The sequence below is a fragment of the Rhipicephalus sanguineus genome, chromosome 10, assembly GCF_013339695.2.
Source record: "Rhipicephalus sanguineus isolate Rsan-2018 chromosome 10, BIME_Rsan_1.4, whole genome shotgun sequence".
NCBI classification, from domain to species: domain Eukaryota; kingdom Metazoa; phylum Arthropoda; class Arachnida; order Ixodida; family Ixodidae; genus Rhipicephalus; species Rhipicephalus sanguineus.
In genome coordinates this window covers 41,820,431-41,880,642 of record NC_051185.1, presented here as the reverse complement: position 1 = coordinate 41,880,642, position 60,212 = coordinate 41,820,431, and the positions used below count along the sequence as shown (strand labels likewise).

Below are 60,212 nucleotides of genomic sequence, written 5' to 3'. Positions count from 1 at the left end.
TCATCCGTGCCGCTGGACGAATGCAGCTAGCTGAGCTTTAACCACTGTGAAGCAAGTTGAACTGCTCGTTTAGCTTCTCTCTAGAGCCGCAGCACGGCGCTGCCGTCGCACCGTAAACTTGAGCTTGGGTTCCCTATAACAGCGTGTTCGTTGAGGCCACTTGGTACATCTTAAGAAAAATACAAAACGGCGCGACATAAAATGAGGAAGAGTGCACGGGACAGAGTGATCCGACGTGTACTCCATTCCTCGTCCTGCGTCACACTGCATTACATTTTTTCACAAGTGGAGCGATGATTCTGCCGTTGAACCTCTCCGCTAATTGCACACTTACTGGGCTAGTTGGTCCTTCGTCACAACAAAGTCAAATTAGTGCAAGTTATTACTGACACAAAAAGACGAGGCATACAAGGACAGGCGAATTAGCTCTTGATTTCAGCTAATTTGACTTTGTTATGATCCCTGCCGATTGTCCCTGCTGCACGAGGGACTTTGTACATAAGACCGAGGAGGTCCCATTGTTCAAGCAGAATGAGTTGAGACTCTGAGATCTCCGTACCGCTTAAATATCGTGCAAAAATATTCTCTTCACATTATCGTTCGCTGCTTTGCTGCGTTCAAGCCCACCCAGCCCGGTCTTGGTCGTACGAACTTCACACAGATCTAATAACTGACTTTCCGTAGACTTCCCATGCAAAGCCTCTACAGTGACGGACTACGCGTATTTCTTGGAAATTCCCACAAGCTTCTAGAGTATCGGACTAACCTGATAAAGACGGCAGATCACCGCTGCAATCCACTTGTCGGGCGAAGGGACTGGGCAGCCGGCGTCTCTTCGTCTTCCTTATTGCTCTTTCGTTTTGCAGTCACGGCACACCATGATAATAATGATGATGATGATATCCCCATTCCCGATGGCGTTTATCCACAAAGGCGGGTGGGCCAAGTGCCATGCGGCAAGATGTTTAAAGTAAAGACCCATGAAGCTAAAGGTAACTGGAAACTTGAAATACAAATGAAACATTGAAAAATTAGCGCTTGCAGTAAGACTTTGATCTGGGCGAGTTGGTTCATAGCAACGGGAAGGCACAGCGCAACTGAGACTACAGACAAGAACACGCAACACGCACGAGCGCTCGTGTGTGTTGCGTCTTCTTGTCCATTGCCTCAGTTGCGCTGTGCCTTCCCATTACTTCCACTAAGTTGCCCAAGGCTGCGTCACTGCGGTGCTGCTGGGCCCGTTTCATCATCTTTTGTTTACCATCTGTACACAATGCCTGGGCGGTCATTGAGCTCGTTCCGCTTTATGATGATGATAATTTTCTGTCTACGACACACGGCAAACCTCGACCATAACAACTCTGCCGTAAAAAAAAGTAAAATGCTAAACGAGCAAGTGGTCAGACTATCAGGCTAGATTTATTCAGGAAGTAGTGACGCATATTGAACCTGAATATGAAGAAATGAAATAGACTAAGATGGTGTAATGTCCAATGCAAGGAAGCTTCACCTCAAGTCTCAAGTCAAGGTGGTGCATCGAGACTGGTACCCGTTTGAGCCATAATGGGAATTCGATTTTCTCGGTATTTCTTTTGGTGTCCGCCAAGTATTCTCTGTCGGTCCCTACGTGGGAGACGCCCGCTATGCGCTAAGCGCATCCTGCAGAACGTAAATAAAGTTTTTACAATCCAATCCGCAGAAAACCGCAAGTGGGTATGCGCCACAGGAATTACGAAAGCCCCACTACCGAGTAGAGCAGGTGCAAGCGTTAAACGAAAATTCTGCTTGGTGAAGTGGAGCGCGTCAAAACAGGTGAGAGAGAGAGAAGGAAATAAATATACTCAAAGAGAAAGAGAAAATAGAGAGAGACAAAGAGAGGGATGAAGAAAGGAGGAGAGAGATAGAAAGAAAGCGAAAGATAAAAATAGAGAGAAATAAAAGGAACAAAGAAATAAAAAGGTAGAAAGACAGAGAAAGAGAGAGACACGAAAATGAGATAGAAAAAAACATAGAAATACCGAATGAGAAAGAAAGAGAGAATTGAAGAAAAACAAAAAGAGAAAGAAGACGAGCGAGAGGGACAGAGACAGAAAGAAAGGTAGAAAGACCGAGAAAGAGAGAAGTAGATAGAGAGAGAGAAAAAGAAATAGAAAGAAACAGATACAAAAAGGGATACAAGAAACAGAGAGAAAGAAAGAAATAAGAAAATAAAGAGGAACAAGGTAGGCCACCCAGCTGCAACCTGTATTAGCACTTAAAAATCTCAGACTACATGATCCGCCCGACTGTTGGCCGATCCCCCCTGAGTGAGTAGGTGCCAACCATCCCAGGAGCATCATCATCATCAGCTCCGCTGTTCCTTCAGGCTTGGAACCACTAGTGCGAAACTGCCAAACTTTTTTGTCAATCAAGGAAAAAAGCTTACAGGGTCCCTTACGTATTCGCCAAAGACGACTCGAAGGCGAAAACCATCCGGTGGGGATATTTTACCGGGCACTCTATATTATGTGAACGCCGCTTTTTAATTACTTTTTTGTAATGCAAATGTCGCGAAAGACAAAGTCGCAGATGCCGCGGTCACGTGATATTTGCGTTTCTTTATGCATATTTTACTCACGCCAACGCCGCAAGCACGAAGTGTGCTCACGTTATATTTTCTGTACTTCACAACTTACTTTGACACATAGAGGTCTAACGCTTTCCCCTTTAAAAAAAAAAATTCGTTCATCTTCATATATCAAGGAATAGTCAAAGGACCGAAGAGACCATTGAAGCCGTTCTGCGCATTTGCGTTCGTGATGATGCCCGCGCCAGATGGGACTAAGCCGACTGAACTCGATATCATTTCCAAAAACCCAGACTCTCGGAACAGGGTCAGCTGCTTCGATGGCGCAGAACGCAAATAAGGTCTTGTTGCTCACGTTGTTGCATAGCTCAGGTATATACACAATTCTAGCTGTTACTATAATTACAGTGAAAAGCATAAAAAGCGATGCGGCTGAACGGTATAATCATAGGTTGTCAATATGCCGTATGTACACTGCAGGGCAAAGACCTCTCCCAATGACCTCAAGTTTACCCTATCTTGTGCCAGCTGATTCCATGTTATCCCTGCGAGCTTCATTTTTTGTCACTACATACAACTCCACCGGCAAAATACGTGCATTACTTAGCCCCAAATTTTCGCTTTTCAATCCGTGAGTGCAGTACCTGTGGTTTACATGAGGAAACCTTTCTTTTTTTTTCCTGATTTTTAGTAAGCTGTCCAACCACACGACATGCGTCCACAAGAAAGAATCGTCGAAGCAGATTGGTCAGCAATGACTTTGTAAAGCTACGCAAACGTTTGCCAGAACAGTTAGATAAAATATATATTTATCGAAGAATGAAAAGGCAGCAAAAATGTGCTACTGGCACTAAAAATAAAACAGGAGGGATCGTGCGATATCTGGTGCCTCCTCCAACGGACACAGATAACGTCACCACTCAAAGCAGCGATAAGGGCAGGTCTTTATCCCGAAGCCACGGCGAAAGAGTCACTCGAAGAATCGGCCACGACTACACAGAGATGGATCCAGACGTTTCGCCCGGTGAGCATGTCCAATTGATGTATTTCAACGTGTAGCGCAAAAAAAATGCATTCCCACGGAAAAGTAATATTGTGGTTCCTTAAAGACTCGAAGAGGCAAGGGCATACGGTAGGTGAAAAGTTGCACGGTCAGTTACGTTCTTATCTCAGCAGCTGTCATACGATGCAAGGATGGAGCTCGACGAGACAGTTTGGTTTTGAGCATGTGCCGATATGATCGGGATGTCACAATAGCACCAAGCGGCCATTGCGTCAGCATCATATATGAGTTCAAAAACCAGGCTCCTCTTCGACAGAGTATGCAGGTAGACGCGTCACCAATCACCGTGTGCTGGTTCTACGAAACCAGGGTCAGTCCAGGTACACCACGAGAGGGATAACTTTTTTCCGTGTTCGTCGGTAAAATATTTAAAAAAACTTTCAATTGAGAACAGTACAACGAAGTGTATTCGTAAACTTTGCCACGTATGCTACCATGTAGGGTTGTTCAGAAATCTACCTATTAAAGGTTGTTTAAGTTGAAAGAGAGAGAGAGAGAGACAGGTCCTATCATAAAGAAACGTATTCAATAATCAATTACATGTTGTGAACTTACCATATTTTTAGGCATTCCTTATTCGAGACATACTGCTTCAATTTTCTATGGCCTGTTTTGATCTGTAGTTTCATGATTCGTTTTCGTGAAGCATTTATATACATATCAGACAAGCATATTACAGTGCCAAACGTATAATACAACACAACAGGGCAAATATGACATTGCACATTAATTTAATCGTTGCCCTAACTCTGCTTTAGTCAGATTTGTTTTCCTTTTTTTTCAGTTCCTCACCGGTTAATTTCGAAAGAACAAGTTACCGAAAGGTTGACATGAAGGAAATCAGTGCTCTGATTGGTCCGCCGAGGTGGTACCACGTGGTCGTCTGTTTGCTGACTTTCGTGCGGGCATTTCCATCGTCCTGGACACAACTGGCGGCATTGTTCGTGGCCGCGGACGTCGAACACTGGTGCTCGCGGCCGAACGATCCGCCCTTCGCCAACTGGACGGAGCAACGATGGAAGGCCGAAGCCATTCCCGTCGTCAACGGTTCTCAGCTCTCGGCGGTCGGCCCGAAGCACGAGTCCTGTCGGATGTTTCCCGCGAATATCATCAGTGACAATACTTCCATTGTGCTCTTGGATCAGTCCAGAACGGTGTCGTGTGACGCGTGGTCCTACAACGACACCATACCAGGATCTTCGGCAGTGCCGGAAGTGTGTGTTTTGCGTTAGATTATAAAAGTTCAGCGCAGTAGAAGTTACAACTTCAATGTTAGTGTAAAGAAACAATAAGAACGGTGAAGCAATATTTTTTTGTAGTTTGTTTGGGCCGTCACTAGCGTATGTAATGTGGTCCCCCACAAAGGGTTGACCAAGGGTTGACTGCCAGACCGCATTTTTCTTAAACTTTTGAAAGCTGGATGTCCCGTCTGATGCCATATGATGATGCCCGGAAGATCTCGTTTGAGGGCCCAGATAACACCGCTGGCTTTCTTGCTCAAGGGCACTTGAAAACCATGACCAACGGGAGCTAAAAGCATTACATGCTTAAAACAATTTACGATAAATGAAACACATCGGCAGGACGTGTTCTTACGGAGCACAACGCACGTTGTTCCATTGAAATCATCGCTTTGTTGGTTTAGGATTTCCTTCACTGTACAGACACCCATGTGTTGTAGTGATTATGGCGCCTGACTACTGACCCGCATGTCGCGGGTTCAAATGCCGGCAGCATTTCGCAGGAGGTTAAATGCTAGAGGCCCGTGTGCCTTCATTTACATGCACGTTAAAGTACCTCAAGTGGTTGAAATTTCCGGAGCCCTTTAATATGGCGTCTGTCGTAATCATATCGTGGTTTTGGGACGTATAACTCTAACAATTATTATTCCTTTATGTGCATATAACTAGGATTTCGAATAATCTTGAGGTGTTCTTGTGTGAGTTGCGAAGTTATGTTCATTACCCTGGAGTACCAGACCCGCTGCCACTTACTTTTGAACGCTGTCCCAAGTCTGCTGGTATAATCTCGGAATGGTACCTTAGTGCTCTAAAAGAACCATTGCTGGAAGCAGGAAACAAAGTCCTTGTTTGTAATTTACATAGCGGGAACGTTGATTATTGACGGAGAAAAAATGGTGTTTTGTTCATTAAAATGCGCATTTCCTACCCCTACGAGCTTTCATTCTTGTTTAGAAAGCAAATAGTTAACGAACGCTATCGTTTGTGTTTTAAGTTTGTCCAACATATTATCCTATCTGCATTATTTTCTGCAATTGTGCGCTTAGACCTCGCCTTTTAATCGTCACTGAGGCGTCCAGGAAACCAAGATATGTTTTCTATATAGGTGTCGTTAGCGCAGAAACGCCTTGAAATTTTGCCATGTTTTTTTGTTTTTGTTTTCTAGAGTTCCTTGTTGTCTTCCAATACCGAAACACAACTACATTATATCTTAATGGGCTAGTAAAGTAACGTTGTGAAGGTGTCGCCCCAATTTCTTTCGTTATTAATAACTTATCAAGCCTCCTCTCTGAGTGACAATTGTAATTTTGTTGCAGAAATGCTAACTACTAGGTCGGATTAGCTTAATCACTTAATATTCTTTTTAATACTTTTACAGATCCTCTATCACATTGCTGATTCTTAGTCTGGCGATAATGTAAAACACTTCATGGTAAATTATAAATGGCACACGTGCTGATCTTGTATCATGGTGCAGACACGGCAAGCAGGACGAGGCTGAGTTTCAGGACAGCATAGCTGTCTGCACGAGCGCACGTGGAAGAACGATTTCCCGTTGTTGTTCTTGTAGTTATTGTTGCTTTTAATCCTCTAGTGGGACCTCGTGTGCCAACACCAGTGGCAGCGCTCCATGATGACAAGCGTCGTGTTTGTGGGATCCCTCGTAGGATCTCTCGTCATGGGCCACATGTCCGACAGGTGAGCACAAACTTGTATTTGTGCTCACGGAATCGAAACGTGTCAATTTTAGGGATAAGTGATGCCCATACTTTTGTTTTCACCCACTTCACGTTACATCGGTGTAATAGTGGCTCGTGCACTTACATCAGAGCCAATGTCATCTTTTAGTGGTCAGATTCGTAGCGACGTGACACGGTTATCTCGAGCTATTGCGCGTGCTATTTTTTTTTTCCTTCTTGTTTTAAAATCACTAGTGATTCCGTGAACACTCACAATTTTCTTTCAAGCGAGTTGCCCTTGGGAGAAGGCACTTACAAGATTATGGTGTGCCTCCCAATTAGTGGAGCTTATGTGGAACAAAACGTAGTCATATACAGTAACAGTGGCAAGAAGCTCGACCGATGGCGTAAAGCGAGCACTCAGTGTCATTGCTGTCGCTTAGTACTATATGTAACATTTTTGCTGATGTTGTCCGCTTACTATGTAAAACGTATGCGTGCAATGAGATTAGCTGAGATTAGCACCTTCATTTGTTACAATTGCTTCACAGCTATTTCGTGAATCATAGAGCGACTCCGTGAACCGAATGTCGTCGCCTGTTGCGTTTTGAGCATCGTTGTGTGTAAACAGATGTAACCAGCTATATGAGACAAACAAAGAAATAATAATAGTAACGAGTAAATGTAGCGTAAGATGACGAGGAGCCTTGTAAATTTATGTTATTCCTTTTGCGTTTACGAATAAATACTACACGGCCATTTTAAGACTTTAACGTATTCTAGCCTTACGCGTATACGTGTAGTAGTAGTAGCATTTAGTTGCAGCTCAAACAGCAGGAATTGCAGTTACAATATCGTCTGCATCTGATGTAGTCATAGTTGCATTATCATCCGTAAGAGCAGTAGCGGTAGTTGCAATAGTACCTGCTCCATCAGTAGAAGTAGTTGCGCTATAGTATCTGTAACAGCTGTAGTCGTAGCTGCAGCCACAAAGAAGGAAGTATTGTTGCATCAGAAGCTATAGAATGAGATGTCATACTAGCTATAGCGCTGCAGTGGTAGTTGTAGTAGTACACTTTTAAAAAAAAAAGTTAGTAAAAAGGTTGTAACTGCAAGCAAATAGGTAGTAACTGCAGCGGTTACTAACTGTCTTGGACCGTTACTAACCTTTTGCAACCTGTTTACTACCTACCTTAGTAAACAGTTACTACCTGCAACCGTTGCTAACCTTTTCCTGCCTGTTTACTACCTACGTTAGTACCTGCAAGCAAATGGGTAGTAACTGCAGCCGTTACTAACTTTCATGGACCGTTACTACCTTTTTCCTACCCGGCCGTTAACTACTTTTTCTAAAATTGTAGTTAATACCTACTGTTTAATTTATAACTGGAATCGTCTCGACACATCATTTTTAATCGAAAACTGGTGAAAAAAAATGTCCATGGATCAAGAAAAAAATACAAGTTCTCTTTTTAAAACTACGCAACTGCGCTTTCTAAGCATCGTTCTGCTATTCTGAAAACGGAGGAGCAAAAGTTAATTAACTGTAAGCAAGTGCTATACGCGTTTTAGTACACAATATCAATTCCAACGAACTAACATGACAGGTGGATGTGAAAGAACCCCAGGTGGTCAAAATTAATCGGGAGTCTATAAGGTGCGTCTCATAATCATATTGTGGTTTTGGCACGTAAAATGCCAGAAATGATAATTATTAGCTTTTTACTGTCTATGTACTAGCACAGGAATTCATTGAAATGCACTGAGGCTATGTTAGTAGACTTAGTAACTTGTCTCGGCCGCTGTACATAATGTTTTTTTTGCGGCAGTTTTATAGCAAATAGACAGGACATATTGTTTATTTTAATGCGGTTGATTAAAAGTATTGTGCTACGTCCCCAAGCACACATATTCCGGTAGTAGGGTATGGTACTTTAGTGTCACATTTTTTGATAATTCATCGTGAAACACAGGTGCTCACCGGTACCAGTCGTGCACCTCGAATGTAGGGGCTCCAAATACCCCGGCAGTCGCGTAGTAAGTACTGTCAAGGGTCGGTTTCTTCGTATACCTCCCATAGGACGCGAAATTCAAACGCTCCGCCGACGCAAGCGCCGACAGCGCCGAGAGCGCTATTGAGTTACGCTCCTTGCAGAAGGCCGCCAAGCTCAAAGGGCGATGACGTAGCGATTACGTTGCTTACGTCGTCAGGGCAACAGTAACAACAGCCGCTCGCCTCCACCCCCTCTTCCTCCCTCTCCGCGCGCCGTTTTCTTTCTATTTTTTTTTATGCGCTTGCTTTTCCTCCTCTCCCATGCCGCGCACCGTTTTTTATTTTGTACGCTTGCTTTTTCTCCTCTCCTATGCCCCGCGCCGGGATTTTTTTTTTTTTGTTCGCGTGCGCTCGCGCACGTGCTGTGCTAGGCCGCGCATTCGCGTTTGCCCGCAGCCAGCATGTGCTAGAGCATAAAGGATGAATCCACCTACAACATTTCTGTTACCTCTTTTTATTGTTCTGTTTCCCAAACTCAAGATTTGCATGTAATGGGGCACGATACAAGTTCAGGAGAAGAACAGAGGGGAAGAATTCACAGTGTGTGCATGACTAAACACAAAAGTTCATTGTAAAATTTAGAAATTAAAAAATCGAACACATTGGAAAGTGTAGGCCCTTTGACGTACACACAAATAAGAAACACGATTTTCATTTGGTGCAATACCGAGCAAAGTGCAGAGGAGCCTCTGATGAGAGGTAATCATGTAGTTTAAAGAAATGTCAGTGCATGACAAAAACATAACGAAGCGCAAAATATGTAAATATGAAATGATATTGCAATGATTTACTTATTAACCATTGAAATGATACGAAACACAAAACAACCACTTACATATTTGCTCAGATTTTGCACAAATATACATGAAATGCTGGACACCTTCACCAGATAAACAAAATGAAAAAGATAAGATTTAGCACAGTAAGTAGTACATTGCGCTAAAAGAGCAAGACACAATATATGGTACTTGAACACTACTTGAAAGTTAGTTGGTGGCAACGGGATGCAGGCCATGGTCAGTTTATGCAGCAGCACATGACATTCGAAGAAAAGCGTATTACTCAACGACCAGGTGAAATAAGCCTATACGCAGCTTTTCTTTCACCGCGAATACAATGACTAGCTGAATATAACGCCACTGAAGGGAGGACGTCATGTTGGGTACACTGAGCACTTCATTGTGATAAACACAAACAGTAAAATTCTGCATACAGGACATGTCTCATGCCTACACATGAATCCTTAGTGCGGTTTTTCCATAGGCAATAACAGAGACAATATATAAACACACAAACTACTTCTTCAGCCGTAAGTACATAGCATATTCACCCACCGAGAAGAAGCACTGGGAGCAGTGTAGAAAGCTGGTCCACTTGAGTTGCGGATCGAGACTTCGCAGAGCGCTGATTCTACAGCTGTTAACCCCTCCTTGGGCAAACGCATCATTTCTTGCTTTCTCGAATACTCCGAAAACGTTTCCGTCCTGAAATAAAGCAATTGAAAACTATTAATTCCAACGATACAAATTACGCAGTCGCATGAGGCAAACGCAGTCTCGTCGTCTCGGCTCAGTGCAAGCTGCGATACATTAGGCAGTTTTAGAATAGCGTACGCTATTTTAGCGTTTGCGGCTCGCTATTTCCGTCACTACGAGAGCCCGCAAGCGGTTAGCGTACGACGCATGACAGTTGCGCGAAAAGCCAACGCAAAGCTTTTCGTACGCTATTCTAAAACTGCCTATTGAGTCTCAGGAACGCGTATTTAAACGATGGCGAGTGATAAACAGGCAAAAAAAGCAAAACGCACTTCCATCACGCAGTTCTGTCATAGACGCAAACGTTAAACTATGAGCCTCAAGTTCTTTAACTTCATTCCTTCTAGGAACAGCGATATTAACTGCAACATCGTGCTTTTCACGATTCAGCCGTAATTAAAAAAACAATAACTGTGTTGTCCAACTGCAATTCGTAAATGTGTGGCTGCGAACGCAAGCCGCATGCTCACCTTTAGTTTTTCGGAACCTCGAAGAATCTTGCGGAACTCGGTCGGTCTTGAAGTATCCGTGCACCGTTCCATGATGTACGAATGGTGCGTGCCGTTAACCACCACGGCGGCAAGAGCGCACAACACGCAAACACCACGAAAACTCCACACGCCGGCCAAAGCTCGCTTCATGTAACGGAACATCACGAAACTTCATATCAAGGCCGGCGACTAGGACGGGCTCCTGTATGGCGTCGACGGAGCACGGCTGACATAACGACCACTCCGATAAGTCTCAAGAGCGAACAATGACCCGCTAACCACAACGGGAGACTTGCAGGTGTCCGCCAAGCATAGCCTCCCTGCACGGCCAGCCTGGTGCCCGCTCTCAGCATTCGCTTCATGCTACAACAGAACTTTCGAGGAATTCAAAACTAGCGTCGCGGCGCGCGCGCGGCCGGCGCGGGGTGCACGGCTTTGCCGGCACGGCGGCAGGCTGCCATTGGCTGCTTTAATTTTGAATCTCCGTGAACGCTAGCGCCAATTTCACCTTCAGTTACGGCCCCTTTTAAAAGGCCGCCAAACTAGCAAATTATTCAAGATGGTGTCGGTGACGTCATCATGACGTAATTCTTTGGGACACTGGAGCGGCAGTGCTTCCGGGTATTGGTACTGTCGCGTAGTGAACTTGTTGCATCTGTGTATTCGTCTAGTTCATGACACTCCACGGAAGATTACCCGAAGTTGTATTGTAGTGTGACATTATGAATTTGATCACTGTTAATAATGTGGCAAAATGAACACGTTAGTATCGGTTACTACCTTTTTTTTACCTTTATTTTACTACCTATGGTTAGTAACGGCTAGGGTAGTAACAGTCACTAATTGCTGTTAGTATAACGGCAAAGGTAGTAATAGTTACCACCCTTGCCGTTACTAACTGCACTTACTAACAGGGTTGTAACATATGTGACAAGCCGTTACAACCCCAAAGTTAGCAAGTGCTACTACCTTTTTTTTTTAAGAGTGTACAGTAATCGTTATTTGAAGATCGGGTTCTGGTTGTGACACCGTTAGGCACGGTGAAACGCTGCAGTAGGAAAAACATAGAACACAGCTTGAGCAACCAAGTTACCCCTTTGGAGATAAAGATAAGAAATGCAGAACGAGTTTGGTATGGCCCTGCGACCTATCATTGAGAAAAGTAAGGCGTGTAAACAAGGAGCCAAGAGAGGAAGCCCAGAATGAATAGCGTGCTCGCAGGTCTTCCTTTCTTCAGCATGAAATCCTACCATCTGGCTAGTTCAACGGTGTCCCGTTCTGAGCCACTCGTGTTGTTTAACCGGCCACTGTTTTGTCGCGCAGATTCGGACGTCGTACCGTGTTCTTTATCTCCGTGTTTGGAGCTGCCCTCTTCGGGTCTTTGGGAGCAGTGTCCCCGTCGGTGAAGTGGTACAATACGCTGCGCTTCTTCGCGTCCGTCAACATCGCCGGCATCCAGACAAGCTCGGCGGCTTTGCGTGAGTTCCGCTGCCGTCTTCTCGTCTCACCTGAACTATCACGCTGAAACACGGGTTCCGTGTTCTCATAATCGTTCCTTACGTCGCTGTAGACAACGCCTTGCAAATCATTCAACTTTCGCGCTATATACATGTCACTTACATACGTTACCTTCCGGGGACTGTTCGGTAAGCTTTTGGAGAATTCGTGCGCACCCGTGCACCTTCAAGAACTGCTAAAGGGCCTAGGCGTTTCGTATGAAGACCCTCTAGGCAAGGTTGCCAGTGCTCACTGACACGCCGCATAATATGGAAATAAATGGCCTCCAAGATCGCTTGCGCTGCCTTATCAACCTGCGAGCGCTCAGTCTCTATTTGATCCCTCCTTACCCTTTAGCCGAGTGAATGCGGCCAGGCGCGCAGTAAGGTCAGGACATTGGATATCTACTTTCTCTTTTATTAGCATAAGGTTTTGGGCTTCCAGCGAACGTGAGTCAACCGTCTTCTTGAAATGCGTTCCTGCAGCGGTCACTGCGTACATATTTCTCCTCTACTCCCCTATCCTTTTATCTTTAATTGGTTTAAACCCCCATTTTATTTTAGGTTATTTTTCTTTCGGGGGACAAAACCAGTCATGGACGCCTAGATACCCTTCATTACCCTTTTTTCTGCAATCACCGATATTTTAAGTGTGTGTATAACCAGCATCGCACATTTCAATTCACTTTATGACCGACCCCCGCAGTGGCCGAAATCTTGGACCCTCGATTCCGCACGTTCCTCAACATCGGCTACACGGCGGGATTCGCCATACCTTCCATGCTGCTGCCAGGTGTGGCCTACTTGTTATCAGACTGGAAACTTCTGCAGCTGCTTACCGGACTCATCGCCTTGGCCTGCGTACCTTTTATGCTGTTAGTACACCCGTACTTTGAGCCTTAGAGGATTGTTCCGACTCGCAGACATTGTTCACGCGTGCACTTTTCTCACCATTTTATTTGTGTTATTTCATGCCCGAAACAGTACAGAGTGTGTGCGTGTGTGTGCCTAAACCAAACCTATTTTCGAAGTGTAATGTGCCAGTTTAGATGTTTAATGCATACGTGCGTGCAGTACAAATGGCAAATCACATCATAATAATAATTGTTGTGGTTTTACTTCCCAAAACCACGATATGGTTATGAGAAACGCCATAGTGGAGGGCTCTGGATATGTCGATCTTAACGCGCACCTAAATTTAAGCACGTGGGCCTACACTATTTAGCCTCCATCGAAATGCGGCTGCCGCGGCAGGGATTCGATCCCGCGACCTCACATCGCATGACAGAGCACCGAAGCATGTCTTATGAATATTTCAGGGTACAGTTTATTCAATCCTGGCTGTTTGCACATGGACAGAAATGTCCCCAGGATACTACCAGACGTCGTTACGATGCGCATAATGCACTGGATTAATACACTACCTCAGGAATTATCTTACTAAACGTACTTCCTCTGTCTCTAGCAAGGATCAGCCGCATATCTGCAGGCGCCAACTTGAAGAAACAGTGTCTGGATAATGTGTCAATGTTTACCCATTCCAACTAGGCAAGTCAGCGCAGCTGTACACCTATAAATTCTGCCGGACGGAATGGGAAAGCGGAGAAAATTCATTCAAACTGCGCGTCTGATAATGTCGTAGTTTGAGCTATTTAGGAGTTGTGACGAAAGGGGTATACATCACCTCGTTTTTGTTTATTCTCTTCTTTTTTCAGAGTTGTCCAGGAGTCGCCACGATGGCTCATCACGGCCGGCAGGGAGGAGCAAGCCGCACGCGCCATCTCGAAAATACTGAAGATGAATCGTCGGACGGTGCCGAACTTGAAATACGCCGTGCAAGTGATAGCGGAGAGAATTCGGGAATCGTCGACCAGCGCCATAGGCCCTGTGGAGATTCTGAGGCACCGGATGATTAGGAGGAACACGTTTCTCCTGTTTGTCGTCTGGTGAGCTTGTCTCCATACCACGTTATAGAGAATTCGACGGCGAAGCGCGCGTGGGGATAAGTGGCGGGTAAGTAGGATAAGTGACATAAGTAGCGTCCTATGAAAACACGAGAGTATGCTGTTCTCCTCTCTTGATCTTTCCATCTCACCTTGCGTCCACTTCACCTCCACATACTACAGATGCGGAGCCGTGCTCCCAACTAGGGCTGCAGAAATAGCTTGTTCTTTCCCACCTTAAGCTTATATATATATATATATATATATATATATATATATATATATATATATATATATATATATATATATATATATATATATATATATATAGCTCAGGCACGCCGAAATTATTGAAGTTTTTCTCTTTCTTTTATTCATCATAAGTGCCTACATTACTGACATATTTAAACATGACGAAAAGTTTCATGTAGATACATGCCGCGTGCGAATTCGGGCGCATTAAAAAAGGGAGTTTCTACGGAAACGACAAGGTATCTTTTATCAGCGAGTAATAAACTACTCGCCACACTCTGAGAAAAAAAAAAGAGTCCTTTGGCCCTTTTTTGTCAGTCCTTTCTTGCCACGTATATGACACTCTTTAGAGAGCAGCGTGAACTCTCTTTGGAGATCATTATATGCTCTCTTCAGAAAGTCTTGTGACCCAAAAGAGAGTTAACGTGTCTCCTTATAGAGAGTCATATGCGTGGCAAGTCAGGACTCTCCAAAAGGAGTCACACATACTCTCTTTTTCTTTTTCTTGGAGTGCACAAATGGCGATTTCCTGCAAAGGGAAATGTTACTTTGACATACAACCTAAACTGTGGCGCTTTATGATATTACAATCCTTCAGTCTAAAATTATTTAATTTGACTGCTTATGTTGTGCCTATGAGGAACCTTTAGGCGTAAAGCAGCCTGAAGTGTAAGCACTGCACATGTTTCGTGGCATCGCAGGTTCTGCGACAATTTTCTCATGTTCGCTCTCACGCTCGGCGCTGTGGACATCGAGGGCAGCCATCTGGTCAACTTCGCCGTCTCTACGGCCGCCGAGATACCCGCTGCATTCCTTGGCCTAGCCATTGTATACTACTGCCCACGTAGGCCGTCCCAGGTGGCCACTCTCTTACTGGCAGGGATAGCAGCAGCCGCCATAGAATTGACTCCTGCGGGTAAGAAATTTTAACCGTCATGACTTGATGTAGCTTTGTTATGCAGAATGGCCCCGCCATGATGGGCCATTCTAGCATTTTATTCTGTCATTGTCCAGTCAGGGCTTTGAACGCTTCTGAAGACGATAATGAACCATGCCCCAGTCTCGCCGGAAGAGGAATAGTCATTCACATCCATAGGTTATCATCTACCTATCCCATGCATATTCAAAATCTGCTGCAGCCATATAGACTACATCTTAGCGGTAAAAAAAAATGAAGCTTAACTGCGCCAAAGGGCTGAACTGTCACGCTTATTGCAAAAGCTCATGCGTGACAGGTTTACGCCTCACTAGAGTGAACATGAAAGACACTTGCTTCTTGCAGGCCCAGCGGTGAAGGGCATTCAAGTTTCATCTTCCTGAGTGAAACCCTCGTGAATTTCTCGCTTTGTAGATGATACTCTATTCTTGTAGATATACAATATCCTAACTTTTAAATGCCAAGCATTTCTTAGCGAACTTCTGCAACTTTGAGAGTGTCTATCTACCACCAAGCCGCCTACAACTTTGTGCTCTCCTGGCCGTTTTGTTAATGGGAAGTATACCAAGATTGGTATGGCATAACATGACTGTAAGACGAACATAAATGAGAGATCATAACTTGAAATTCATGATATGCATGTCATGAGCGGCATGATTTACATGCCATGGTGTTGGTGCTGTTGCGGCCGTTTTGTTAATTTGACATATACCAATATTGGTATGGCGTGACAAGAACGTATGACAAACACAAGTGACAGGCCCTAACGTGCAAATCATGTCACGCATGTCATGTACAGCATTATTTACATGACATGGTCTCGGGGTGCTCGCGGCTGTTTAATTAGATGTATATATACCAGAATTTGTACGACGAGGCATTTCTGTATGGCGAACCTAAATGACAGGTGATAACGTGAAAATCATGGCATGCATGTCATGTACGCCATGACATGCATGCCCCGCTCATGGTGCACTTGCGGCCGTTTCGATATCTTGACATGTACCAAATTTGGTATTGCATGACGTGACTGTACGACAAACATAAATGACAGGTGGTCACATGAAAATCATGACATGCATGTCGTGTAGGGCATGATTTACATGTCACGCCCATGGTGCGCTCGCGGCCGTTTCACGAGTTGCATATACACCAATATGGGTATTGCGTGACATGACTGTACGAAGAGCATAAATGACAGGTGGTAACATGCAAATCATGACATGCATGTCGCGTCAATACAAACGAGTGAGAAGGAAAAGAGGAAGATGGCTTTCGCCTACTAGCCGTCTTAGGCAAAGGCGTAAGGGGCCGTGCGAGTTTTTGCATCGCGGGGAACTCCAGTGAACTGGTTGCAGTGCTTATTAGGTATTCGTCGCTGCTGACCTTTATACAGTTATTCGTGTTATTTTTATTTATTGGAAATTTACGTTTCGCAGGTTCGCCTTACGTGAGCTTGTCGTTGTCCATGGCGGGTCGTTTCGTGCTCATTCTGTCAGCGTCGGTCAAGTGGGTCTGGACCATGGAGCTGTTCCCAACGGCAGCACGTGGGTTCGGCTTCGCCGCGTGCTTCACCGTGGGTCGCTTGGGAGGCATTGTGGCTCCCTTCATGAGCGTTATTGTGAGTGTTTGCAAGCCTTCTACGTGTGAACAGCACGGCTTCCGATATTGCAAATCTCAGGGACTACGAAAGCAGCGTGTTGTTAAAAGAAAGATAAAGAGACGGCGACATCAGTCCGTTCGATATTTCACGTTGGCTGAGGGCTATTTCTGATAGTGGTTTAAAGCTAGGCAGTATGCTTATTTCTGCAACACACAAGGAAGCCCGGCCCAACAATGAGGGGGGGGGGGAGAGGGGGGGGGGGGGGGAAGGAACAGATAGAAGATAGAAGAGAGTGCAGAGGGGATAAGCGATGTCGTGGCATCGTTTCCTTCCCGCGAAATCTGTTCTTTTACTGGTATATTACACTATTTTTAGCATGCTTCGTCCACAAACACAGTCGCCTTCTTCTATGCCTTCGTTTAATATTAACGCTGCGCGCTCACCACATAGTTTTTACCAAAGATATAACGCAAGCAAGGCCAATAACTATGATTTGTGACGGACAACGTACGCCCTAAAGAGCGTACACACCTTTTTAAAAAATTGACATAACGGGAGCTCCCTAACCACCTTTTTTTTTTTCTATTCTTCTTAACCATATTATAGAATGATTACTGCCCCCGTTTGATCTCTCATTCATGCAATTTTCTTCCTGCGCCTTACATACCAACTTTGCTGAGTTGATTCTAAATTGATAACCTATGCTGCAGAAGTAACTTGGCACGGCTGCAGGCTGGTAATTGTCTAATTTCATTATCAAAAGCCGGTAATTGCCACGTAAGCGGATGATCCACGCACTTTATATTACCTTCGCACTTACAACGCCACGTCATATACTCCGTAACAAAACGCAGCACGTGCAAAGAGCCTGACACGGCGGAAGTACGGAACTAGTATACATAGGCGTTCGCATGGTTCCCCATTAGGGGGTGCGGGGTAAAGTTTCATCGCAGCGTTCACACCCCTCCCCCCGGTGGTCGAGTCCAAAGGACAACATGCTTCACAATGGTTGAAAAAAATAACGAGAATGAAGCGATGACGTGCTTCTGACAATAGCCTGCCTTTGGTCCCTGGCTTTCCTGAAGTAAAGATGGAAACTAAACAGTTCTTGGAATGCGACATCTGGGTCCTTCAGCCGCCATTATCGTCAAAAACCTGCGTGGCCGTAATCGTACTCTTTAAACAATGACGGGAGCGGTCCGATTGAGTAAACGTATGCGACAGACTTGCGCCCCCCCCCCCCCCTTCTTATGTGACGGGGGGGAAGGGGGGCTGCCCCGCTGACATCCGAAATTTGTATCACCAGAAAGCATGGAAAATTAGTGTGCGACAAAAAAAAAATTGGCATACGTTTTGAGTGTTTCTCAGGGCCGCAGTGACGTCATGAACAGCTCTGAATGGTTCCCAGTAAAGTTTTTAGACGTCAACAATCATACTTGTTATCATAAATATACGGTGCATGCGCGCGTGTGTAATTAATGAACCAAATGTGTTGTTCTCCGTGACCGCTAGTAGCCCGTTCCTAAACTGACTACACTTTTCTGCATGGCACTAGAGTATTCCGGTGAAAGTGACTTAAGAAGCGCTTTGCACACGATAGATAGAGGTCAAGCTCCTTCGCCAAGACCGTCCACTTCGTCTCTTGGGGTCTTCGTCCACCTTTCATAGGACTTCATGACGGACCCGCAGTCTAAGTTTCAGTCTTGTTTCATAGAACGTCTGATTGCGGGGAAATGACTTGCATCGACGTGGCAGGCATGTGTGAACACAATACAAAGACGATGCTGCCTCGAGCACAAAAGCACGCGTTAACGCGTCGAAAATAAACAGCGCGACGTCAACGTCATCTGTAACCTAAACGCGAAGGCGCATAAAGGCCTCCAAGGTTCACGCGCACTTCCTCGGAGGCAACGAGGCACCGTTGATGGTCGCGCAGCGCGCATGCCCACGCCCGCGCGTGACTGCCACGTCTTCCGCAACAGCGCAGGCAGCACCTGTTCGTACCTGTACGCTAGCGTACGTTTGTATCAAACATCCCGGGGTGCAAATCGGTTCGCAACAACCGCACTCCAATACACTACAGGCTAATGGGCCTTGGCCAGGACCACAGAAAAATTCGTATCACCCCGAAATTCGTACGAGCCGTGATCGTATCACCGAGGTTGTACTGTATATGCTTGTCATTTGCTCTTTCTCTGCGAGATATCACTCGGAACCACTTCTGCGATATTTACAATTGGCCTTGATATTTAGTCATAGCAACTATCAGAGCGTATACACGGTGTGCACGTGCGCTTGTCAGTGCGCACTCAAGCCTACACCTTTACACGCAGAAGAAGCAGGCCTCTGTGTACGTGGCTGCTGGTCTGCTAGCAGCCGCCGCCCTCGTTGGAGCAGGAGCCGCCGTTCTTTTGCCGGAAACTCGAGGCATCGAACTTCCGGACACATTCGACGAGGCCGAAGATGTCGCCAAAGAGCGCGGGAAGTAAGAGAAAAAAAAAAAGACTTACCCCTGTTCCACCCAGTGTGTTATTGGCAGAAGCAGTGGATCTGCGCTTCTGTTGCGTTTCCCTTGCGATTTTCTGTGATTGTGATGTTTTGTGATTTTGTGCATCTGTCTTTGATAACGTTACTTGTAGAATAGAGATGCACGGCGTGTGGCAGCCCCTACCACACCTGCCCCCTTCTACAGTGACCTTAGGCCCTGTCCACGCTCGATGCTCACCTTCCCCGTTTCACAGCTCTGCGGCTACAGCTCCGTCCACGACCGAGTCAGTTACGCCACCTATGTGTGTATCTGGGAACCGGAGCGTGACATGCGACGCGGACACTCGTCTGTCGTCAGGCACAGTCCTAGAGTAGCTCCGCTGTTAAAAAAGGCTTTTCACGCAGGTTTTAAGGCGATTAACATTCTTATTCGAGTGACCCCCGCGTTAGTGTGCTGCTATGTCAACGTTATCGCATTACTTCCTTCACGCGGTGGCCTACCCATTAAAACATGGACGCACGTAAGCCTACGAATGCGGCATAACAAATCAACCAACCTATATCACGTAAGGCACGGTTTTGTTAGATGCTTGATGTACGTGTGTCACCAGGCATGAAAAGAAATTACTGATCAAAATGAGAACGCGTGCTTTTACAGTTGACGATGACGACTTAACGAACGCTCGATAAACATGATTGATTGATTGATTGATTGATTGATTGATTGATTGATTGATTGATTGATTGATTGATTGATTGATTGATTGATTGATTGATTGATCAGGCTAATCAGCCAGCTTCAATTAGCGAAAGCCGACCTAATACCACGCCGTAATATACATTAGTATACTGCCAGAATTCATCTCCCACCTTTCCAAGTGTGAAGGAGCCCAAAATTAAAGACAAGTAATTTTTAGATGCGAAGTATCTTAAACTCAGTAAGGTAAAAAGTTGGGCGAGTTCCGTGTCGTCCCGTGTCCATCTTCTTCATTGTGTACCGTATTATCGCGCCCTTCCGTGTATCATGAAGTATCTTAAAGGAGCACTGACATCAAATTTCAAAGTCGAGATGTGCCCTTCATTCGATTCCTCGGTATGCATAGGTCTCCTTGGCCCAATTTGAATGGCGTCCGTCGCGCGGAAGTAATTTTATTTCGAGGGCAAACAGCGTACGAAAGCTGAACGGAAGATTGATCACGCTGCGACATCGACACTAGTGCTACGTAACAAATGTGATACATTCCGACCATACCATCCTGAGTGACGATACGCTAGTAACAATGACGTCGACGATCTGAGTGTATTTATTGTGCCGCCGACGCCAGGCGACGCTCTCACCGACTCTTACTCCCAGCCAGTGGCTCTCCTCGCTGTCCCGATCCGTGCCTGCGATTCATGGTGTCGTATCGACTGATTTGTCGTGTGATCCTCAGCGCGAGTGCGATCAATCGGAGCGACTACGTGCCAGCATGTTGGGGAACCGCTGCGTAGTACGGACCTCGAGGCGCGGAAAAAGCGGAAAGTGCGTGGCGTTTCATTACACGTACGGTACACGCCAACACGACCACAAGTTATTGAAGTGGAGCACAAGTAACACGTATGTAGCGTTATTAGTGAATGTTAGTTCGTCCGTGGACTTCCTTACGCTAGCGTAATACCAGGTTACTGCAGCCGTAACCGTGAGAGGCCAGATAGGTGGGGCCATCTGGTGGCGCAGAAATGTTATTGTAGAAACCTATCGTATTCTATTTGTCCGCTGGTGTGCATTCGCTATGCCGATATTTCATAGACCCCTTTGCGTATACCGGAATGTTGTGCACGCTAAAATTCTCTGATATAGCTAATTGAGACACACCAGCGAGTATGGCCCAAGCGTGCGTCCCCGGGCACCTCCTCGTTGCTGCTTGGAACAGCGTCCATTTTTGAATCGTTTTGCAAAGCGTCGAAGCGAAAATGATTCGCGACGTCGCTTATCGCGGTGATTTTGAGTTCCAGAATGCCGTCTGCAACGCTAGTGGACACTTTTGACGGCGACGACGGCGATGCTGGTGACAAGGCATGACTGAACGCGCGCGCCTAGCAGACGAAATGTTAGCTGAGCAGCTGATCCTCACGTCACTCCTTTCTGTGGACAAGTGGTAAACTGGGCGCGGTCTGGAATTGACCGCGAGGGAGCGCTGCCAGCGCTAAGGTATGGCGGGCTTGCCGGCCGTTTTGAATCGTGCTAGATACCGGTTATATAAATCAATAAAACAGATAGTTATTCGTCACTCAGTTGCATTTTCGGTCGTGAATCGCTACTAGGGGGTAGATAACTACTCGTGTATGCAAAAATCTTGACATGCGTAAATTTGATGTCAGTGCTCCTTTAAGGCGGAGCTCAATCCGGTGGTGGTGGTGTGCGGCGTGACCGCCCCTTACTGCGCATGCGCATACCCTCTCCACACACCTCCCCTCCCCTCTCCACTTTCCCTCTCCCCTTCCCCTCTCGCCTCCCCCTCTCCTCTCCCCCTTTCCACTCTTCCTCTGAAACGCGGGCTAGACATGCCGAAATTCTCTCCTGCGCAACGCCGCGATGAGCTAGAGCGCATGCGCGTCCCCTCCCCTTCTCTCTCCTCTCCTACGCTGCCCCCCTCTCGCCCGCCTGTCGACCGCGTTCCCCGCTCGCCCTGTGAGAATTAACGGCCAGGCTAGATGGAAGATACCACGCGCGTAGCGTCCCTCTTCGCGTTCCACGACGCGAGGTCGGTAGCATACCCAACGAACGCCAACGGAACGCGATCGTGCAAGTGCTCCGGCTTCGCACCGCCTCATGGTCCCCGTTAGCGGGAGATGGTGTAATTTTAGGGGCGAAGCTCCTTATAGCGGCACCCGTTCGTCCCTCGTAGCGTAGTATGTAACCAGTCTTACGCTTTGACCTGCAAGGTGGTGCCGGTGGGAGATTTTTCCTGTGCGTTGTTGAACAATAAAAAATTCGCAGCGTTAGCTAAAAGCCGACTTCTTCTGTCTCTCATTCCCATTAGCAGCCATTCTTTACCTCCAAGGTAGTGCCTGGTGAGATTTCTCCTGTGCGTGATTAAACAATAAAAATTTTGTTCAAAACGCCGTTGATTGATGAAATAAACCAACAAAAGACAGACGCCAGATGTTTTGTAAAAGCAAAACGAAAGAACGCCAGATGTTTCTAAAGCAAAACGAAAAGACGCCAGCTGCTTAACGAAAGACGCCAGATGTTTTCTAAGCAATGGCTTTCTAAACAATGAAAATTCACAGCGTACATGTAAAATTAAAGTGCGCTGCAAGTCGTCATAACTCATCGAACCTTTAGTATAAACGCGCCCGATCTCACGTCGGTGATGATGTACTGGGCAGAATTCACGGAAGATTCACGGTTTACCGATGAACCTCCGCAGCTTCGCCCACTCATCATCATTCACTCCGTGGATATGCTGTGATTTTTTTTTGCAAGAGAACCTTTACAGCGAACCCCACATTCGTAAAGTACTTTATGTGCCGCAAATGCAGAGGCCATTACGCATGTCAACCACATAGCATTCCTGGATTCTCGGTTTCCACGTGCCAAAGCCAAGACGGGAATATGAGGCATGTACAGAGGAACTAAAGATTAATTCTTATTACAGGTTCCTTCACATGCGCCAAAGTTCAAGTACACAGGTGTTTGCACATTTCAGCCTCATACAAATGCGGCCGCCATGGCCATCGCATTTTACAATAACTGCTGCGTCTAACTTTCCTGGGAACATGCTCAGCCGAAATTTGTCACAACGAAGTTCGCGATATAACGAATCTTTTTTTGTCCCCGCTTGTTGTTTCCATTCAAATTCAAGTATTTTTCATCGAGTCAATGAAGTAGTTCGCTGCAGCAGTCTTTATACAACGAGGTTTCGGCGGGCACAGAAAGAAATTACAAATCTGAAAAAATGTTACTTATTCATAGCCCACAAGAAAAATATCATTTTCAAGTTCAAAAGCCAGTTCTTTATCGACAGCCACGACAGAAATTTAGCAAAGCAGCGGTGCGACGCAGGGCACATACTTTTTTGACGCGTATGCTATTGTGTTAAGTGTGTCAGTACGGCCTTTTCTTTCGCTTTGAAGAAAAAAAAATTGACATGATAGATAGCTTTGGACGTTCTTATCGCTTGGGAAGCGCATTTGCGATAACGTAAAATGTAGCAAAAGTGGCAGGATTTAAATGATGTGCGAGTTCATTAACACGAGCTAAATACCGGAACCAAGATGTAATGCGGTACACGATACAGCGAAGTTTCTCCGTTATAACGAAGTTTTTCTCGGCAGAGTGGGTAAAACTATCAATACCTGTGAACTTCAAAGCGGGCACACACACCTTCAAAAGGATTTCTCATTTTTACGTGCAGGAGAGGCGAGATGGAACTGACGACGAAGAGGCATCCGGAGGAGGAAGCGGGGGATGTCGACTGCAGGCGAATCTAGCCTTGCAAGACCTAGCTGCCCGGGCACCTCTATGGAAACATTATGAAACTTTGTCACCTGTCGAACATTCAGCGAAGATGGATTAACAAGACGCCGCGCACAGCGTGGTGGAACGGCACACAAGCCGGCGGGCGGCCTGTGACTCATCCCACGCAAGGCGGCGCGCCGGGACTCCCACCTCGTGGCAAAGCACCCTGACGAAAGTTTGCCTATCACTACCAATCACGGCCTAGGTTCTCATCACTAAACAACTTCGAGAGAAGTTGAGAGACACCCGCATTCTGAAGAGCGGACCAAGTTCATTTCAGCATTGGCTCTGTTGTACACAACATATGCTCCAAACCACTGGAGTTTAACTGGTGCTCCGTAAGCATCCTGAGGGAAAGCAGTCTTCTATCTTCATGGCCCACCTCAACACTGCTGAACGTCGCTCTCAAGTTGACGCTGCTGAAGCTACAAGCGCAGGTAATGGTCAAACCGAGCTTTTGAATCCCACCACTGCGACCTCGGAGGCCGTTAGATTTCGCGCATCCATTACTGTTACGGCAGTGCATTATTAATCGATTCGGGGGTTATCATTATATGATGAGGAACCAGCTCAGAGCATGGGGAAGCTATACTTCCTACCCGGCACGGAAATAAGCATCTGAAGCGTACGGCCTTCGATTATCATGCGCACGCTTAAATTTCGGGGACAACGCAAAGTTCATGGTACTACATCGCCAGGCAGGAATGCATGTCAACACCATTAAACAACAATGGAACGAAAACTAGGACCTCATATGCACCATATATATGTGTGCGTACATCTATTGGATTCCAAGGCTGAAACCCCCCTATAATGACCAGCAATAAGAACATTCCTTCGACATAAGCAATGCTGAAGCACCACAATTTAAACATGGACGCGAACACGTTAAAGGGACACTAAATTGAAAACTTTATTCAGTTTAGAATGAAAAGTTATATTTCAGAACTCTAGTGTTCTTAACGTCGCTACAATATGTTTAAAAGAGAAATCGAAGGTTGAAGGCTTATTGCTGAATTTTCGTGAGGGAGTTGTGCGGTTTCGAATTTTCGCAATATAGGGTTGCGTGGTGGTACTAGACGGTGGTACTAGAGGCTAGAGCACTGCACGGGCCGTGATTTTTGGCCCGGGCCCGGCCCGGGCCCGGAACTCGTTCAAGTTTACCCGCCCGAGCCCGGCCCGGTGATTCAATGCGCGACCCGGGCCCGGCCCGAACCCGAGAAAAAGTTTTGCCTACCCGGCCCGGCCCGGCCCGACGGCAGATCAGGCCCGACAGAGGCCCGAGCCAATAATATAGGTGGTATTGCCAGAACATAGAATCTAAAGCAAACGGTTAAGTAGCCATTGACAATTATATGGAGCATTGCTACACAAGCGATGCTCCCTATGATCTACGCTTTGACCGTTTTCCGTTACCTTTATTTAGGACAACTTATGGAAAGCATACCTTATCTTATCAAATATGGCCTTTGCCATACACTGCCTTCCCTGCTTAATCATTTCAACAAAGTGTTGATGTGTTACCGCTAAACAAAAATAAAATGTTGGACTTGTTCCTGTAGCGGCTCAATGACTGCATGTGTTTGGAAGAAAAAAATCACAGCGGTTTTTTTTTTTTTTTTGACATGCTGCTGCTATCGTACTTTTCTTTCTATGTCATAAAAAAGTGTTTCTCGGTTGTACTTTGTAGTTGCTGTATACTTGTTTTCATTTATACACTTCCCTTCCTTTCATCCCAATGTTCATGTTATATTCAGTTGAAATGTTGTTACTTCTTTAATGCTTTATACTTTGTAACATGCTTTCTTCCATAGTTTTGAAACCAACATCACCACTGTCTGCCTGGGGGGTCGGAGCTTTGTCAAGCCGAAGAACTTTCGGCTTTTTCTCCGGTTCTCCCTTTTTCACCTTATGTATGAAATGGTGAAAATAAAAGATTTTGATTGATTGATTGATTGATTGATTGATTGATTGATTGATTGATTGATTGATTGATTGATTGATTGATTGATTGATTGATTGATTGATTGATTGATTGATTGATTGATTGATTGATTGATTGATTGAAATACCTCATCTAATCCACAACATTAGCTATGTCCGTGAACTTTTAGAACAAAGTAACTCTAAAAACAGACCGAAGAAAAAAGTTAAGATTTGCTTCCTTTCTTGTACCGCGCCCTAACTATATTATCTGTTACAAATACTTCTTTTAGTGTTTTTTGTACATTTGTAATATTGTGTAAAAGTCTCTCTGCTCATTCAAATGTGTACTTCTGTATAATACTTAGTCTTCTGTCTTAATATTCTCATGATGTCAGTTTTTTAGATATTTTTTTTAACGTGCTAGGGGCAAACTGGTCTTGGCTGTCGCGTGATATTTTAAATTGTATGTTTCAAGTATGCTTTCTAGTTTTTGAATTTGGCTTTTGTGTTCCCTCGCCGAAAAAATGGGAAATATGTATTTTTTCTTGCACTGTATCTGAGCAAATGTATGGGTGGAGGGACCCTAGTCAGGCAAATGTAATCTGCCTTTAGTCCCTTCAACCCAGGCGAATTTTTCTTTTTCTCTAAATGAACTGAATGAATGAATGAAATATCGGCGCTTTGATTGCGAATGTTCGCTAACAATTGAATTGAATTGAATCGAATTTATTGCTCACATTTCTTACAAAAAGTTTGCATACACTGTGTGTACCCATAGCCATAGGCTAGTATGGGTCCAAAAAGAAACATTTTATAGTGGCACTTCGGAAAAGTGTAGCTAAAAAGTTATATAATATCCAGCAAAGAAACATTACAGTGCATGTAATAACCGCACGAAACCGTTACAACACAGGAAAGAACGAAGAAAGAAAATCACCTACTTACATACTAAAATTAAGACAGTCATCAGACTAAATATGACAGGACATTAATAAATCAGTACAATCTTCTAAATAGTGTTTTTCTAGTGCCTTAGAAGGAAAGATGATGACTCTTAAGGGCACGTTTTCTTTGTTAGACACAATATTAATGAGAACTAACGGACAATAACGCCAAGGAAAGTATAGGGGGTGTTATCTGTAGTATTTAGAATATAAATGTGAAGAAAGTAAAGTGGACGAAAAGATAACTTGCCGCCGGCAGGGACCGAACTTGCGACCTTCGAATAACGCGTCCGTTGCTCTACCACTGAGCTACGGCGGTGGTCATCCTCCCGTCCACTTTATGGGGTATATATGTGCATTTAAACCTTGGAGTGTTAGTCAGCGCCATTCGCAGCCATGGCGGCGAGTGTGGAACACTCTTTTTCTGCCTTTCTGGCAGAAATGCCCTACCGGCGGCAAGTTATCTTTTCGTCCACTTTACTTTCTTCACATTTATATTCTAAATACTACAGATAACACCCCCTATACTTTCCTTGGCGTTATTGTCTGTTAGTTCTCATTAATATTGTGTCTAACAAAGAAAATGAGCCCTTAAGAGTCATCATCTTTCCTTCATTCATAGCGAGGGTCTCGTTCTGGCAGACTTGATGCCTTCAGGTAGTATGCGAGGGATTATTGGTCAGCTGCCAGCTCGTAAAAAGATCACGTGCTACGTGACGCCAGAAAGGCAGAAAAAGTGTTCCACACTCGCCGCCATGGCTGCGAATGGCGCTGACTAACACTCCACGGTTTAAATGCACATATATACCCCATAAAGTGGACGGGAGGATGACCGCCGCCGTAGCTCAGTGGTAGAGCATCGGACGCGTTATTCGAAGGTCGCAGGTTGGGTCCCTGCCGGCGGCAAGTTATCTTTTCGTCCACTTTACTTTCTTCACATTTGTATTGTAAATACTACAGATAACACTCCCTATACTTTCCTTGGCGTTATTGTCTAGTGCCTTAGAGAAACTAGAACATATTTTTATTTCACAAGGAATAACATTCCAGATTTTAATACCAACGAACTGTAAAAGCCGTTCACCATATACATTGTTAGTTCGTGGAATATTTCATTTACCAAAGGTTAGTTGCCTAGTAGAAGGAGAACTAGTAGAATTCTACTTTAACCTACGGTAATTTTGTGTAAAAAGGGGCTCACCGTGGAAACGGTTGAGTGGACATACTGGGTACAATGAACGTTTGCTCGGCAATGGTATACTATAAATGTTTTTGTTGATCTTTTTTTTTTTTTGGCAAATGAAATGGGGATCATCAAGAGCGTTTTGTAGCAGATATTGCAGCAAAGAAAGTGATTTACAGCATGAGTTCAGTTTCGATAGGAAATGCAATAAAAAAAACGCCAGGCCTGCACTGAAACCGCAGCACAGTCACAGCGAAAGCTGGAAGAGCGGCGTTTCTAGAGCCCGTTAAGCTCTCTTGGGGCTACAATACAAGTACACTAGAAAGGTACCCACTACGCCATAAATCACAATTTTTGTGAAGTTGGGAAGCACCTACTAAGCCATTATTCGTCATTTTGCGGAGAAGCGAGGCACCAGCTACACGTCTGTAAGGCATTATGTGCACTTTGTTGAAGCGACGACTGATGACGATGAATTATGGCTCAGCCCTTTGTAATGGGTTGGAATCTTTAAACAGCCCACCAGTTATGTAATTTGCATTGGGTGACGCCCGGTCACTATTTCCCTCTCCCGTCATGCTGTATAACACACGTTGACGTGGGAGAGAGACGGGGGGGGGGAGGGGCGAAGAACTTTACTGAGACCCCGAGGAAATGGATCATGCGCTTATGGGCTTCCTTGGCAACCAATACAAATGCATTTGCGAGGATCCCACTACGCTATAAATCAGTGTAAATTTACTGAGACCCCGAGGAACTGGATCATGCGCTTATGGGCTTCCTTGGCAACCAATACAAGTGCACTTGTGGGGAACCCACTACGCTATAAATCATTGAGAAGTATGGCAGCAGGCACTGTGCCATTTTTCGTCATTCTACGGAGAGCGTTGGTACCTGCTATACGCATGTAAGGCATTATGCGCACTTTGTTGATGCTGTGCCTGATGACGATGAAGAATTATGGCAGAGTCCTTTGTAATGGGTTGGAAGCATTCAACAACCTACTCGTTGCGCAATTCGCATTGTGTGACGCCTGGTTACAGAATTCGCGTTGTGCGACGCTTGGTGCTTATTTTACTCTTCTACCAGGCTATATTGCATATGCTAATGTGGTTCCTTTCCGACATGAAGCCTGTATAGGACCTTTTTGCAAAGCAGTTTCAAGCACCGGCAGAGGGAGAAAGACGAAGACGACGGTCTGAACGGTCGCGTTTTTCATGTTCTCCGCTACCAAGGATTTATCGGCCATGGGCCGAGGCGTTGCTCAGGCTTCAGCCAGCGGCAATGACTACCGTGTTGTACTGCCTCGCCTTCCCACCGGTAAGCTGGTTGTGGATTCGATTTTTCTACATGCGGACTTAGCTGGTCGCCCTTACCGGGTTCAAGACTTCAGAGATGATCTTCGGGAGATTATCGACTTGAAGGAAATAAGCTCGATAGGTCAATTCCAAATGTCACATGTTTGGATGGTGACGTGCAAGTCAACGCTAACGAAAACAAAGTTGGTCACAAGAGGTGAATTTTTCGTCAAAAATCGTCGATGCCTCGTGATTGACCCGGAGCCTACGGAAGTAAAGATGAAACTTATGTGGCTTCCTGAGCACTTGGAAGACACCTATATTCGCGAGGCACTGCAAGTGTTTGGGAAGGTCAAGACAATATCAAAAGAAAGCTGGAAAGTAGCGGACATGGAGCAAATGCAGACGCTAAACCGTGATGTTGTTTTGTCCCTTGCCGATGGAGTCCGTGTTGGCGACGTTCCCCACATTCTTTATGTCTGTGGAGTGCAAAGCCTCGTCCTGATCCCTGGCCGCCCACCACTTTGTCTTCGGTGTAGTAAGGTTGGACATATCCGTCGAAATTGCAGGACTCCTCGCTGCGACGACTGTCGACGCTTCGGCCATTCCGCTGAGGACTGTGTTGTGACATACGCTAACAAACTGAGGCAGCGTACGCAACAGCCAGATGATAGCCTACAAGAGCATATCATGGATGCCACCGAGGTTCTGGATGCAACAGGAGACACACCGTCAACTTCAGATTCTGCTGGCTCCTCCAAGAAAGATCCAGAAGTGACAAGAAATTCAGTTGCTGTTGACACAGTTGCAGCTTCTGAGTGCAAAGAACCAGGTGCATCTTGCAAGCAGCTGATCCAAAATAGCTCCGAACAGCCTCAAGCACAAGGAAAAGTCCCCACGAAGAATGACGCTGCACTGACCCAAAATGGCACCGAAGAGCCTCTAGCACAGGAAAGAGACCTTAGGAAAGATCCTGCTGAAGTTGCTTCACCTGCTTGCGCTGCAGCTCCGCGGCAGCCTTTTCATCATGGTGTGGCGTTAGATGAAGATATGCAGGCTTCTGTGGATACAACAATACCCAAACGCCGCGCGGCGTACAGCTCGGATTCAAGCAAGGAGAGTGACCCAGCGACAGTCAGTAGGAAGTCACGCCGTCGCCGAACGTCCCCGCACCATGGGAAGTGTCGGCGAGCCCGATCTAGGAGGCCTGAGGGGGGTTCAAGGGAAGCCTCACCATCAACCCTCACGACCGATCACATGGGACAATAAGCGCAATAGAAGGTAGTCACCATGGCGCAATCTGAGCGACTTATCTTTGCAACCTTGAACGTACGTGGCCTTAGGTCTTCGCAGAAACAGGCGCAGCTCCGTAGACTTTTTAAACGAAAGCGTCTCGACTTTGTCGCCATCCAGGAGACAAAGATCGAGAGTGACGAAGAGACTGAGAGGGCCCTGCGGCCTTTTCTGTCTGAGTACAACGTGTGTGTTTCACATGCAAAAGGTTTATCTGCGGGCTGTTGGCTGTTCCTGAGAAAGAGCCTACCCTGTGCAGTAATCAGTGCTAGTGTTGATAACGAGGGCAGATATATATGCTGTGATTATTTGTTGCAAGGAGCGCCGTGGCGAATTATCAATCTATATGCGTTTAATGAGGTTTCGAAACGACTTGATTTATTCAAAAATATGTCTAATTTAATTGACTCCGACAGATGCACTGTACTAATGGGTGACTTCAACTGTGTATATGACGCTAATGATCGTAACAATCCTAATGGCAGGCGAGACAGGAGTGGTGAGCTTTTATCCGGTATTGTAGATAACGCGGGGCTAATTGACATTGGTGTTTCGAACCGTGTAACGGCATATACAAGAGTTCAGGGATGTTCTTATGCTCGCCTTGATCGGATTTACGTGTCCTCATCGCTCCTCTCTCGTAAAATATCCTGTAGCCCTGAAGCAGTGTCGTTCTCAGACCACTGTATTGTTATTGCTCAAATTGGTGAAAACCGTCATAAACAATTCCGCCCACAGTGGGCCCTTTGGAAGATGAACTCAAAGCTTCTCTGCGATCAGGAATTCGTGAATCGCGTCCAGACGACAATGAGGCAATCTTTTTCGATTGGTTTGCACATAATTGCTGCTTGGGAGCTTTTTAAACAAGAAGTCCGTGTTATAGCTATAGAAATTGGAGCCGTTAAGTCTTACTATAAAAAGTATGAAGAAAAGGCACTCCTTAAAAGTCTGTGCAATCTTTATGAAATGGAATGCGAAATGCCGGGAACGTCCATTAATGAAATCGAAAATATTAAATGTCAACTTCAAAGATATGATGCAGCCCGCTACAAAGGAGCGCGTATTCGATCTAGAAACCAACGCACCTTGAATTCCGAGCAACCGACGCGTCAAGCTTTACTGGATGAACAACGCCATGCAATTTCTAAACTAATTCCAGACTTATACTCTAACGGTGTCCTCATAACTGATACAAGAGACATCACTTTGAAGTTCGAAAAGTACTATGAAAGTTTATTTAGTTCTCTCTCTGATGATCCTGACGTTCACCTGAAGGCTAGTTTTGTTTCCCTCTTGAGCCCCATGAAAAACGATGACTGTGCAGCCATCAATGGACCCATTACGATAAAGGAAATTGAGCAGGCAATTGACAACTTACCTTTATCGAAAACACCTGGCCCTGATGGCATCTCAGCTGAATTTTACAAAGCTTTTAAAAAAACGCTATCTCCCATATTGCTGGACATCTTTGAAATAAGTTATGACATTGAGACGCTCCCGCGATCTTTTTGCAAAAGCCACACTGTTTTAATACCGAAAACCTCTGACAAGGAAAAGCTTCGCTCCGTCGAAGGTTACAGGCCAATATCGCTGTCAAATGTGGACTACAAAATTTTTGCGAAAGTATTATCAAATAGATTGCAATTTGCGATGTCGATTCTCATTGGGTCTCATCAGACATGTGGAATTAGGGGCCGATCTATACAAAACAATATACACGTTGCTCGAACAGTTCTTCAGTTCTGCTATGGTTATCAAAAACAGCTTGCAATGCTACAGGTAGACCTTGCAAAAGCCTTTGATCGTGTTAGTCATTCGTTCCTTTTTTCTCTACTTGAGCATGCCAATGTTGGCACAGTCGTGCTTAAAGGTGTTAAACTTTGTTATAATGAATGCTCAACTCGTCTCATTGTTAATGGTCAACTCTCGAAACCTGTTTCTATTTGCTCTTCGGTGAAACAGGGATGCCCGATGTCACCACTTCTGTTTGCACTTTATCTAGAGCCGCTGTGCTTAAGCATAATACAGTCCAGTTGTATTCGCGGCTTTAGTATATTAGGCAGTGAAGTTAAAGTATTAGCTTATGCAGACGATGTCGCTTTCTTTTGCACAGATAAACCAAGTGTAGAAAATGTGGTATCTACAATTGAAAAGTTTGGCGTCGTATCAGGAGCGCGTTTAAATGCCTCTAAGAGTTTAGGACTATGGTTTGGCTCGTGGGGTACCACGCCGAATCAGTTCGCAGGGATTAATTGGACACGAATCCCGCCAAAATACCTCGGAGTACCACTGGACGCGTATAGATTCAGTGCGCATTACTGGAAGGAGCGCGTTCCTAAGCTTGAACGACAGGCCCAGACATTTGTTCCCCATCGACTTTCAATATTCGGGAGAGCTGAAGCTTGCAATACTTTCCTAGCAACAAAGCTTTACTACGTATTGCAACTTATCCATTGCGCGAGATTTTATATACAACGCTTTCATCGAATTTTTGCTACTTTCATATGGTCTTCGACTTTTGAGCCCATGCGTCGTGACAACATTTTCAGGCCAGTTAGTGAGGGTGGGTTGGGATTAGTACATTTTTATCTATGGCAAACAGTTTCACGGTTCTTCTTTTTTCGAGACAATTCCCACCCCGTAATCCGTTCATTCTTGCAGGTTACACTTGTTGATTGCTTGCCAGACTTAGTTGTTTCATCAAACTTCTCCGAACGCCCGTGTTTGTGGGGATTCATGCAGGAAGTTTACCTCGCAGTTCGGTTCCTTAAAGCTCGCTTTTCCATGGAATACCTGTACACAGTCTCGCGCAAGGTACTATATAAGGATTTACTAACTATGCTCTTCCCGCCTCCGTTGTACCGTTCATTGTACTCCGATCTTTCAGGCCACGATGTGTTGAAACGTGTGCGCAAAATGTATATTCCTCCTAATTCAAAAACATTTTTCTATAAACTCCACTCTGAAACACTTCCGGTAAGCACATGGTTGAAAAGAAAAGGTATTTTTGTCTCTTCTGTTAACTGCCGTCTATGTGATGTGCCGGAAACAATAGAACATTGCTTTATTAGCTGCAAAGACGCTATTCTGTTCTGGGATGTCCTTCAGAGAGCACTGAAGAAAGGTTTTGTCGCCAATTCTCACACCATACGTTATCTTATACCAACATCGCTTGATGAAGTGCCATATGATATGTCTTTCCTCATGGGTATGCATAGCTTATGGAAGACACGTATGCAGGACCGTAACGCAGAACCCACCATTTCTTCAAGCATGCACTTCATTCGCATGACTATTCAGCTAAAGGACATTTATGATGACCTGGACTTTAGACCGGACTGGTACCCCCTCTTGGTGAGGTGCTCGGCCTCACCACCTTTCTAGTATAACACGATGTGAAGAACTCTCACCGTTCTACTGCACGTTGTGTTAGCCATCGAGTGTGCACTTAGTAACGCTTGAGCGCATATTGTCGCTATGTGATTGTACCTTTGCTTGCTTTATTTGTGCTATTATTGTGCACTGTAATACTAAGTGTGATAAATACCATGAAAGAAAAAAAATGGCTCAGAGGTTGAATACTGGGCTCCCACGCAGAGGGCCCAGGTTCGAACCTCGGTCCGTCCTGGAATTTTTTTCTTATTTCGTTTTCTTTTCTTATTTCGAGCGATACTGGTTACGGACACCGGCGGCGGCGGCGGCGGAGGCGGCAGGCGGCGGCGGCCGCGGCGGCGGCGGACAACTACGGCGCCAAAAACGGCCGGTGGAATGATCTCATAACAGCTTTCGCTGTAACAGAGGAGACAGAGAACAGAACGCTCTCTTCAATTTCTTTAATGCACTCTTTAAAACATGCTCTAACGATAAAGGCAATCGTGCATGCGCCTTCTGGATATGTAACACCTGTCTTCAGCATTGTAGCACCTTGCCATAGCAAGATAGAACAAGAAAGCCAAGTTTATTACCTTGTTGTAAATACACTAACCTAGATAAACATTATAACGAACCGTGTGCACCACATGTACTTTTAAAAATACATATAGGCAGCCGAAAGGACGAAAAAAGTATTTGTGATAGAATTATTTTCATATATCGCACCACTCCTACTATATACAGTCCATAAGTCTCTTGTGACACTTTTTATAGTTTATTTCTTCACATGTTATTGTGCAAACAATCAAATTATCTAGAGATTTCGGCTTTAAGCTTGCCATCCACCGTTGCATCACATATCTTGCCACGCTAAGTTTCTCGGACTGCATGCGCTAGCCGTAGAGGTGCACAACTGCCTTGCGAATTGTGAAGGCGTCGGCAGTCGTTGTTCTTAACTTCTACCACTGGAGCAAATTTAGGATGTCTTTGTAGACCTCTGCAGAATAAACGTAGCTGTGCTGCTTATCCCTTCATTTTTATCGTTCCCGAACGTCGTGACACTATTTAGTATCACCTATAGTACCCTTGGTGATACTATGCATAATAGTATCCTTCATGATACTATTCATAGTATCACCAAGGATACTATTCATAATAGTATAATAGTATAATAGTACCCTTGGTGATACTATTCAGTATCACCAAGGAGAAGCCCCCTTTGTCCTTGCAGTTTTCAGCAGTGTATGTTATGCACTGCTTGCGCCGCGCTCTTTTTTTCTTTCAATATCATAATCCTCTATGCCTTCCTAACGATGTTGTTCTGGTACAAGGTATCACTGGACTACGCGGGTAGGACTGGCAGGAGGTGGACGAAGCGATTTCGATCTATTTCTGGTGTTCGTTACAGTTTGGTAATACAGGCGCGGATAAGCTTCTCGACGCTTGCTCATTGGATGCATATGGTTCGAGGCAAAGGGAGATCACCCGGCACGGAATTCGTAATTGTCTTTTTTTCAAGCCTGATATTTCGTCAAGCGAATATATTTTGCCTCACGCTTTATGCTGTTTGAACCTATGCTATTCCTGAACATCTCAACGGTGTTGCGGCAGTGCCATGTAGCTCTCACACTGTAGCTGTACAGCGCAGGAGACTCAAACACGCTTCCCGTGGGCCTCTCCCAGAGGCCCACACATGACGGTCTTCGTCCCTTTTTTTTTCATTTTCTTTATAGGTGCGTTCTTAAGCTACGCAGGTGTGACACGTCTAAAGCTTTTTTTGTCGTGAGGCACCCCCTGCGGCCACCATGTGTTGATACGTAACCGTGAAACAAGACTCTATGCTTCAATATCGGCGTCCCGATTTTAGTCATGTTGAAAATAGTTATCGATATGTTGATGGAATCCTGCCGCCAAATACCCTTCAGAAACGACCCATATGGGATATAGCGGAAAGCTTTTCTTTTAAATGGGAACGTTAGGTGAAATTTGATACGACCTAGCCCTCTCCCCCCTCCCCCACCCCAACCCCCCGCGCTTTTAGCTGCGTTACTATACTGGCCCTTGCGGAAGTAAATTTTCGTGAATGCAGCCCGTTAGCTGAGGTGGGCTTGAGACCCCTAATATAGCGGAAAAAGGCGACAGTTAAAATTTTAACAAATTGGGCAGCAGGCTGTGCATGTTCATCTCGCGTCACATGACCACTGGGGGCCGTGACGGAGCCATGGAAAAAGAATGTGTCTGTACAGGAATTCTATGTAACGAGACTCCATGCAGTCGTTTCGTTTTAGTGGAGGGCTGGAAACTTCAAAAATGTTTCCCCGCTTTGGAGCTCTGTGATAGCTCTTGCGATAAGTCACAGGTATATATTTGTTATATTACATTTATGACTGCGATTACAGAATAGCATGTGGGATATAAAATGACAAGGAATGCAAATAAAACACAGAATAACGACATGGTAACTATATAAGCGCCTGGTATATCTACTTTTATCTCGCCCATTTAAGGTAAATCAAGTAGCGCCATATGCAAGGAGCAAAACAAGTTCAGTACTTTTCCCTAATAAAATTTCTCCAAACACGTTGCCCCACATAAAAAAGCGTTTTTTCGAGAGAAAATGTGAAACATACATGTATGCACAACGTATGTCGAAAGAACTTGAAGGGGCACTAGAAAGAAAAATATTTTTTCTATTATCAGTAAATTACTATTTTGCAATTCTAAATCACCACGCTCGCCGGCACAAGACTCTTGGTAAGTGAGAAAACGCGGAAAAAGGTATATGCGGGTGGCGACGCCCCCTTTAAATTCGCGCAGCTGACGCCGTGACATCTTAGACTATGACGACGTCTAATGAGGCCTACGTAGTTCCTAATCACTAAAAATGAAGTACATTGACCTCTGAGAGGGCCAAAAACTTAACATACCGAGTGTCAGGAAATTTCGCAGAGTCAATTCCCCCCTAATACGACAAATATAGTTGGAAATTCCTGACGTCACGCTCGAAGTTTCGGCGCGAAATTTAAAAAATAGAATTTTGATATTAATTTTCTCGTCTGATAATAAACATATGATGGCGAAATGAATGACATTCGAGTTCATAGAGTACACTTTATGAGTCTAAAACGATTCAGTGCTTCACTATAGTGTGCACTTAAGAACCGAACAAAGTCCAAGCCCGGCCCGGCCCTAAGCCCGGAGCTTCAGGCCCGAGCCCGGCCCGGGCCCGCCATGAAAACTACCTTACCCGGCCCGGCCCGGCCCACGGGCCGGGCCGGGCCCGGGTTTTCGGGTAGGCCCGAGCCCGTGCAGTGCTCTACTAGAGGCCTCGTGAAGTGACGCTTAACGTCGCTTTTCGCCTCCTGCGTGAACACGAACATGTATCGCCAACCAAATAAAAAGATTAATAAAAAAAGACGCGCTGCTAAGAAACACGGTTTCTTCCCCGACGAAAACAAATCCGCCTGCTCAACGATTTTTCATAAATATTAAGTTTTTTTGTTGGCATACACTCTTAAAAAAAAGGTAGTGCTACTTACTAACTTTGAGGTAGTAAATTGCTGTCACAACATTCACTACCTAAGTAGTAACTGCAGGTAGTAAACAGCAAGGTAGTAAAGTTACTACCATGTCATTTACTACCTGCAGTTACTACATACCAGAAGGTAGTAACAGAAAGTTAGTAAATTTACTACCTGCAGTTACTACATACCAGAAGGTAGTAACAGAAAGTTAGTAAATTTACTACCATGACGCTTACTAGTTCCCATTACTACTTATTGGAAGGTAGTAAGCTAAGCTAGTAACATTACTACCATGATGGTTACTACTTAGTTACTGAATGCAGGAAAATAGTATTTGAAAGTTAGCAAACTTCCACCGTGAATGTTAGCTATTTGCAGCAACTATTGATGAAAACTTGCTACACCATCTGGCAACGTCGGTCAACTTCATGAACTAGAAAAATTGCATCTTACTTAATACAAGGAGCATGCATCAGCTAATCTCACAGAATGGATCGTTGTGAACTTCGTGACGAGATTTAAGTTGGTGAGCCTAAAACGGATAAAGTAGTGAAGTGAAACTGCTGACCTTTGCTGAACTTCGTCTTGCTACAAAGCGGATGCAGGCGACGCGTAGCCAAACGGAGCCGAAAGAACGAAGTTTAGACAAATCCGTGTACTACCCATCATTCCCATGCTGGCTGAAGCGTCATGCGTTGGAGCTCCCATAGACACTAGCGCCAGAGTTCCCTCTAGTAAGTATTGTAGGAAACTCTATGTATGCTACAGGTCATATTTTATATTAGAAATAAAACGTTTTCGTGGCTTTTCACACAGGTTTAGGTGCAACTGCATTATTCGTTCGTTATTTATACTTAGTTTTGCAGCTATACCTATTGTTTTTGGCATATTAGAACAAATTTCAAAGCTCACACCTGAATCAATGGTCATCTCTGAGTCTTTGTAAAGCAACGCTGCAAAGTACAAATCTCGGGGGCAATGATTTTGTGTACTACAGGTGCCGAACACAATTTTGTTGTAGAGTTAGAGGCTTTGCCGGTGTGTAGTGAAGCATGAATAACATGCATTCCCGCACAATAAGAGAGAAAGGGTGTACCTGACCAGGTGGCCATTCCTCTACTTTCTCTCCGTAGCAGCGGGTGTTGTTGTAACAGCAAGCAGAAGCGTCAGCTGCGGGATAGGAGTCATGCGTGCGCAACTCCCGCCTCCCTCCTCCATCACCCCCCTCGCCTGAATTTACCGACGAGGAAGGGGAGGGTAAGAGAGGGAGGGGGGGGGGGTGCGGGTGCACTTACGTACCCTACTTACGTTGCCAGCCACTGTTCCCAGCCGTATTTTTGTTGTAAACATATAGCTGATATTTAAGTGCACTTTCAAATTCTGACAACGATATGATAGGTTTATCTCCTGTGCTTTCCTCAATGTCCACTGTTCAGCTAATCCAATCCCCCAACCTCCGGGCAAATGGAAAACTATACCCGGTGGATAACCTTCAATCTATACTGAGTTTTAGAACCTTGTCGTATAACACTTGGTGCATGAGTATTTTGTTGTTTTCGGTTCTGGTGCATAAACATTCCTGGGTGGTTTTCCCTGCAAATTTGTATTTAGACCATGCACAGGCGATGTCACTGGTCAGTGTAACCTATTTATTTACTATGCGTGTCATCCGACAGTGCCCAATTAATTGTTGCGTAAGAATAAATCCTTGCCCGTTCTATATCGCCAAAACGAAAAACGCTACACTCTCGCATTGAAAATAATATTGCGCAATAAAAATATTTATAAAAAGCATTGTGTGGTGTCAGTAGACCTCTCTTCAACCAATTCACATCCCCTTTCACCCAGTGACGACATGCTACTCTAGATGCGGCTGCACCACCTTTCTTTACACGTCAGAAGCGGATGTATGTGTGCAAGTACGCAAGTAGTAACGTTTACTAACACGCCACCTAGGCAGGTAGTGCCGTTTACTACCTCTGACATTTACGACCTCGTGTGTACTTCTGAGGTAGTAAAAGCACCGCAATACGTAGTAATGGGGTCACAAAGGTAGTAACGGGTCCCGTTACTACCTTTTCTACCACCTTTTTTTTAAGAGTGTACATGTGGCTAGCATTAGCGCCATAAGGTTTCCTGACGCTTTCCGCGTCAAGTATCTGGCTCGTTAAGGACTCAGTGTATTTCATTTTCACCAATACAGAATTACGTAGGCCCTCGCTTACGCCGTCCAAATATCTGACGTCCTGACCAGCTGGCACGAGAACCTGACGACGGGGTCGCCACTTGTATATTGTTTTTGCGCGTTGTCTAGACTACCAAGCGTCTTCTCGAAGAAAAATGTGGTGCTTTCCGTATTGCAAAAGAACAATTTACGCATATGAAAGAAATTTTCTCTCTAGTTATATATAACCTGTCTGTAAGAGACAAACAGACGTTGCGAACGTCTTGTTTTCGTCTATTCCCTTCTAGCTGTTTAGTAAGTCCTGAAATTCGATAGAAGTGACCGTGCAGTGCGCATTTTGGTAAGCTCTCGGAGCACTCACCTTTCTCATTGTGCAATTTCATTCTTCGTTCGTCAAACACCATGCCAAGGAGCTCTTCTGCCCAAGAAATGGCGCGCTCCATCACAGATGCAAGCTGGTTGCTGGTTGCACATGAAGAGTCGTGCGTTGGAACCCTTTTATGCCCATGGTCGCTACTTCAAAAGGAGAGGGGAAGGGAATACTGAAAATTTAGTTCGTTAATTCGGTTTTTTTTTGTGTGTGCAAAAACAACCGAGGATATGCTGCGCCAGTCACAAGGTGTTAACGAATGGACAGTGCAATGATGTATATTTAAAGCTTATTTAAAGAGCCAAATTCTTTTAGAAAGTTCAGCACGTCAGGCAAGGGTACAAGGAGGTGATCTCCTGGAAGCAGAGTAGGGTTTAAAGTTATGTGTTGTTTGTGTAATTCGCTGAAATATTTTTGTCTCTCTGCGTTTCAACATAAGGATATGCGATTAGGATGTGTACAAGTGTTAATGGTTCTTGGCATATTTCACATGTTTATTTTTGCTTCATTTGTGAGTAAAATGTTGTGTGACAAATGTGTGTGCCCAAAGCGGAGTCGGCATAATATAACTTCAATAAATCGTTCTTGGTGACGGCAGGTCTTTCATTCGCCAAGTATGCATGGGCTTCGTCAGACTGAGCTTATTACTTGCGCATGAGTCCCACTGTTGCTGCCATTTTGCTAACAGTGCTAGACGAATTATTCTCTGGCTGTCTTTCAGGTGAATTTTGATTTTTATGAGTTCTTCGTGTGCTGCCAAAGAGGCACATTCATCTGCTTTTTCGTTGCCCGGTATCCCAACATAGCTTCGGACCCAGCAGAAACGGATAGAAAACCACATCGCTACATGAAAACATCATGTTTAAAATGTCGCCAACTAATGACTCACACTCGGAATTGACATGCAGAGATTTAATGAGTATGCGTATATGATCCCTTTCTTGCGTTTGTCAGCGATGATTTTTCGAACTGCTTCACATAGAATGTAAACTTCAGCTGTAAAAAATACAAAAAAATGAGGTACTCCCACACTAACTTCACTTTCCCCTGCCACGATCCCGATCAGGGTTGCCAATGGTGGCTACTTTTCGCCAAATTGGCGAATTTGAGAGGCCCGGGGCGACCTAAAATTATGAATGGCGACATGGCGAATTTTTGGCGATTTTCGGCTTAGGTCTCCACTGACTAATGCATCCTAAGTTCAGTGTCTTTCCAATGAATGAGCGGCAACATTCCCGGTATTTTTCTTGGTTTAGAGCCACGAGTAGAACGTGCACATTACGCGTCATTCGGTATGTCCCTCCTGTAACTCGTGTGTATCTTCTCAATTCATCTAAATGCAGTAGGTACTCGAATGTCCCCCAGCGACATTTTAGCAAAATGTAAGTCAGCGGACTGCCTCGCAAACCACGAGGGGGCAGTGTTTGACTATAAGTATATAGCTTTAGGTGCTTTAAGCTTTTCTAAAGTTTCGCTTCTAAAGGGGCTAGACGACGGGTTGGCCGCGTGTTCCGACCATTTGTTCCGCCAAAGCTCCAACTGTTCTGAATAGCTTGGCGACTTATTCACTGTTGCAGTACCCTCAATTTAGCTTATTTATCGAGGCATTTTCCTCTGTTCCCGGTGAGCGTGTGCAATGAAAACAATTGCTACAAACATTCTACATTGTCTACCTGTTCATTATTAACGCATCGGATTGACACGTGTAGATATAAGTGACTATAAGAAAGGGTCGGTGGCGTCCTTTATCATATCAGTTCACACTTAAAAAGTGTAAGTCTCACTAATGATCGGTTCCTGCAAGAATTCTGTCGTGTTACCGTCAATGAACCTTTTAATCCTTTTAATTCATATAAGGGTACGTAAAGCTGTCTACAAACAGCGCTTTCACGGTTTTCGCCCAAGGTTTACCACACTTTTACCTTTGAAACGAGCCGACAGGGATGGAAGGATATCATGAGCGCTTCATTCATTCACCCTTGCCCCACCACGCACATCTTGCGGCTAGTCGGAGAAGCAGCACCATGCACTCCCATGGTGAAGCGGGCGATACAACTGGTATTGAGAAACGTCAATATAATTTAAGGGTCTTAGATGGTACTGTATTCTACGGGGCTATACGTGAGTGGAAAGTTTTATTACTATATGTATGCCGCACATATCTAGGATGGCGACTTTTTTGGCGAAATTTGTAAAAAAATGGCGACTTTTGGCGACTTTTTGCTCGTCGTTTGGCGACATTTTCTCGAAAGTCAGTGGCAACCCTGATCCCGATGCCCACATGGTTTCTTGTTTTCGAGCCATCTGTGTACAATTCGGCGTAATCTCTATATTCATTCTGAAGTTCACGGAATTCTTGAATTATGTGTTCTGATGGGTTGTCTTCTTTGTTTAGATGGCTAATTAAAAAATCGCAAAGCTGCGCCAGGTCGAACCATGGCGGCAGTCTTGGTGGTTTCTTGGCGACATAAAGTGCCAATTCAGAGATGCCATACGTGTTGCAGTGTTCCTCGAAGCGTAAGCCAAGTGGCTTGATTATGTTCGGTTTTTTAGGTAGTGTAAGCCTGAGTTGCACTTCATGGCAATGTTGTAGCATATGCGTTAAGGTGATGACCTTATTCCTAAAACATAGGACACGGTTAGTAATACTCTTCGATGACACAGAGGAGGCTCGTTGCAGTCTACGTATAGACTTTGCACAGGCGATGTTTTGTAAGCGCCATTGGACAAACGCAGGCCGAGATTGTGTACAGGGTCCAGACGGAGAAGGTATGTGTCTCGCGCTGAGCCGCAAACAACGCAACCATAATATAAAATGCTGCGCACAACAGAACAGTACATCCGTAGCAGGGGAGGCCACTTCAGACGTGGAATGGTGCGATGGACGCTTTGAAACCGGACTTTTCATTATATTCTAGAGGCGGAACGCATTCCTAATCAGTTCTGGTACTGTCTGCACAGCGACTTTGTCGAGCGGAGGAACGAAGCGCGAGAAAGGTGATATGAGGTAGTAGACATATACTCGAACACAAAATGGGATTCCGGATACATTCATGGGTCTTGGTTATTTTGCTTGCGAAGTTTAACCCGCTTAACCACTCACGGCTTTTCGAGGCGCTAATCTGAAGGGGAGGCTTTTGCTTTGCCTCCCGCTGTACGCTGTGAGCACCTTGGCCCGCAGTAAAATCAGTTGCCTTTTTCTTTTATTTTCCGTTCACATTGAGGATTCGAAAGTGTCACGTATCGAGACCGTGCGCACCGTCGCAAAACGACCCCAAACGAGACAAAACAAGTGGCAACATTCGCTGACTCAAGCGGGTCCAACATTTCAATAATCTCAACAGAGCTTCCGGCGGCCACCGCTCGGCGGCGCCACTGTACGTGGAAGTTGCGAATAGGCCCGAAGTCGACACCCGAAAACTAGCTCAGCTTTTCGAAGAGGTGTCTATGGCGGCCGATGCCGGCGATACTGAGACGGCAAATGAGCTACGTTGCGCGCTCTAGTCAGTGAAGCGTGCCTAGAAAATACGATATCACATGATCTACATGAGCAAAAGGATTATTTGCTAAATTTAGTATTGCTAGAGGGTTCTTAGCTCATATAGCGCAAATTGTGCACGTGTTGTCTATTCGCGCAATCCAAGCTTTATTCCTGCTGCCTCTCTGCTAGATCAGTCGCCGTGCACTGCAACAAGCAAATGGCAGTCACAACAATGATTTTCCAGGATACAATGATCATTCGCGAAGCATTAGTGTTACCGTTATGCGAGTGTAATTATTACGCTGGCAAATACATCTTTCATCGAGAAGACGACGTACTGAAGATTATGTGTTTCCAAACTTCAGTAGGCGTCGGGTCGCGTGACGTTTGTTTTGCTGCGCTCGGCTGGGAATGCTACAGCTCACGTAGCCATCCGCATTTTTAGCTTCAGTCGGGGTAATATGGCTCGCTAACTGACGGTTTGCAAAATAGTTACTCGGCATACGCGAACAAGTTTGTTTTCCACACGAAAGCCTCAACCACAGACTGGCAGATGAATATTTATTTCCCATTCGCCCCTAATCCCTGCCTTTCCTTTCCTTCGTTTTCCCCTTTATCTCTGTGGAAGAGGAAACTTACAATGAGGCGTGACGTTCCTGAAGTACGCCTTGAGAAGCCTTGATCCTGCACCTTCGCTGGAATGTAGATGGGTGAACACGCTTAGAGCGAGAAAAGCAGTCAGGGAAGAAGTTTTACAGGTGTTTGCAAAGTGGGCGCCAGGGGCAACACCCTCTACGACGAAGTTGCTTTGTCACCACACAACGACGGAGTTTCTTTGTCGGCGCTTTCGGGAAACGCTGCTGTGGAAACGTGCCTGTCGTAGGTGGAAATAAACCCACATCTACGAGCTAAACAGTTGTGTACCATGCACGGCGGGTCGGAACGAGCGTATCCTGCCAAATTTCCACTTGTAGCCTACTCTAATTTCATAGTAGAACAAGCGCGGTTGAACGTGATGGGTTAATTTCACGACAAGTACACTTGCCGCGCCGTTGTTTTTCCTGGTCCCAACGCTGACGACTCATAAATGCAGGGAAGCCCGCAGAAAAGACATTCGAGCAATCTACTTCTGATTGAAGGGGAGGTCTACAGCTTAATTGAGTTTAATTGAATAAATATGCAGCAAGTACACAACAGTGTTCTTGTCATTCCTTTAGTGTGCTTCGTGTGGTATTTATGCTGTTTTTGCTGTGGATTAATGCCAACCAGCCCACCTAAGCATACTTATGGAAATCTATACGTTTGACTGCAACAAAAAGAAAAAAAAACAATGAGATGACATTCACAACACACTTCGCCCACGCGAAGTGTGTTCGCTCGTATCGCACGTGCACTGTCCCTTCGTCTGCTTTCTTTTGTCTGTCACCGCACACCCCTTGCTTTTTCGTGGTTGCCCAAGACGGACCGCAGACGCAGCAGCCAGAAACACACAAACACACACACACACACGGTACGTCCCGAGAATTCGGCCTTCTTTTCGCCTGAAGACATTCACCCCATTAATAGAGGGTATTTTCAAGGGCAGGAAGGTTCACCTTCTTTCTGAGCTTTTGAACGGAAGTACAAAAGCTGAGCCTACAGTCTTGACAGTGCATTTTTGGGGGGTCACACGTATTAAAACAGTCCAGGTGCGATCGCGGTGGGCTGGAGCCTTCATGGACAACGTGCATACTCCTACTCCCCAAGCTATCACGTCAAAGAGACGCAGAGGGGAGACAAAAAGCAGACTTACAGATGATGATGTGTGGTTTGAAGTCAGAAAAGACACTTTTTTTCTGAGGATGGATGCTATGAGCGTCCCCTTTATAACGGGGCGGTGACAAGTGTGCCACGAGGCTCGACAAAAAAAAAGAACCTTTACACTGCTTTTTCTTAGTGTTGGCCTAGTGTCTTTACTTCAATTAAAACTATCTTACTCCAGAAAAAAAATTTCAGCTCCGTTCTCTGCCCTTTACGGCAGAATGTCCTCATATTTTTTTCCAATATTTATTTTTGTCCTCTCTGTAAATTGCTGCCACCAATACTCTAACCGTCTCTTACTTATTTCAATCACGGGTGTGTTCAGCTTTCCATTTTCTCTAAAGCCCAAGGCGTCATGTAGGCTCGTGCCCAAACGTACACCTAGGTGGATGGCTCCACATTCAATCAGAACATGCTCCGCCGTTTCCTTATCTTCCCCGCAGCACGTGCATTGTTCTACTTTACTGAATCTCGCTTTATAACTACCCGTTCTAAGGCAACTCGATCTCGCTTCAAACAGTAAAGCACTTCCCCTTCAATTATCATAAAATGCCTCCCTCCTTATTTCGTTTTTGCCCTTTCGGTAGTTACTCAAAGCCGGTTTTTTCTCCATAGCTGCCGTCCAGTAAATCCTCTCCGACTTTTCGCTTAACGCTCTTTGTTAACATACTGTTTACTACCAGCCGTATATTTACAAGTGTTACATATCGACGCAACCTCCTCACCAATAGACTATATTTTGTGACTGTAAACCAGCACTCCAAGTGATAGATCCAGCATTTAAACGAGGTCCTTATAATACATACCTGCTGACGAAGTGGCCGAATTACACGATGTTGCCCTGAAAACTGGCCATCGTATCATGTGTCAGTGGGTTCCAGGGCACTGCGGTCTGCAGGGCAATGAGCAAGCCGATGCGGAGGCAAAGATTGCCCATGATAACGCCAGAGTACTAGCTATCCCCTTTTCCCGACCGGATACTAACACCGTAGTGTACACACTCCTGAGTGAAACTACAGCAGCATATTGGTCTTTACCAAGCCATCGTCACCGCCGGCTTCACGAACCCAAATATGAGTGTTAGAATCCCACCAACCATGAAAAGGTGTATTACAAGCTTATTTCACCGACTACGACTAGGTGTGGCATTCACTCGCCGTTACCTACACCTTATCGGCCGTGCCGACAGTCCCAATTGCGAGATGTGTGGCACTCCTAAGACTATCGAACACCTCCTGTGCGTCTGCCCACGATACCTCACGCAAAGAAATTCAATGGCGGCCGCCTTGTTGTCATCGAAGCAACAAGTTTCAGAAAAAGTTCTGTTGGGACCACCACCATGTCATCAGCGCGATATAACATGTTTTTGCGCGATACAGAGCTCGACGAGAGACTGTAAATAGTTTTTGGACATTCAAGGACTTACTCCGTCGCCACTTTTCTCCATCATCATCATCCGCATCTTCTCTCCACTCCCTATACTACGACTCTCCCCTTTCCTAATGCTGAGCAGAGGGCCAGAACATTGATTCAGGCCGACCTCTCAGCTTTTCTGTCATAATAAACCTTTTCTCTCTCTCCTAGTTCTTTTTCTCCACTGTGTGTCCACGCTCTTCCTAAACAAATAACGGAACACCTTCTCTGCCCATCTACTCTCCTTCATATTCTTTAGCCTTTCTTCGAACCTTATTTTTCTCTGAACCTTCCTCGCCTCAAAACCTGCCCATCCCATATCACCACCCTTTACCATAGGTCGGCAAAAAATGTGGAGCTTACTTAGACTCACTCATGAAATATATTTTGCCCTTAGAGCTCACTCGGACTCAGACTCAGCAAAATTTTCCTCAACTAGACTCACTCGGACCCAGACTCACTAAATTTTTTCTCAGCCGGGCTCACTCGGACTCAAACTCACCAAAATATTACTCACTCGGACTCACACAGACTCAGACTCACGGATCTATCTGAGTGTAAGTGAGTGTGAGTGAGTCGACTCATGAGTCCGTTAGCACATAATTAGCTTTTTCACCATAGTCTCAATGCCAATATCTACCATAAATGGTGCCTCGTACCTTCATATATAGGTTATCAGTGGTTGCAATCCAGTAAGGACATTTTTATTGAAAGAGATTACTCACATGAGATAATTTTATCAAGAACAACCTATGTCACCTGCCCCCCCCCCCCCTCCCCCCGCCTTTTCATAATTCACTCCTCTGATTAATAAATACTGAGCTGGCGTATGAACAATAGTGCATTGAAGTATGCGTGAGTCGACAGGAGTATAAACGTGAGCCGATATAAGGCTGATAATCACTCTGAAGTGGTTTAGATAGAACCATAGGTCGGCAAAAAAGTGCGGAGCTCACTCACTCACTCAAGAAATGTATTTTGCGCTTAGGGCTCACTCGGACTCAGACTCACTCAAATTTTCCTCAACCGGACTCGGACTCACAAAAATTTTTCACAACCGGACTCAAACACACCAAAATATTACTCACCTGGACTCACTCAGACTCAGACTCACGGCTCGATCTGAGTCTGAGTGAGACGACTCATGAGTGAGTTTGCCGACCTATGCCCTTTACAGCCTCATTTGTCGTCTTCCCGTGAGCAATGCTTGCATGTAAATGCTTTTGCATGCCACACTCGGAGAGACCGGGAACTTTCAAATTCAACGCTTTCGTTTTATCCGTCTAAGTGGCGCTAGAGGAACATTTCCGTTGTAGTGATATCAATAATGTACATTTCGCAGTATTCCTGCAGTATGTGTGTGTGATTTGTGTGTATATTTTCAGCTACGGATGCTCGGACTTCAGCGCTGTTTGAAGATTACGCCGGTTTTCTTGGCGTTTCGAGCATGAAAAATTAGGGCAGTTTACGAGCTTCGTACCGCATTTCTGCTTGCTTTATTGAAAAACGCTACGTTGAGGAAATAGATTGGGGACTCTTGCTTCTCTACGTGCGAATTCAGCCACAGAACTTCAGTAGCTTTTCACAAAAATGGGCCAGTAGGTCCCTATATTGAGAATATTGCCAAATTTAGATGAATATAATTTAAAAAGTAGCATGTGCATATCGATCAAATGTAGGGTTCAGACGGAAAATCTTATGCTTGACATACGTACGCCCCGAAACTGAACTTTCTCTAGCGAATAGGTACTGGACAGTCTGCTGCAAAGGTTACTAAATTTCGCTGTTTTTCAAAAGCAACAGAAAGTAGAAGTCCAACACGAATTTGCTAAGCTCAGGAAATAGGTAAATATGTCTTCAAAGTGCTGCGCAAAGAACAGTGCTGTAACTGTAGCATATGTTTCAAAAAATGGTCACTGCTGAGGCACAGCCAGCCAAAACCGTGTAACTTGCGGTTATTCTTGGCTATGCATTCCCAAATACTAATGGTTGACTCTTTTCTAAATAAATATATTTGAAATGTACAAAGACCAAGCTATTCAATTATATATAATTCAACTTTATAAATCACGAAGAACAGCCGCCGCGTCAGCTGGAAAAGTGAAAAAAGCGATATGTTCGTGCCGCCGGAGTGAGACCACCACCTTATTTTTTCGGCGCACTGCTGTAATCCATGCATGTGGTCTGCTTTTTTCGTACCATCTGTTTGGGAATCGGTAGAATTTCACTGGTGGAGTCGACCGCTTTGTGTTTGCATGGCCATTGTGACAGCTGACGACGCAGCAATAGTTCGCCCCTTTCTGTCGGGGTGACATCGCGGAACGATGGGCATTTCACGTGCAGTGCGCGCTTCGAAAATGCGCAGGAGCCAAAGGGAGCGGAGGGGCCGCAACAGCACGACCACCTGGATTGGGGCGCACGACACCGCCGCGCGCCCCGATCCAGGCGGCCGTGGTAACAGACTACTATTGTACGCTTTTTCCGGCAGGGGAATGGCAAGCGCTGGCGTCGGCGGGCAAACTTGAGCGGGTCTCCCCTCCAAACCTGAAACCGCTCGACGGTGCTGTCAGTGCTGTCAGTTGCGCTCGCTGCGTAGAAGGCGAGTTCACGTTCGCTCACAGTTTGACGGTACCTTCGTGTCTTCGTTTGTGTTCTTCCATAAAAACGCATCAGTCAGGACAATGGCTTCTTGGGAGTACACGCTGACAGGCTTCGGCGATTTCCTGGAGCAGCGACGCCTCGCATTCACACAGCCGATGCCGTCGAGCCGTGTCTGCAGCATCTGCGGCCGGGTGCCTTCTGCTACAGCGCTGTTGCCCTGCGGTCACGTTTTGTGCGTGCAATGTCAACGTGAAGTCTTCGATGGAATGGAGTGCCCCTTCGACGGATGCGCTTTCACTGAAGGCCAACTTGTCCGGCTGCGCTTCGAGCTCACCGACCTCGAGCAGCTTCGCGTTGTGTGCATCGTGGGCGGAAGGAAGTGCGCCGCATTCTCCGGCAAACTGTCCGAGTTGAGAGACCACATGCACCAATGCCGCAGCGTCGACGTGCAGTGCGCGAAATGCCACAGATCCATTGCGAGTGAAGCGGCCGTGGAGCACTACCGGCAGTGCTACACCGAAAGCACTCCGCGCCGTTTGTCGAGTGACTTGCGAGTGCGAAGGGCTGTCGAAGAAGTACGCCGAATCCAGGAAGATTTGCAAGTCCCGCGGCAACAGTCGTTGGGCGAGCACGTTACTGGTGACGACGGTTTTGTGAACGGTGCCAACGGGTTATTGGAAAAACTCGCCAGCCTCGACTGCGCACTGTCCGCGTTTCAGGAAATGGAGGCCAACGTGGACCGCGGAGGCTCCCCGTTGTCCTTCAGAAAAGCTCCAGGGTCTTTCCGCGCAGCGTCAAAGCCCGGCCTTTTTATCACCACGTGCAAGCTCACCGACATGTGCGCCGCGCATGATTCACTTGAGGGAAACATCATAGAACGCACGGTATCAAGCGAAAGCTGCACTCTTGCTGGTTATACGTTTAGGGTGGACTGCGAGTTCTCATTGTCTGGAAATGGAGAGATTGAGGAGGTGAACGTGTCGTTTATATTGTATCTCTGCGCTGGGGACTGGGACGAACACGTGGAGTGGCCTTTCACTAAGAAGGCGGCGATCATCATAGCACACCCCACAGATGAGAGCAAGGACATTAGGCTTATTATGCCATGCATGAAAGGCTGCAACGTGACGAAAAAACCGAGCTCAAACTGTACAAATTGGGGACCTAGGACGGAGAATAAGAGCTGGAAGGACATCGAACTCCAAGGCTTCCTTGTGAATGATGCTCTCTACGTCAACGTGGAGTTTGATTAGCAGACATTTATCGTTTCTGCTCTTCCAGCTTAGTTTCATTGTTCGGCAAAACGGACGAATTTACAGTGGAAAACTCATCACACGGGTTCTCATTGCCGAGTGAGTGTAATTTTCCTGCATGGGAGGTCGTTGTCGGTAGTAATCATCAAGTTTGCAGATGGTTCTTTTTCAATGTCATTATAGCGTTTGTTTTTTACGTTACGAATACTCAACTTGTATGTATGTTACACTGCTTGTTCCTTTTAAGTTAATACAGCTGACCCACGTCAATGGTCGTTGGATCTCTAGTTCGGATTATGATAAATTCGGTGCTTTTACATGCTAGAACTACACTATAACTATGACACACGCCTTAGTGGTGGACTGGGCATCAGTGTTAACCGCCTGGGTTTCTTTACTCTAAGCATTGGGCGCGAAGACATACCGTGGCGCCGCCATGCGGAGGCATCCCTGGGACGTGCAAGGTTAGATTGCCCCGCCGGCCCTCTTTTGCTCAGCCCGCCGCCGCTGTCGCGTCTCCTTTATTATTATTATTGTTGTACTTCACTTCAATGAAATCAGTAAAATACTGCTGTGGCTTCGGCACTTACTGTACAAAATGCTAAATAACTTCTCAGAAAAAATTAATGAGAACTAACAGACAATAACGCCAAGGAAAGTGTAGGGGGTGTTAACTGTATTATTTAGAATATAAATGTGAAGAAAGTAAAGTGGACGAAAAGATGAGTTGCCGCCGGCAGGGACCGAATCTGCGACCTTCGAGTAAAGCGGGGCTCAGACGGTCCGATTTTCCATGCGATCCGACGGCCGACGCGGCGGTGGGGGAGAGGGAATGGTGGCTGTACGATGCTATGAAAGGTCACCATTCCGGTTCCCCCTCCGCCGTGTCGGACGTCGAATCGCATGAAAAATCGTACCGTCTGTCTCACCCTTAACGCGTCCGTTATTCGAAGGTCGCAGGTTCCGTCCCTGCCGGCGGCAAGTCATCTTTTCGTCCACTTTACTTTCTTCACATTTATATTCTAAATACTACAGATAGCGTCCCCTATACTTTCCTTGGCGTTATTGTCTATTAGTTCTCATTAATATTGTGTCTAACAAAGATAAACGAGCCCTTAAAAGTCATCTGCTTTCCTTCTCAGAAAAAAATGTAACGTTCCTCGTATGCTTTAGACGACGCCCTGACTTATGGCTTGCACGTGACGTCACTTACAGGTTCTCTGCGCTTGTTCACAAAACGCGGTGGCCACCGTGACATTTTTATCTCATTAGAGTGTCATTTCAACGGAGGACACCCAGTCGTTCTCTACCCGCGCCTTCTTTTGTGCCCTCCCCGCTTTCTTCTGTTCGCCAGCTGCGCCAAGGTTGAACACAAAGGATTGGAGGGAGCACCGGAACTAATCTGATGTCACCGTTGCTTGCTCCGCGCGTTCGAGCAAGAGTTCACCCTGCGTTACAGTGTTCTAGAATATTGGGTAGTGAGCCCACTCTCCGGGGAGAGGGTACGTTGCCGCGGCGCAAAAAATGTAAACGAGTTTTCGTTTTCCTGAGTGCCCGCGTGGCGGCGCTACCATCGTCAGCAATGGGAGCCTTCGCGCCTTTCGCCCCGCTGCTGTAGGGCTGCTGCTGTGTTTCGTCGTCGCTGCAGGTTTTCGGCCGAGCATTGCTTCGTCAATACGTTTCATTTTTCAGTTCCTGTAGTTGTGAATAATGTAGATTGGTAGCAAGGCTTGTTCACGGGCTGCTTTTCATGTGAAGAACTCCGTGCAGACAGCATTTTAGATGTGCTGACCATTGTGAAAGCAAGGCTTTGGCAAGAGGTTGGGTGCCGAAGCCATGCCTCAATGCTCTCTCAAAAAATAATCCAATTCTATGTTGTTACGCGACTTCATTTTTACATTAAGGGGCTAAACACAGACAGAGCAGGCAAACGCCAAAAAGCAAAGCACTTCAAGATAAGCCGCTGCACTTAAATTTTTTTTCCTTGCTATAGAAGATTTTTTAAATTTTATTATTGTTCCTGCGTTTAGATTTTACAAGTGTAGGTTCAACTTGAAGTATGAATCTTCTCTGAATATTCTTTTTCTGTTTCACTGACCCAAATACAAGAAAATGCCAGATTTGAAAAACAAGCAAGATAGTATGTTAATCGCCACTCGCCATGCATACTATAGCAATAAACCCTTAATTCAATTGCGAATGGTGGCTTTGGTCCTTGGCGTACCATCAACAGTGCGATTAATATGATCTACCAGAACGTCAGTAGATCTGTATAAAAATGCATGTGTTTGAATGGAAATGTGTCTATTATTTGTCATTTTTAAAGTATTTCTTCTGATTCAGTGTCTTCACTTATTGTGTGAACAATATGTGTTGAGTATTCATGTGCTTTTGTGAACTTTTTTAAATTTACGCTATGCTAAGTATGCTATTGAAAATATTTAGCGTCTCTTTGTGAGTATTTTTCTAGCGTCTATTGGGCTGTTTTAGGAGACATGCTTTTTGCCGCACACGCTGATAAGTACAAAATGTGGCAAGGCCCTCTTCAAGCTATTTCAGCTTTTTTCCATCTGTTTTCACTTTGAAAAAAAAAATGAAAGTGATTGATACGCATGGCTTTTGTGGAGTATATAAGGTCATTGTGCTGCCCCACCAAATAAACTTTTCGCTTATTTCCGCGAACGATTGTTGTCTACATTTTTCAACACCTTCATTACAAATTCATTTTTCTAAATACAGGAGTGCGGACAAATAGTTCTGTAGAAAAGAGTGCATATGAACCTTTGAGGCATATTATAGTGTCAGCAGAATTGCTAACTGAATTTTGCACTCAACTGATAGCGGTGTTTGCACGCAATTTCTTACACAAATATAATTTCCAGCATGTGAGGGGTCTTCAAGAAGCAAAATCTGATTGCATGGTCTACCCTTACTTTCGGTCTTTTATTTCTTGGGCATGATTAGGATAGGTCTTTCCTGCTGTGCACTCCCACACATTTTCTTGCACTTTTCAGGAGACTATATCAACTGAGAGCGCGTAAGGTGCTTAAGTTTGTAGTAATATTGTTTTATTTAGTGAGAGTATGACCTCACTAAAGAGACTACCGAGTACAAACGCTAGCATGAAAGTATTAGTCTCTTTTATCTAAAGGCAATCGATGTCAGTGCACGTTAAAGAACCCCAGGTGGTCGAAATTTCCGCAGTCCTCCACTACGGCGTGCTTCATAATCAGACAGTGGATCTGGCACGTAAAACCCCATAAATTAAATAACTATCTAAACGCAATAAAACTGCGAGATCTTTTTTTTTTTTAAGCGAGAGCTCGCTACTGCAATACAAAACTGGCGGTTTACAGCATATATTGCATCCGGCGCCCGCTGATGACGCGCTCATGTTTAGTGATACTTCATGCGCCAGAACAACGGCCAAAGCAAGAATATGCTCACGCAAAAGAAAAAAAAGCAACGAAAATGGCTATGTACAGGGGTTGCACAAGAGTAGTTTGTGCTTGAAGCGCTGGCAAACTAACCTTCGCGCTGAGGGCAGCAACGCGTCGCTTACATTGCAGGTGGTGGTGGCGCCATCTACCAGGTGAGACATAAAGTGCGTCAGTGCACGGCCTCCAGTCAGCCCACTACCCCTTTCTAGAACACTTTACCTGCGTCTCAGCCAGTTTGTTAACAAAGATGGCGGCTACGATGACGTCAATGCAAGCCACCGATATGGAAACCACTGGGACCGAGCACGTTGCTCTTGTAAAAGGCAACGAATAACTTTGCGTCGAATTGAAACTAAGCATAAAATAGGCTTTAGCGCGTGCTTGTGGTTAAGAAACATCTTTTTGCTGGAAGAAATGCGTGCAGCCATGCAACTTCATTCATTGTAGGTTTGCATCTAAAACGGGCCACGGATGACACGACAAGCATGTGCAAATTTACATTCCGGTTCATTGCACATAGCTTCGCATCGCGATCGAAAAGGGGCATCGCGATCGAAAAAAAAAACGCCAGGCCTGCGCGGAAAGCACAGCACAGTCACAGCGAAAGCTCGAAGAACGACATTTCTAGGGCACGTTATAAACTCTCTTGTGGCTACTAATACAAGTACATTAGCAACGTACCCACTACGCCACAAATCATAATTTTTGGGAAGTTGGGAAGCACCCACCACAACATTATTCGATATCCTGCAGAGAAGCGAGGTACCATCTGTAAGGCATTATGCGCATTTTGTTGATGCGACGGTTGATGACGATGAAGAATTATGACTGAGCCCTTTGTAATGGGTTGGAAGCTTTAAACGATGCATTAGTTACGTAATTTATATTGTGTGACGCCCGGTCGTTATTTAACTGTCCCACCACGATTTATAACATACGTTAACCGGAGAAACGGAGAGCGAGAGGGAATTAACTTTATTGAGAGCCTGAGGAAATGGATCATGGGAGCCTTATGAGCTTCCTTGGCAAAAAATAGCATTTGCGAGGAACCCACTACGCTATAAATCATCATAATTTTTATGAAGTAAGGAAGCAGCCACTATGCAATTTTTGTTCATTCTGCGAAGAACCGTGGTACTCGCTTAACACCTGTAAGGCATTATGTGGACTTTGTTGATGCTGTGGCTGATGACGATGAAGAATTATCGCAGAGGCCTTTGTAATGGGTTGGAAGCACTCAACAACCCACTCGTTGCGCAATTTGCATTGTGTGACGCTTGGTTGTTATTTTACTCTTCTACCACACTACATTACATATGTTAATGTGGTTCCTTCCCGACATGAAGCCAGTATAGGGTCTTTTTGCAACGCAGTTTCAAGCACCGGCATGGCCCTGAGGTAGAGCACTGGGCTCCCACGCAGAGGGCCCAGGTTTGAACCTCGTTCCATCCTGGAATTTTTTTCTTATTTCCTTTTTTTTCTTATTTCGTGCGATAGTGGTTACGGACACCGGCGGTGGCTGCGGCAGCGGCAGCGGCGGCGGAGAACTACGGCGCCAAGAACGGCCGTTGAAATGATCTCATAACAGCTTTCGCTGTAAAGTACGGTCCCGATCGGGCTCGATTGCGACAGCAAATGCATCGCGTGCCAGCCGGCCGCATTACTTTGCGCACTGGAGTGAGCGTGTTGCAATGTGTAATTTCTACCGTGGTATAAAGGGTAATTTTATGTTTAAGTGAAAATAGCAGCGTCCAGCATTTACAGCTTCACTGATAGGCAGTATGACACTTCGTGGCTGCTGTTAGAAGGTGAATCAGTATTTGAAGCCGGCCACGTTTTCGCCTGTAGCGTAAAACAACATAGAGAAGAACAAGCGACACTGGCTATGGGCTCATTCTACAGAGATAATCTATAAGCAAGGAACCTCATGGGCTGAAGTTGAAGAGCCTGATAGAAACCAGTGTGGTTGGGAAAACACATACGGACAATTAAAATGGACACGGGTGGGGGGTGGGGGGGGGGCAGCCTGTGGTGGAAATTACGTCAGCAAGACAGGGAAGTTTTTACCAAAGACTCAAGCAGCACGTGTAACGTAAGAAAGGTTTCATCGAACGCGCTGGCCGAAGACGCAGAAGCAACTGGCCACGAAATAGACTGGGGTCGGCGCACACGCTTAATCGTCATGACGGCAACTTTCCACATCTGTCCGCACGTTTCCTACGTCAAATTTTAAATCATACACAAGCAGACTGTTTGCATATTCATTTTTAAATGTGAACAAGGCTCCCGTGCGGGAGCCGGAATGTCTTGCTTTTGTGTGAATATTCGTGGTCGGTGTTTAACACCATGGGCTTGAAATAACAATAAAAAAAGACAGGTCACAGCGGCATCATGCTCGTGAAAAGCAGGGTAGCGGTGAAGGTGAAAGCTGGCGCCTGGCACCCTCACATATGCGTAGGCCTGGCACCCTCGGCCTACGACTTGGCACCCTCGCATACGCGTAGCGCACTGTGGCACGGAGCAGAAGAGTACCATAGCGCCGATAACTTTTGGTGCCCTTTTCCGGATTGTGTAGTCTCCAGGGGTCCACACTCAAGAAGTGAGAGCAAAACAATGCTGTTCAAAAGCGAAAACGCCATGAAATCGCGGTTAAAAACAACGCATTAATTGAACCGTCCGCTTCCCTTCGCCAGAGCGAGGTCACGTGATCCAACCTTCCACGTCACAGCGATTGCAGCGCCCGCGTCTCCAGTGGTGGGCCGTAAGTGCGCATGATGATCGAACTGGTGTCCTCGAGCCCAGCAGCGTGACATCTAAGCTTTATTGCGGTTGCTGTATTCATTTGGATTGCGACATTTCATAGCTTGAACTTGACGTCATGGAAGTATTCGCAAGTTACGTAGATTGTCACGCCGCCCCGCGGCCACCGGCGTAGTTGTTTCAAAGAGTATCGGAGTAACGCCAGGCGGCGGGGTCACTGGCAAGGCGGCGCTCCTGGGGTGCGTTTGCTTTTTTTTTCTTCGAGTTGTTGTTATCGCGGCCAGAAATGGCCAAATTCAAAGGATACAAAAGCAATCGCATGTGCTGCGTGCCGCAAGCATCGAGAAGAGTCAGCCTCCACTCCTTCCCAAGAGATGCAGCGAAGAAAAAGGAATGGATCGTCAAGTTGAAAATGGACAAGTCGGTCACGCTTAGAAGCACGGAAGCTTGGACGAGTTTGTAAGACATCATGACACAACTTCAAAGCGCTAAAAAATTTAGCGCTCGTCGTGTCCACTCTTTTTCGTCTGTGCCTGTTTTTTAGCGCTTTGAAGTTGTGTCATGAAGGCGGTCACGCCGCCGATGAAAGTTTCAGCACTTTGTCAGCACTGACTTCTTCTGGAGCAGCGTAGGCAAGAAAACGAGAATACCTCACTTATGTACATGTCCTCGTTTATTTTTCTGAAGAGAATTGAGGCGTTGATTTAAAAAAAAAAAACAGAGCTTGTGGCAGCGTGTGTCAGTGGCACTAACAATGGCGTGGCTTTTGTGTAATATTTGTTCAGGTTTTACTTGCGTCAGGCCGCAGTTCGTGGTCGCCGCTACATCTCGCCTCGTGAGAAACGCATGTGCTTACATCTTGGGCTGCACCCCGTATGTCATCACTTGGATGAGCTCAAGCTACCGAGTTGCGGTCAGCACAGCGAGAACGAGTCGCTTAGGCAATGCCATATGCTCTAGAAAGACGAAACAGTTTGTGAAATACGCGCTCGGAGTCTTGGTATCTGTGGTTTTACGTGCCAAACCACGTTATGATCATGAGGCACTCTGTAGTGGAGGGTAGGTGTTCGTTAACGTGCAATGACATCGCACGGTACGCGGGCTTTTCGCATCCCACCTCTATCGCAATGCAACTGCTGCAACCGCCGCGACCGGGATCGAACACGTGGCGTTCGGGTCAGCAGCCGAGCACCGTGACCGCCACACTACCGCGGCAGACAAGTAGAGAGCACTGAAGAACAGTAAAGCCCGAACCATATAGAGCGTTTTTGCCGGCGTTTCCTGCGTTGCGTCCCTCGGCGTCGTCGCATCAACGCCGTCAGAGAGGGCTGCAAACCATATGAAGAGCGTTAGCTCAGCGTCACACAGTGTGACCAGAGGGAATGAACCTGACACCTCGTAAAGCAGTGTACAGTTTCCGTCAATGGACCAACAAGATATATTCCTGATTATAGCTTTTATGTCTCATTAGCAGTTCTGTGGTGCAGAAAACGAGTCACAGTGACACAACGCCACCGAAAAGTCTACTCTTTTTATTTGACTTGTAGCGCAAGCTATTGGCATTAAGAAGCACAAACTTGTAATATATGGCCTCTGAGCTTGAAGCTGCCGTACATCTTTGAGGCCACGTATTCGGCCAATACACTCATTCCTGCTAAGCCTACCGATGAACTTGAGTACGGCACTCGGAAAGACTTCAAAGATATCACGATCGCTTTGCTGTCGAAGCTTCTAGGGAACAAGCTAAGTCAAATACAAGCATCAGTTGAGAACTTAAGGGCCACACAGTGCACGGCGACGACTTATTAGGTCCGAGGCGGGCGGCAGCCATTTTGGCAGCAGCGACGACGCCGTTACGTAGCGAAAGTCGCTGCCAGCCGCACGCTGATTGGTTCTGAGTCCATCGAACTGCTTCCGGCGTCGACGCTGCCGGCCGTGATGTCTGGACCGTCCAGAGGTGGACGTTTCGGCCACCGTCACCGGTAGCGTCGACGTCGAGGGACGCCGGCGTACGAAACGCCGGGAAAACGCCGGCAAAAACGCTCTATATGGTTCGGCCTTAAGATTACTTTGTGTAGCCGAACGACAGTGCACGAAAGGCACGTCTTGCGGACCGGCACGATTGCGCGAAGAAAAAGACGAAAGACGAGCTAAGGTACAGGCGCGTGCAAAAGTATACGGACCACAGGATCGCGTGGCAGAATGCATCGACGCGCCATCTACCGACGCTGTGCCTGCTGTCGAGAGCACCACTGAAGCAGCGGTGCGCATGCGCGTCCCTACGTATCAGATGGCCTCTCATGTCGCTCTGTCTGACGTGGTTATGGCGCTTGTAGACAAAACGTCAACTGGGTGTCGCTTTCGTTGCTCCATCTAATCTGCGCCGTTGTTTTACGAAGCGGCGGCGGCGGGGCCGGCTCAAGCGCCGTGCGCGCGTCGCTTTTTACACCGGTCAATCAGCCTAACTAAGCATCGTAGAACCTAGTGAAGCCAAGCATATTTAAGTTTCTCAACCCAGCTCGTCTTTGCCGCTTTAAGCCATGTTAAGCTTAGATGTGCCTAGTTAAGCCAAAGTAAGTGTAGCCGAAACTGATTAAACTTAATTGAGCGTGGTATCTCGTAATAAAGCCAAGCATAAGTAAGTTAATTTAAGCAAATCCTAATTAAGCTTAGCCCAGCTTGCCGTTTTCATGATAGGCCAAGTTGACCTTACATGAGCGCAGTTGAGTCGAGGAAAGTATAGCAAATCTAATTAAGCATTGCTTATCATGGTTTCACCCGATATAGCCAAGCATATTAAGCATAAACAAGGCAAGCCTACTTGTTACCAATTACGCCAAGTCGAATTCCCAATCAGCCCAATGAAGCCAAGCTCAGGAGATTACCCTTGACAAAGCTGAGACTAATTAGGATCATTAAAGCCTAATCAGCGTTAATTATGGTACTAATTAGGCTTATATCAAACCAAACACACCCTAGATACTCGAGTTTAACGAGGCCTAGGGGCTCACAGGTAATCAGCTTCGATTGCTTGAAAATAACACGATTAATTTGATTTGCTTAATAAAGCTAATTACGCTCTGATTTAATTTGGAAGTGCCATGCTCAAGTATGCCTGATCAGATTCATTTACACATGTCATGACATGGCCTAATTAGGTTAATTAGTTTAATTAACGTTGAGGGAATAGGTCACGTGAAACTCGAGTATCTAGGGTGTGCTTGGTTTGATATGAGCCTAATTAGTGTCATAATTAACGCTAATTAGGCTTTAATGATCCTAATTAGTATCAGCTTGGTCAGGGGTAATCCTCCTGGGCTTGGCTTCATTGGGCTGATGGGGAATTCGACTTGGCTTAATTGGTCACATGTAGGCTTGCCTTGTTTATGCTTAATATGCTTGGCTATATCGGGTGAAACTATGATAAACAATGCTTATTTAGATTTGGCTGTACTTTCCTCGACTCAACTGCGCTCATGTAAGGTCAACTTGGCCTAACATGAAAACGGCAAGCTGGGC

The 60,212-nt window shown here is 45.6% G+C and overlaps 1 protein-coding gene across 1 annotated transcript; it reads left to right on the top strand.

Moving 5' to 3' along the window:
* Positions 1–4,418: 4,418 nt before the first annotated feature.
* On the top strand, positions 4,419–24,931 carry LOC119371770 (solute carrier family 22 member 21). The gene is made up of 9 exons (XM_037642232.2): positions 4,419–4,843; positions 6,465–6,568; positions 11,952–12,106; positions 12,831–12,999; positions 13,840–14,070; positions 15,021–15,235; positions 16,696–16,877; positions 19,193–19,344; positions 23,747–24,931. The coding sequence occupies exons 1-9, from the start codon at positions 4,460–4,462 to the stop codon at positions 23,820–23,822; spliced, it is 1,668 nt and encodes a 555-aa protein (XP_037498160.1). The 5' UTR covers positions 4,419–4,459; the 3' UTR covers positions 23,823–24,931.
* The last annotated feature ends 35,281 nt before the right edge of the window (positions 24,932–60,212 follow it).

Coding starts and splice junctions, on each gene's coding strand:
- LOC119371770 (XM_037642232.2), top strand. CDS start 4,460: ATGAAGGAAATCAGTGCTCTGATTGGTCCGCCGAGGTGGTACCACGTG. Junction 16,878..19,192: donor CTCCCTTCATGAGCGTTATT/GTGAGTGTTTGC, acceptor CTTTACACGCAG/AAGAAGCAGGCCTCTGTGTA. Junction 19,345..23,746: donor GTCGCCAAAGAGCGCGGGAA/GTAAGAGAAAAA, acceptor TTTTACGTGCAG/GAGAGGCGAGATGGAACTGA.